Raw genomic sequence first — 72,089 nt, 5'->3', positions numbered from 1 at the left:
CCATTTTGTTTTAATGTATGAAGTCGAATGTGTTTTAAGATTTGACAAACCCTTACACGCTTGAAATGATTTTACTGCCGTTGCCTGAATTATATGCTTTTCTAAGTCGCTCTATCAGACATGAACTTGCATTGGTTACATTTTTAACCATCCTATTAACATACTGTCACATCTGTAAATACCAGTAAAAGTCTTGTTTTTCTAATAAGTGTTTCTCTTTGAGCATTTCAAAACTGAACAGTGTTCCTCCTTTCATTATATTGAAAATAGCTGTTACTCCTTTAGCTGTCCAGTCCTTAAGTCTAGTATCCAGTTTATTCGGCGTAAAATCCAAGTCATATGCACACCATTTAAGAATTGCAATGTCTCTCTCTAGTTTATATTCTTTTATAATAGTTTTCCATATTTAAGAGTCCATTTCACCCACAGGTTGTCAATATTATTTATGTAACTCTGTAGGTTGTTATCAGTCAAAATTGTCTGTATGGGGATGGAAAGTATCCTCTCCTCAATGTTTTTCCATTGAGCGCCATATGATGGGTTGCACCAGCATATCACAGCTCTCAACTGTGCTGCAAAATAATAATCTCTAAGAGAAGGTAGGCCCCATCCCCTCTTTTCCTTGGCTAATTGCAAAGTTTTGGGACGAACCCTAGGCCTTTTACTTTGTCATATATATCTTGATAGCATCTTGTTCCATTCATTGAATTGATTTTGGTTAATCTCTATTGATTAACTGAAAGAGATATAGTAGTCTGGGCAGTATATTCATTTTAATAGATTCAATCCTTGAACTGAGACCAAGAAAAGGAATTAGGTAAACGCAAAATAATCTGCAGATGCTGGGATCAAAGCAACACTCACAGCACGTTGGAGGAACTCAGCAGCTCAGGCAGCATCAGTGGAAACGATGAGTCGACGTTTCGGGCCAGAACCCTTCCTCAGGACTGAAGAAATAAGGAGGGGGAAGCATTTGAAGAATGCTTGTAGTTTCAGTTGAAAAACCAGTAATTTGAAAGATAAAGGGGTGGGGGAGGGGAAGCAGGGACGTCATAGGCAGGAAAACAATGGGTAGTAGAAGGAGGAGGGGGGACCATGAGGGAGGTGATAGGCAGCTGGGAGAGGGGCAGAGTGAAATTGGGATAGAAGAAGGGAGGGGGATAGAATTACCGGAAGTTGGAGAATTCTATGTTCATACCAAGGGGCTGGAGACTACCTAGACGGTTTATGAGGTGTTGCTCCTCCAACCTGAGTTTAGCCTCATCATGGCAGTAGAGGAGGCCATGTATGGACACATCTGAATGGGAATGGGAAGCAGAATTGAAGTGGGTGGCTACCAGGAGATCCTGTCTGTTGTGGTGGATGGAGTGGAGGTGCTGGATGAAGCAGTCCCCCAATCTGCATCGGGTTTCAGATGCAATAGATGACCCCAACAGACTCACAAGTGAAGTGTTGCCTCACCTGAAAGGACTGCTTGGGGCCCTGAATGGTGGCAAGAGAGGAGGTCTAGGGACAGGTGTAGCATTTATGCTTACAGGGATAAGTGCCAGGTGGGAGATCAGTGGGGACGGACGTGCGGATAAGGGAGTCGCGGAGGGACCGATCGTGGTTTCCCTTCTACTGTCATCAATGATGCCCTCACCTGTATCTCCATTTCCCGCACTTCAGTCCTCACCCCATCCTCCCGCCACCACAACAGGGACAGAGTTCCCCTTGTCCTCACCTACCACCCCACCAGCCTCCGGACCGGCACATTATCCTCCGCAACTTCCGCCACCTTCAACAGGACCCCCACCACTAAGCACATCTTTCCCTCTCCTCCCCTCTCCGCTTTCCTGGGGGGATTCGGCAAACTAGAATCTCGAACAGCAGGTACAGCTGGAATGGACATTGTTGGTGCTGTATGCTGCGTCAAGGCCTGATGGCGGAAGGCAAACCTGTAGTCAGCTCCAATACTGTGCGCCAATTAAAGCGTTGAGCAAGATCATAGTTGTTGAGGACGAGAGCAGAAAATAAACAGGTGTTCAGCACTGTCTGCCTACATTTGACCAGTCTCCCTCTCTTCACCCTACTACCGTTGGGTGGGATCAATTGATGTCCTGCAGCCACTGGGCTCCTGGATGGGCTTCACTTACCACAGCGTTGAATAGGCTCTGCAGCTGTGGCCACACTTTTGGAGACTCTGTGATTCATGTTCTGTGAGTTATTTGTTCACTTTTTCCCCCTCGCATATTGGGCGTGTGATGGTCTTTGCTTTCTGTTTTTTTTAAATGGGTTCTATTGTATCTCTTTGTTTTGTGCCTACCTGCAAGAAGACAAATCTCAAGGTTGTTTACAGTATATATACTTTGATAACAAATGTTCTTTGAACAATCCAGTGCAATCTTAAGCAGACAAACTAATTTTACCTCCCATGGCAAGGGCTGGTTTCTTCCTGGCTCCAAAATGATAATGCACAGCGTAAGAGCAAAATATACTGTACACAAAGTTGTGGACATACCTCAGCACATCACGGAAACCAACTTCCCCTTCATGAACTCTGTTTACTCATTTCACTGCCTCGGTAAAGCAGCTAGTATAATCTCAAAGCCCTCCTACCCAGGACATCCTCCCTCCTCCCCTCTCCCATTGGGCGAAAGATTAAAAAACTGGAATTATGCGTCATCAGGCACAAGTACAGCTTCTAGCCCTCTTTTACAATGCTATTGAAGTGTCCCTTATCATGATAAGATGCACTCTTGATGCCACAGTTACCTTATTATGAGCTTGCACTTTATTCTCCTCCTGTGCTGCACTTTCTGTAGTTCTAACACTTCATTCTGCATCGTTACTGCTTTCCTTTATACTAACTCAATGCACTGTGATTAAATGATCTGTATGGAATGAACAAAGTTTTCTACTGTATTTTAGTACCTGTAACAATAGTACTTCAATTTACTAGTAATTCTAATCATTACATTTAATCTCATTTGCATGTTAACAAGACCACAGAAAAGTGCAAGATTTCATGTAAACCTGCACACACTCTTACAACAGATAAATATCTTGCCAAGTGCTGCCCTGCCTTCTCAATAAAATTCATAAAACTGACAGCTAATTTAACAAATCCCTTCTGGTGATTAAGGGGACACATTACATTTTTGGCATGAGACTGGGAGAATAAAAAAACACAACCAAAGAGTATAAGCATGGGGGTGGGGGGGGGGGGAGCATCAGTGATACATTAATTTTTAATGAGATCTAGTGAAGAGGTTAACAAAAATGCAGTATTTCATTAAATTAAAATTGTAAATGAACCAAATTAAGTAGCATATACCAAAGTAGGTATATTGCGTTCATAAAAAAGTACAGTTAATAGATGTAATTACAACTGAATAGACTAGATTAATATAGAGGTGACATACTTACATTTAGATTAAGATCATAATTATTTACAAATCCATTTAATTTTCTAATGGATTAACATAATAAGTAGAATGAATAAATCAAATTGTCCTTGAGCCTGATTCACATTTCAAGATTCAGGCTGATCTGATCTTGGTCTCAGTTCCACTTTTCTGCTTGGTCCTTATAACCAGAAGTCTGCCAAACTTAGCCTGGAACATATTCAACGATTCGCTTTCCATAGCTCTCTGAGTTAAAGAATTCCAAGGACTTAACAACTTAAAAGAAGTAATTCCTCATCTTGCCTTAAGTGAGCAATACCTGATACTGAAACTATGTCCTTCAGTTCCAGAGTTCTTAAAGAAAATGTCCTCTCAGTTTGAACCCTGCAAAGATCTCTGAAAGTATATATTACAGCTCTAATAGGATAGGCCCCAACCTGCTGAGCTCTTCATAGAGTAGGCAGACAGCATCTTTTTCCCAGGATTAAGTTGGCTAATACCAGAGGGCATGCATTTAAGGTTAGAGAGAGTAATTTCAAAGGAGATGTGAGGGACAAGTTTTTTTTTAAAAAACAGAGTGGCAGGTGCCTGCAATGCACTGTCAGTGGGGTGGTAGAGGCAGATATATTAGAGACTTTTAAGAGATGTTTAGATAAGCACATGAACGTGAGGAAAATGGAAGGATATAAAATTGAGAGAGTACAGAGGAGGTTTACTAAAATGTTGCCTGGGTTTCATCTCCTAAGTTACAGAGAAAGGTTGAACAAGTTAGGTCTTTATTCTTTGGAGCGTAAAAGGTTGAGGGGGGACTTGATAGAGGTATTTAAAATTATGAGGGGGATTGATAGAGTTGATGTGGATAGGCTTTTTCCATTGAGAGTGGGGGAGATTCAAACAAGAGGATGGGAGTTGAGAGTTAAAGGGCAAAAGTTTAGGGGTAACATGAGGGGGAACTTCTTTACTCAGAGAGTGGTAACTGTGTGGAACGAGCTTCCAGCAGAAGTGGTTGAGGCAGGTTTGATGTTGACATTTGAAGTTAAATTGGATAGATATATGGACAGGAAAGGAATGGAGGGTTATGGACCGAGTGCAGGTCAGTGGGACGGGTTGAGAGTAGGAGTTCAGCACGGACTGGGGGGCCAAGATGGCCTGTTTCCGTGCTGTAATTGTTATATGGTTATATGATATGGACATTGGGCAAGCAGAGAGCATTAGTTTGGTTGCCCATTGATGTAACTAATTTAATTGATCAGTACATTGTGAGCGTATTCTATGTTCTATCTTGGGTATCAACCAGCTGAAGCTATTCAGAACTACCTCTGAAGCAACCATGACCCTTTTTAAATAAGGTGACTGAAACTGCAAACATTACTGAGATGAGGTCTCTTGAATGCTCTGTACGGTTGCAGCAATGAAGTCCAATGTTGCACGTGCCTTGCTAAGTTACATGCTGCTCCTACATACTAACCTTGTGCTTCATGTATTCAGGACCCCACTGCACTAGGACATTCTATAGTGTTTATTTAAACAGGATTCTGCTCACTTTTTTTCCCCCAAAGTGCAGTTTCGTATTTCCCCACAGAATCAAAAGTTGTGGCCATGATACTGATGCTTGTGTCATCCTATTTGTTAGTTTGTCAACCAAGAAATGAATATACTGTGACTTGTCTATCATGGTTAATACTTACCTGCAATGCCTGAGCTCATACTGTTAACTTATACAAAGTTTGTAACAACATAAACCTTCCAGAATTCACTTTATTTCCACAAAGTTTCCCATTTATTCATCATCAGGTGCCATGCCCAGTTTGAGCTTTGACTGCCATGGCCCACACACTCCTGTTTCAGGTCAAGTGGATCAATTCAATGGGTGTATGGGGTGTCAGGGAGGGGTAGCACCTCTGGTGGGGGAACATGTCGCGTCCTTTTCAGGGCGGTTAGTCCACCTTTGGTCCCCACCTGGCACTCAGCTCTCACCTGTGGCTCCCCGTAGCTGTTTGCATGCGACAGCAGCCACACCCCGGGCAACGGCTTCGACAAGCCAGCTAAACCAGGTGAGGGTAGCGGACGGGTCTCAAACCCTCAGTGAGATAGGGAGTTGTCAATCCCAGCATGTGAAGACAGACTCCGGCGGATTGAGCGGATGAGACCAATGGAAGGTCCAACGGTCAAGAAGGTGATCTCTGCAAGCGTCGTGGAACGTGTAGAGCAGGACAAGACACAGAAGACATCCCGGTCATCCACTGCACCTAGTCCCATCTCCAGCCGTCTAGACTCTGTCTTGCCACTGGATCCAGATGGGAATTGGGAGGAGAGAGTGAGGCTGACGCTGTGCAACTCTCCCTCACTTAAATCCAAATCACGCGCTAATCTCAACACCATCATAATGGTGTCGAGGTCCTCATCAACGTCAATGATGGATGAACAAGCAATTCATTTCCAGTTCTCTGGCTGCTGTCTCCATCATCATTTGTCTTTGCCTTCCTTTTGCTTTCTTCCCTTCAATCTTTCCCATAATTACCATGCATTCTAACTCCTCTTTCCTAATTACATGTCCAATGAAGTTACGTTGCCTTTTCATGATCTCATACATTATTTCTCTTTTTGTGGTTGCTCTGTTCATGACATCCTCGTCAGATATTCATTTTGTCCATGATATTCTTTGCATCCTCCTCAGAAACCACATCTCTGCTGCTTCAATTCGTTTCCTCATGTTACTAGATATTGTCCAACATTCTGAACCTTATAACGTAACTGGATAAACGTAACATTTCAGTACTCTGAGGCAGGTTGTCATGTCTAGTTCAGTGTGGTCAGTATTTATTCACCCTGTCCAATACATCCTTAATAAACTCTGCTGTTTGTGGAATATGATTCCCCTTACATAAGTACTAGTTGGCACTGCTCAGTTGTATTATGATTTTCCAGAGGCCTTATTTATACTTCATTAAGAGTGAATTCCAGTACTTTTATTCTATTGTTTCTATCTTAACATGAACTGGTAGGTTATATTTGTGGTTGGTTGAAACCTTTCCAGGATAAAGGTTTGGAGGATCATACATCCTTTAAATGTTCACGATGTCTACTCCAACATCTTTTGAAATCCTAGGGTACAGACCTAGGAACTTGGCTCTGCACCATAGGGTTTTAAAAAAGATTTTACTACTTTTTTTTTCTTTCGTAATTGTTTTGAGTTAGTCCTTCAATCATACTTATGCAATCAAGTTTTCTCTCTTTCATTGACATACTTTTAACCTAACATCAATTGAGAATAGACATACTGCATTCAAAGTCTCTGCCCTTTCCTTATTTCCCCATTAGTAACTGCCCAGTTTCTAAGAGAGCAATTTAGAATAACTACTCACTTTTTATTTATATAATTGTAACAACCTTTACAGCTTGTCATTTTGTATCTTCTTGACTTTTATAATCTATTTCATCCTTTTACTTTAATCATGTTTTTTTGGATTTCTGAACTTTTCCCTATTCTTTAGCTTATTAAATTTCAACCTGTACAATTCCTTTCAATTCAAAACCATCCTTTTGTTGGCTTTGGATGCATTGTCTTTTGCTTATTTACCAATATATTATTTTTATGAGAATCCAACCTGATGGCATGAACATTGACTTCTCTAACTTCCGCTAGGCCCCACCTCCCCGTCGTACCCCATCTGTTACTCATTTTTATGCACACATTCTTTCTCTCACTCTCCTTTTTCTCCCTCTGTCCCTCTGAATATACCTCTTGCCCATCCTCTGATCCTCTGGGTCACCCCCCCCCCGTCTTTCTTCCCGGACCTCTTGTCCCATGATCCTCTCGTATCCCCTTTTGCCTATCACCTGTCCAGCTCTCGGCTCTATCCCTCCCTCTCCTGTCTTCTCCTATCGTTTTGGATCTCCCCCCTCCCCCTCCAACTTTCAAATCCCTTACTCACTCTTCCTTCAGTTAGTCCTGACGAAGGGTCTCGGCCTGAAACGTCGACTGCGTCTCTTCCTATAGATGCTGCTTGGCCTGCTGCGTTCACCAGCAACTTTGATGTGTGTTGCTTGAATTTCCAGCATCTGCAGAATTCCTGTTGTTTGTCTCTTAATCTATTTTTCTTGTTCATTTTATGATTGGCTTTAAGATTAAGTCACTGATGTCGGAGTTATTTCTGATTCTCAAACTGAAAATGAAATCCCGTGATGTTACACTCTTACTGAAAAGAATCCTTTATTAAAGGTTATCAATTATTATCAGACAATGGCCAGATTTATGCATTTAGACAGATACATGGATCAGAAAAGTTTAGAGAAATGGTCCAAACATATGGTCCAAGCATAAGCAAAGGGAGTTAACCTTACATAGGAATCTTGGTTGGCATTGACCAGTTGGGCTGAAGGGCTAATGTTTTAAATTGTAACTTGTAGCTGCTGTCACTAAATTTGTCATTTACCAAATTCAAAATTTACCTAAATACTATAAAGAGATAACTTCCTAAATTGCAAAAGCTCACCAGAATTACAAGTTTCATATACTGAAGGAGCAGTACTCTGTGGCAACAACTCTACACTGTTTATGGGCGACTTCTCCAATTTTTTTTGTCTGTTTGGTACAGACCAGATGGACCAAAGGGGCTGTTTCTGTGCTGTAGTATCTATGAAGAATATTTCCAGGCAGTGTAATATAATTCCATTAAAAATGCAAATATGTTTCTATCACCCAACATTCTGCTGTTGTAATGTCAATTACGTAAACTGCACAGAACCCTTCTATGCGAATATGTGATAAAGCCAAGATGAGAAGAGGTATGCAATGGAGGGAAAGTATTATGAAACTAGATAAAAGCAACAATCATTGACATAATTGTAATTGTAAAACTACCTTACTTTTCTTTGTCAGCTCAAGTATTTAATTATGGTAATCATTTGCAAATGAAAATCGCAACTGGAAGATTTCATTTAGCTGTGTTGCATCTTTGAAGATAAAGATACTGCACATTATTAAACGGCATCCATAACAGAGTAAAACTGAGAAACAACATTTGAAAATTGGACTGCAAGAAATGAGCTATTAAACTGTTCCATCTTGTACACCAGATCAACTGTCCTGACGCTGGACCTAAAGTTTAGTGTCATAGTACTACAGCACAGAAACAGGTTGTTCAGCCATCAAATCCATGCCAATAATCAGTCCTGCCTTCCATTTTAAGATGTGCTTTAGATTAGATGTACAGCGGTGCTACAAAGTTTGTGGACCCTGTAGAATTTTCACTATTACTGCGGTAATATGACCTAAAATGTGATCAGATCTTCAAGTGTAGTGTATCTAAGTTTGCTGATGACACTAAATTAAGTGGAAAAGCAAATTGTGCAGAGGATACAGAGAGTCTGCAGAGAGACATAGATAGTTTAAGTGAGTGGGCAATAGTCTGGTCGGAGTACAATGTTGCTAAATGCAAGGTCATCTACTTTGGAAGTAAAAATGGAAGATCAGATTATTATTTAAATTGTAAGAGATTGCAGCATGCTGCTGTGCAGAAGGCCTTGGGAGTGCTTGTGCGTGAATCACAAAAGTTTAGTTTGCAGGTGCAGCAGGCTATCAAGTAGGCAAATGTTGGCCTTCGTTGCTAGAGGGATTGAATTTAAGAGTAGGGAGATTATGCTGCAACTGTACAGGATACTGGTGAGGCCACAGCTGGAGTACTGCAGTTCTAGTATCCTTACTTGAGGAAGGAAATACTGACTTTGGGGGTGGTGCTGAGGAGGTTCACCAGGTTGATTCCAGAGATGAGAGGGTTGGACTATGAGGAGAGATTGAGTCACCTGGAACTGTACTTGCTGGAGTTCAGAAGAACAAAAGGAGATCTTATAGAAATATATAAAATTATGAAAGGGATAGAAAAGATAGAGGCAGGAAAGTTCTTTCCACTGGTAGGTGAACTGGAACTAGGGTACATAACCTCAAGATTCAGGGGAGTAAATTTAGGATGGAGATGAGGAACAACTGCTTTTCCTCAAAGAGTGGCGAATCTGTGGAATTCTCTGCCCAAAGCAGCAATGGAGGCTCTCAGTAAATATAAGAGGAGTGATTGATAAGTTAGTGGCCTAAGGTAGAAGGAGTCAATTTTAGAAAGCCTAGCACATTTATTTTTCGGCATCATCCCCTCCTACATTTACACACTTAGTCCAGCAGCCATGGAGCACACAGATCTTGGACCTCCAGAAAGTGTCCGCAGCAGGGGTGATTGATAAGTTCATGGCCTAAGGTAGAATGAGTTATACAGCTCTTGTTACATGCACATGCAGGTCAACACTGAGTGATTATGCAGAAAGTTTGAGGTTAATAACTCACCTCCTTCTACCCTAGACCACGAACTTATCAATCACCCCATAGTTATTAACTTCAAACTTTCTGCATAACCACTCAAAGAGTTGATCTGCATGTGTATGTAACGAGAGCTGTATAACTCACCGCCTTCTACCTTAGGCCACAAAATTATCAATCACCCCTCGTATTTAAGACAAAATTGGATAGATTTTTGCATAGTATAGAATTAAGGGTTATGAAGAAATGACAGGTAGGTGGAGATGATCTTTTTGAATGGCAGAGCAGGCTCAACGGGCCAGATGGCCTACGCCTGCTCCTATTTCTCATGTCCTAAAACTAGATAAAGAAAACCCAATTAAACAATTAACACAAAAACAGTATACTTGTTCATTTATTTATTGAAAAATTGTCCAATATTAAGTTTTTTTTGGAAAAAGTATTTGAACCTTTGGGATAATAACTTCTACAAAGTTATTTGGAGTCTGGTATTCCAGTCAATGAGATGAGATTGCAGATGTGGGTTGTTAAAATGCCCTGCCCTTTAAAAAAGTCAGTTTACTGTCTTTTTATGTGCACCATGCCTCGATCAAAACAACATTCAGAGTACCTTAGAAGAACGTTGTAAAGATACTTGAAGCTGGAAAAAGCTACAGAAGCATTTCTAAAGACCCGAGTGTTCATCAGTCCACAGTAAGATAAATTGTCCATAAATGGAGGGGACTTGGAACTGTTGCTAATCCCTCTAGGAGTGGGCATCCTGTAAAGATCACACCAAGAGCACAACATGCAATGCTGAAGGAGGTAATTCTGTTGGAAAAAATATGTGAACCTTTGCTTTCAGTAACTGGTGTGACCCCCTTGCACAGCAATAACTTCAGACAAACGTTTCTGGTAACTGTTGATCAGTCCTGCATATAGGCTTAAGAGGAATTTTAGGCCATTCCTCTTCTAAAACTGCTTCAGCTCTGGGATGTTGATGGGCTTCCTTGCATGAACTGCTTGCTTCAGGTCCTTCCACATTTCTATAGGATTAAGGTCAACTTTTTCCAGCTTCATGCATCTCTACAATTCTTCTAAGGTCCTCTGAAAGTTGTTTTGATCGAAGCACAGTGCACATGAACAAATCTTTGAGAAGAGGAGGCTTTGTCAGTAATCCGAATTTGTGTGTCCACATATATATATATATATATATATATATATATAGAGAGAGAGAGAGAGAGAGAGAGAGAGAGAGAGAGAGAGAGAGAGAGAGAGAGAGAGAGAACCTCTACAACCACACTTCCAATCTCATCACATTGATTCAAACACCTGACTCCAAATAGCTTTTGAGAAGGCATTACCCCAGAGATTCACGTACTTTTTCCAACAATTATATGTAATATTGAATAATTTTTCTCAATAAATAAGTATAATGTTTTTTTGTGTCATTTATTTAATTGTGTTCTCTAGTTTTAGGACTTATGTGAAGATCTGATCACATTTTAGGTCATATTTATGCAGAAATAGAGAAAATTCTACAGGGTTCACAAACTTTCTAGCACCAATGTAGGTGATCATCCTATGAAATTGAAAATTTCTCCTGGACTTTTATACATAGAAAAAGTTATCAGCAGCTTACTGAATAAACCACCAGCCTTAACTGTCTTCCAGATTTGATTAGTTTCTATTTTAATCCTTTATTAAAGGATTAACCTACCTTCATTTGCCTTGTCCTCATAGCTTAACAAACAGGACCTTCTATTTCAAACCCTTAAACGTACCTTATATTTTTACTCACAAATGCCAATATATTGAGACATCACTTCCCTGAACTGGTCCTCTATATATTTGGCAATGATCCCAACAATGGCTTGGATTAATTATAATCTTGCATTGCCAGCAATCAACCAGCAGTATTTATACACAGAACAGGTGCAGGAGTACATTAAGGACAACCAGAAGGAACATTTCTTTTAAAGCGGTTTGGCTTCTTGCTCAGATTCAGCACTTAGCAAAAGGAGCAAACAATACAACAAAATCAGAAAGGCAACCTTAGATAAATGGGTTTATAATTCCTCCACATTGCAGAATATAATCAATTGGCATGGAGTTGCCACTTCCCAAAGCTGATTATGCAAGTTTTTCTTAAAAATACAGATTTTATAACCATCCCATAATTATACTTATTAGCTACAGAACATTTTTCCATATTCTGCTGTAATTAAAATCGATTAAGTATCATGACCCCTCAGAATCTTATGTTTTAATGAAAATACTTTTCGTCTGCATTTGAAAACAGGCAAATCTAATGTACAAGCAAACAATTGACTGAATGTCTATTTAGAAAGGAAAGAACATGTGTGAAAAGCAGAAGCAGTTACCTGGTTTAAATTCACCAGAAAATGGAACGAGTGTTGGAGCTTCATACAATTACATAAAATCAATCTTGGGCAGTTTTGGCAGTACATTTACCAAGCTTGAATGGCAAGTTAACCCAGTCAGCATTATTTTATGATTATCACACTATTACTGTATGTAACTATTTTGGAAACTTACAAAATACTCATACCCTCACCTTCAAGGAGTGTAACACTGAAATTTCTCCTTACAGCCTTTAACTTTTCATCTCTTGACGGTATGAAAGAAGATCACTTCATATTTGTAACTGCTACTGCCTCAATCATCTTCATAACTTCAAACTTCCATCCTGTATAGGTTTGCCATTTGAAAACTTAAAATCTCATTATTCAAGTCATCTAGAAAACGAATTCTATTTTCATTGAAATAAAATAGAAATATCATCCACTTTACTGGTAACATTTAGATTGTAACTTATCAATTTTGATTAATAGTTTCTATCTACACATAGAAGAGAGGCAGAATCTAAATGCCAGTTATCTAGATTAAACAGAATTCAGTATAGAATAGTAATTGCAAATTTCTACCAACTAAACTGCACAGAGCCAGAGGAAGTAGCACTCAGCTGTGCTGCCCCATTTGCCTTCTCGATCATTAAGATCGTGGACAATCTTTTAACTCAGTCATGAAGTTGTTCAGCATGTAAGCATGCACATCAGCTCATCACAAAAAATAAAGATATTAGCTTTGTCTCATACACTTTAGAAACATTGAAACAGTAAAATGCATCAGAGGTGTCAACAACCAATACATCTGAGATTGTGCTGGGGCAGCCAGCAAGTGTCACTCTACTTCCGGCACCAACATAGCATGCCCACAGTTTAACTCTGAAATCATACCTTGAACACAATAGTCAGCAACATAAGAAAGGGCCTCTCACAATTACATTTGGAATCTGACCACCTTGGAACCAGTTTCATATCTTTTGGCCAGGCTTTTTTTTCTTCCATTAGCCCAGCTTGGATAGTTTTAACTTTCCACTGAACGAGTAAGTGGCCACATTATACTATTTCTGTGTTTTTGTATTACTTCACAGCACACTTGTTCAGTAGACACATATCAATATTTGCTTTGTTTGGGTAAAAGTAATATACTCAGTCAAGAACATGGAATCCTATAACTTTATATGTTCCATATGGTTATCTTTTCTCATGTCAGTACTTATAAAGAGTCTTCCAGGGATTCTTATTCTGTGCTTATGTAATTCAGCATTTAGATTTCTTTGTCAGATGTTTAACCTTCTCCCACATGGAACCAATTATTCTCTACTCTTTGGTCAAACATTTCATGTCTTGGCAATCTACAGCTTGAAGAATGCTAACCTTTGCCTTAATTTTTCCGATCTTGTATTGAGGTGCTTTGCTCACCAAATATGGAATACATACACATCATTTGATTAAACCCCTCAAATCTGAAATCCGTAATATTTCCCCTCCTCCATTTGGATTATTAATAGTAATTTCATACTCAAGCCAAAAGTCAAGCTTGCAATAAGTTGCCATCAGCTTAAACTGCTTGCAATGTAAACCAGTAAGTTAAAGCTCACATCCATTTTTGAAAAAATTTATTCAGGAGTTTCAGTGTGGAAGAAGCCCTTCCAGCCCAGCACCAGCTATTTAACCCTAGCCGAATCACAGGACAATTTACATGGACTAATTAACCTACCAGCCAGTACGCCTTTGGCAAGTGGGAAGAAACTGGAGCACCCAGAGGAAACCCATGCATTCATGGGAAGGAACATACAGTACAAACCTTTTACATAGGACTCCACAATTGAACTCTGATGCCCCAAGCTCTAATCGTGCTGTGCTAACTGTTTTACTACTATGGTGTCCTATTTGTTAACTTTTGTTCTAGTTCAAGTTCAAATTAGAAAACAAAGAGAAAACTGTAAAAAAAATAAAATCTGCCTCAATACATTTTTCAATAAAAATTAGTGTCAAAGCAAGCAAGCTCACTGGATTAATTCTTGCTTGAAATATAAACTAAAACTAATTCTTCCAATTAACATAAAATTATCTTATACATTCTAATAACAAATAAAGCTGGAGCTCACGATCAAAAATTTACTTTAAACAAACTGAGTAAATATTGAACTGAATCTGTGCATGCATAGAATATGCTTCTACACAAGGAATGCAAGAACAATACTCGCCCTACAAACTGCCCTACTTCCAGTCAATTAATAAATTACTGCTTTTAATCACAGAACTATATATGCAGCTAAAAGCAAAATACTCATCATGACTTGGGTTACATTAAGTTACAGTTGTCATTCCAATGTGCCAAACAAAAATAGGAATGTTTTGAACCATTATGTTTTATAAACAAGCCTGTGAAGGATAAAGTTCAAAACAGAAGCATGGATCTACATCGTATGATAATTTATATTGAAGTACTATATAACTAATTTGTAACATTTGAAGATTTTACTCAATGAGCATTTGAAATGTCCATTCCAAAATAGCATCCTCTGTGAACAAACTCCACAAAGCCATACGTATTGAATAAAGCAATCTACATTTATTTGTACAACTTTGCCAAGATTGGAATGAGAGATAAATAGAAGGCACAACCATACGCTTTACAATACAAACTAAACCAGAAAGATTTTCTGCAATTTACAGTTTAAAAAAATTCACAATTCCAGAGGAAACGTGTCTTGATGTCAAGTATGCCAGAGTTAAATGTTTTAAAAGTCCCACTGTGAAAGAGATCCTCCAATGATGAAAACTAAAAGATTGAAAAGAAAAACGATGACTCACATCTGTTGTTTTTATCCAATCTGATCTTAATAGCACAGCAGTTCTGAAAGGGAACTGGTAGCTTTCTCCAGTTTACAGCATTGCAGCTTATTACCAAGCACATAGTAATCACATTGGTTCCGGTCCAAATACAGATAGCACCATGTCCTCCAGAATCAAACAGGAGAACACTGTGCCATATAGACAGAAGGATTTAAAAATTGTTGAGTGCTACATAACAAGTTTTTCTGAAGATGAACGTCTGTGTGGAAATAAAAATGCAACCAGGTTTTCAATTTAAAAATTCTGCACCAAATTTCAGTCAGTAAGGGCCAACACGTTCCCGGAGCAGCTGGGAGGCAGCAGATACGAAAATCCAGTTCATAGCTGTTAGTCACCCCAATCCACTGCAGTAAGAATCTGTCTTCAAACAGGAGATTCTGATTTTAAAATCCATTTTGTTTTAAAACAAATAAAAAAAATTCAGATAGGATGTTTCGTGGGACGATGACTACTACACAAGTCGAGAACGGAAAAAAAGGCCATTTTCTGTACTGGAAAAAAAATCTGTACAGGTCGAAATCACATTCCAAAAACAAAGCTGAATCACAAGAGCATGAGAGAGAACATTAGTACCATCAGCTCAGACCAATAGCCAGTGAAGGTACTTTCAGTGACGTGGCCCTGAGAAACGAGACTCTCCTTGTCCACCTCCTCTTCCTGCTCCTGGTTTCTGTGCTAGACCTCCTCTGGACAGGCCAGCCCGGCCCTCCCGATCACGCATCATTCCTCCGCCAAGTCCACCACGGGGTCCACCAGGTCCTCTTGGTCTATTTTCTCGTCGGTCATCGCCTCTGCGTTCACCTTCACGAATAGGTCGTGTTTTTTTCTCCTCTACATTTAGTCTAAGCTCTCCTCTGAACTTAATGGGCTGTAAAGATACAAAGCAGTCAATTATTAGAACGTTTTTCTGGTTGGTTCATACGAACAATGCTATTTACTTTACTTCAATGCTATTTACCTTACTTTAATTAGCAAAAATTAGAGCAACAAATTTTGAACAAGTATGAAACACTGAAAAATTGTTCAATCCCAACCAATGCATAATATAAACCTGTGTCAGTCCGCTTGCACTTTTCCGTTAAAGTTGCAAATTGTAATCTGTTGTTTTATTGTATTTTCATTCTATCAGAAATTGTGCACAAATAGTTCACGTTTCCCACAAACAGGAAATCCTAAGTTTTATTTTGAAGATAGGTGGGACCAGAGAAGCAACAATAACAGAATGAAACAAAAATTCTTGGAATGCGTGAAGAGTGCTATTATTATATATACCTTGCTGCTCAGGATCTTCTGAACAGGCTCAGGGTCATCAAATACAACAAAACCAAAGTTGGGCAATTTTCCACCACTACTCTTCGTGTTAATACGGAGTTCCACCACGTTGCCATAACCTGCAAGGAAAAGGAATTACTAGATTGTAACTTTCAAGATACAGTAGTTCTAATTTTATTATGCATGTTACAAGCTCAAAATACACGTTCTACTCAGGCAAATTAATTCTCTATACTCTTGATTAACTGTTTCAATGTCAAGTTGCGTATTTCTACATCCAATTCTCCAAATAGCTATTACAACCTCAAGAACACAATTTATGCCTTCAAATTGGACCAAGTGTGGAGTTTCGTACATTCCAACATGATGCATGCTATTGATCCAGTTCAACAAGAGGGACAAACATTTCACAGATGCACAACTGTATTCAATCAGATAAGTTTGCAGTGCACTTAAGCACCAATTTACATTAAATATCAACTGCTGTGTCATTCTTCAATTACTTAAAGCCATGGTGAGCCCATATCGGGAATATCATGCACAGTTCTAGCCTTCCTATTCAAGAAGGGATATACTTGCAACAGAGGGAATGCAGAAAATGTTCACCAGATCAGTCCTTTGGATGGTAGGTAGATATGAAGCTGATACTTCCCTTGCTCGGTTCAGCCTTCCAGGTCAGAAAAAATAAAAATGCCTCTATCCACAACATTGAGTTTTGGAATTCAGTACCCATGCAGGCTGTGACAATTAGTCAATAATACTATTAGAGATAGATTTATAGATTTTGATTTATTAGGGATCATGGAGTTAGTGCAGGGCAGTGGTGTTAAGTTAAAAGTCAGACAATCTCACCAAATGGCAGAGGCACAAGGAGTCAAATAGCCTACTTCTGCAAATTTCTTATGACACCTTATAATTTAATACACAAGAACACTTATCAAACTAAAGCATCAATGTACACTAAATTCTTCTGTCGACTACCTTAGAAAACAGGAAGCATTCTATTAAATCCATATCAACAGCAACAAGCACACAGACACACAGTATTCATACCAAACGATCATCTCCAACAAAAGCTGAAAGCACCAGGCTTGGGTTGCTAAAAATACTAATGGTAGTAAAGTGGAGGAGAAAGTTATGAGAGAATAAAGGCCAAAAGAGAGAAGTCCCCAATAAAGTTAGCAAAGTATTCCAAGAGGGTTGAACGCAACATTGTGTATAAGGGAGGGAGATGGAACGCGCATCAGGAATACAGAATTAAGCAAGGCATAAAGACAAATCATTCTCCTTAATGTAGTTCTGAAGAAATTTGCAGTTCATCTCAAATGCACTCTAGTACCAGTACTTTATCAGAGTAAGAAATTAAAGGTCGTAGTTCAAGACCGCACATTGTGTACATTTTGCTTCAAATGTTATTGGACAGCAGAAGAGAAAGATTCCAAAATGAAGCATTTTAGATAAACCCTTTATGCAAACATTCTATTAGCTAAAATTTAAACTTCCTCAAACCTGTGAAGAATTCTTTCAGCTCTGTCTCATCAATGTCATGGGGCAGGTTCCCGACAAATAACTGGTGACTGTCCGGGTATCGGACTGTGCGGCGTGTTTCAGTATCTCCTGTCTCATTTTCACTGCGACCTGAAACAAGAACACTTTTATAGTTGTTTGTTGAAAACTTGCTATGTAGTAAAATTACAAACAATGCTGTTTAGGGAATCCCTACAGCTTGAATACAATGTTTGAACAACTAGCTATATTTGTCTTCCATCATGCAATCAACATAACGCCTCCAAAGGTTACCTAACCCAATGGGGTTTTGTCCAGGCAAATAAACTGATTACACTCAGTTCAATTTTCAAATAAAGTGAACACTGCGCATATATAGAATGCAGAGCATGGGAAAGGACAGCATAGAAACAGGCCTTTTTGGCTGTGATATTAAACTAATCCTACCTGCCTGCACAAAATACATGTTCCTCCATTCGCTGCATGTTTAGATAACACATTCTAGCTACCCACCACGGTGTTAACTTACCTCCCCACATTCTTTTAAACTTTACCCCCACTAGTTTTTGAAATTTATAACCCAAGGAAAAGGTTCTGTCTATCCACCTATAGATCTCTCTCAGGTCACTTCTCATGCTCCCAACACATCAGAAAATCATATACAAAGTAGCATAACCAACCTAGGGGAAAACATATACACAGAAATGCTGGAAATATTCAGTTGATCACGCTTTATCAATATGGTGAAAAAAGATTAACATTTCAGGTTAATGACTGCTTAGGTTTTCTATTCAATATTAACTCTTTCCTCTCTCCACAGATGCTGTTTGAACTATGATTATTTCTAGCATTTTGTTTCAAACTTCAGATTTCCTGTATATCTTTAAGTTTTGAAACATAGCAAATAATTATTTTGTGGAAAATAATCAAAACTAATGGAACAGAATGCAAATAGTAAGTACTACACAAAACCTACCCAAAGCCCTGGTGAGGGCAGAACACTTTGGACAGTTCAGTTCTGCTCACTATGTCTTAGATGTGCAATGTAGGTTTAACAAAATATCAATTTCAAGGGTTAAATAGAGGTGGAAAGAAGGAAATTATAGTAAGAATGGAACACAGTACTTTAATGTGAATTGGATACTGCTAATGCCAAACATATTCAGGTCATCCCTGCCCTAAGAAATTGACATCACCTTTAAAAGTGTTAAATCTAACCTACATACTTCAAAACAGGCATCACTGCTATTTACAAACTGATCAAGAGAACACAGGACAAGGCTTTTAGTATTTCTTCATGACAGTCAAAGGAGGGGGAAGGGGGAAGGGGATTAAATCTGAAACAAGTATAAATGAAGCATGAGTCTCTTGGGAGTATTCCCACCACTATCAAGCTGATCCTGAGTGGCCCAAGTTCCCACTGTCAGCTATCCTTGGATGCACAAACAGGTCTGTGAACTATATTTATCAATTCACAGAACCCTTGGTCTCCAGTGATTTTTTTAAAAAATAAAAATGTAGGTTGCAGATCAACACAGTCTCATTCCTTGGCAGACTTGAGGGACAAATGACCTATTCTTTACCCTATTTTGTGCCTGCATTCAAAGAAAGAATTCAGCCAAATGCTTCTGAATTAACTATGGGTTCAATCAAGGCAATCTCACCAGCAGTCAATGAGATAACATTGGCCAAGAAAATTGTTCACACTACCATCAGTTTACCTTGCATCCGACTACCTCCATTTCGCAACATACCTCCATTTATCTGCATAGTTTGCTAATTACCTTCACATAGATTACACTCCTACTGTCAATTTCTATTCTGATCCTCTATAGTCCCAACTGGAAACATTGGCGTTTCAGGGTTAGCAGGGCACAAAAGAAAGTATAATGCCAAAATGATGAATACTTCAGTAAGTAAACACCAATGAATCTGCAACAATCTGTTTGGTACTTGGAAGGGCTCCACTTTAATGGCAGAAAAATATAAACAAATACAGTCTATGTTATGGAGTGCAAGTAACATTAATAAAATGATACTATTATTTGTGTCAGTTCTATAACTATTACAACTCAGCTACAAAGTTACAATGGATGCACTGCACAGTTCTGTTCAGTCTTCAGCTGTGGACCAGTTCTTATCTACCACTGCCTATGTAAATTAGCCAGTGTAATCAAAAACCAAACTTAGTCCTGATACTCTTCTTGTATCCCCTCGAAACAGGCAGAAGATATATTAAAAAAACCATTATCACCTGGCTCAAGGACAACTTCTACCCTGCAGTTATCAAAGACTATTAAAAGGATCCCTAGTAGGATAAGATGGACTCAACCTCAACCTACCTTGGCCCTTATTGTCTATCTGCATTGCACTTTCACGCTATTACATTATTCTGCACTGTTACCGTTTTACCTCAATACACTGTGCACTGAATCAATCTACATGAAGTGCAGTCAAGACAAGTTTTCATTGTACAATGGTACAAGTCACAATAATACACCAAACCAAATTTCAATTCCCCAAACTTAGCAGTGATAGTACCACAGGACACAAAGCATATTGGTAGCGTGAAAATGCCTCCAACACAGAACAAGCAGTTCTTGTATATGTATTGAAAAGACAGTTCTCAGAGGTACAGTATATTGTTGAGAACAAGGTATTCCCTCACGTATTACAAAAGCAAATATCATGTATAACAGAACATTACCTGGCCGGGGGCCTCGTGGTGGCATACCTTGCCGTTCCCTAATCCGTTGATCACGAGGCCTTGGGGCTGGAATTTGTATTTCTGGTTTTGTCTCTGGCCGGGGCTGTAAATAAATAATGTATTAACCACCTGCTGTTTGGATATTGTTGAGTACTGAAACAATGATTCAAAAACTACATAAAGTGCTATTCCGCAATGCTTATTTACTCAGAAGCAAATCAATGTAAGGCTTATTTATAGGCAAGTAATTCTGCACAAAATTGACCCCAAACATTAACTCTTTCTACTGATGCTGCCTAGCCCAGTGAATATTTCCAACAGCATAACTTCAAATGAATAGAATGTGTAATATTTTGCTGTTTTCAGAACCAAAATAAAACAATGTAAGCCACATGCAAGGAAGAATGTTAACTATACAAATATTATTAAATCTCAAGTCTCGAGTTCCTTCAAAATTACAGCTAATATCCTCTAGGCTGGATCCTCCATCAATACTCAGTGCTTGAACTACAGCAGGTATAAATAATCAGACTACGTAGCCAATTAAATGAGGGAAAATATGCAGTGTACTTGACTAATTATTGACCAGAAAGCCACAATGCAATTACACAGTGAACTATTCAAGTCAAAATTGGCCTGACGGTCAAATTTGGACTGACGGAAGATGCACAATGAACTGTAAATTGAACACCCTTTTTTTCCAAAATTAACTTTATTTAGGATTAATAATTAATCATTACCTGTGGTGTAGGGGCTTTGACAACATGAGGTGGAATTCCAGTTGTTGGAACAATGCCACTAGGGGGCAGATTTTTACTCGTTACAGAAGCCCAGGAAAAAGTCTATTAAGAGACAAAAATTAAGATTCAATGAGAAGCTATTCAAATTCAGATTACAATTCAAGCACATAATTCAGCTAAAATATTATTTGATTTTATTTAGAGATACATGTTAAAAGTCCCTTCTGGTCCAACAAGCCTTTGCTGCCCAATTACCCAGATGTGACCAATTAAACTACGAACCCATATGTCTAGAATGTGGAAGGGATCTGGAGCAGCCAGAGGAAACCCACAGAGACATGGGGAGAACGTACAAACTCCTTACAGACAATAGTAGGAATTAAACCTGGATTGCTGGCACTATAATAGTATTACGTCAATCACTGAGCTATTGTGGATAATAACTCTAACAGCCTAAGTATATCAAATTCTATAAAGCTCAGTGCTTGGGTAGAAAGTGTTCGATTTGCCAATTGGCAATAAAAAGAAATCTACATATCAATAAAATTAAATTCTGAAGAATAGTGGATTTAGCAATAAATCTTCTTGACCAGTTAAAACGGACATCAAATTTAATCTGCTTTTTTTTTTGAAACAGATGCTCAGAAACATAATAAGATTAAGAAGTGAAAGAATGAAAACAATTCAGTGGTTCATGCGAATGGATAGACTTTTTCCATAGCAAATAAAATTACATGGGAAATGTTCCTACCCTGGAATCCTCCGTTACAATAGGTGCTGGGTCAGCAGGCGGAGGGGATGGAGATTTTACCACAGGCTCCTCAGCAACTTCCTCCTCCAATACAGGCTCAGGTTTTACTTCCTCCACAGTTGGTTCTGGTTCTGGTTCTGATGCAACAATGTGTTCTTCCAAGGGCTCCTCTAAGCCATTACTGTAATAGGGCAATACAAGGAATCAGCATAACTTAGTATATCTGGATACTATTAAATTTTAGTTAGCTGCCCAGCAATGCCAGAATGACAGTTTAAAAACCTACGATAGTTTCCTTCCATAATAAGGATTTTTCTCCCATTCCAACATTGCACTACTTTTGAGAACTGAAATTTTAGTTTTCTTTTAACTGAATATGAATAATTAAGTACCACAACTATCACTCAACCTCACCACACAACCAATGCAACCTCAATGGTCAAAACATGCAAAATGCACAAGAACACAATAGACAACATGTACCTCAAGCCTGTTCCATTTTTGAAGTTGTCCATGGCTGATTTAGAGTTACAAACAGCATAAAAACAGGCCCTTCAGCCACAACTCTACTATCATGCCCATCGATCCAAATTCCACTTGACTACAATAATACCATATCCTTCTGTGCCCTGGTCATTCAAGTATTTGTCAGACGCCCCTTATGTGTTTTTGATCCTGCTCCAGATACTACTTGCACGGTGTCCAAAAAAAATCTAATTTGATTTCCTTTACACCTCCCATGTTTTGCCTTAGAACTGCTCTTTAGTATCCTAAAGGAAGCATACACTATCAATTCTCTTTTAATCTTATTTGTTTCTATCACGTCACCTCTCATCCTTCCTGGTTCTAGGGAAAACAACCTATCCAATCTCTTCTGATAACAAACCCACCAAGTCAGATAACATCTTAATCTTTCCTGCATCCTCCCTCACTTAACTATAACCTGCCTATGGTGTGGCGAACAGAACTGCACACAACACTCCAAGTGCAGTTTGGATGTAACCTGACCGACACCCTGTACAGCTATAACAAAATCTCCCCATTCTTAAACAATCCTTTCCCAATTAAGGATTATTAAAACTTGTGTAGCCCCCCCAACCCCCCGGCCAGCCTCAGGGTCACTCGGCTCGCTGTCATCTAGGGAAACAGCCCTTGGCCCTGCCAAACTGGGTAATTAGTTTGTGTGGATTATTCAATTATAACACAACAAGAAGCCATTAATTAGACTATGCAGTGACATAAAAAAGAAACCCCTTACACTTGCAAATAAAGCAGAGGCTTCATTCTCTTACATATACCAAAATATTTTCTGCATTATTCACACAAAAAAAAATGTATTGGCAGTATAGAAGAAACATGAATATTCATGAGATAAAATACGAAGTCCCAAGAGATGATACTTGAGAACCTCAATTATAAGAGTAAACAAAAAATAAGTTGTTAATCTGCTCTCTTATTTATTCCTTTAAGCTTATGCAAGGTAGTCCATAAACAGCACAACAGAACTTGACAATAGGAAGCACGAATTATTGATAAATGAGAAACCCAAACTGCAGAAATAAAGCCAAATAAACAAACCCAGAGCATGAAATTAAAAGTATAATGTCAAACACCAGAAATTCCTTTACCTGACAGCTGGGTCATAGTAAACTCCGCTATCATCCTGGACAGCCTCTGGTGATGGCTGCTGTTCTTCTGGTTCCTCTACTTCTTCCTCAGACTCTGTAATAAATAAAACAATCAGCAACTTCTAGTAGCACAATACAAAGCCCTAAAGGATTATGCATATGCCCCAAAATGACTATGTTTTTAATTATACTTAAGTTCAGTTAGGACCTCTTCCTAAACCACACCTTTTGATTAGATAAAATGTTAGAACTTAATCTAAATCAAAAATCAAGGTGTTACTGGTGTTTAATTCTAATGGGAAACTCAGTTTATTATGCATGAAATATGGCAAAGCACTGTCAAATCAATCTTTGGAATAGCTTCAGCATTATTTCACTTTCCTATTAGATAGCTTTTGAGCTGTTTTGGACTATTTCCTGTGAGAAAATACCTACATACAGAAAAATCATTTATTCCTAATATGTTTGTAAAAGCAAGTATTCACAAATCAGTTCAACTGCTCTTCACTTCTGTAGCACCTATTCCAGTAACATGAGAAAAAAAATGATTGAAAGTAGCCAGTGAGAAAAAATTTTAGAATCAACGTTTAATAAAGATAAACAACAGGAATTCTGCAGCTATCCTTCTTTAATATTAGAGAAATTGACGCTCTATAGAAGGATTCAGGAAGTTTACCAAGTTTTAATGAAGCCTCCAGAACCCTAAAAAAACAAGGGATTACTGAAGGTGCAAAAAATTTATAAAATTCTGCGGTAAACCCATCAGGGCCAGGAGCTTTCCCCAGATTCATAGAAAAGATAACATTCTTAATCTCATCAGTGGTAATGGGAGTATCTAGCACAGAGGATATATCCTGTGAAATCTTAAGGAAATCTAGGTTATCTAAAAAGTCATTCATATATTTAGAGTCTCGTAAAGACTCTGATTGATACAAGGAGGAATAAAAAATCAAAAAAGGCTTGATTAATCTCAGCATGATCAAGTATCAGTTGATCATTTAGATTATAAATCTGATTAATTTGAAATTTAGAATAATTAGTCTTCAACTGATTAGCCAACAGTTTACCAACTGTCACTATGTACATAAAATTCACTTGTTTTCTTTAACTGATTTACAATCGAGGACGAAAGTAATAAACTGTGTTCCATTTGAAGTTCAGTTCTTTGTTTATACAACTCCTCAGAGGGAGCTGTAACATACTTCCTATCAATTTCCTTAATCTTGTCCACAATTACCAGCTCCTCCTGCTTCAGATTCTTCCTCAAAGTAGAATACGAGATAATCTGACCACAAATATAAGCTTTAAAAGTATCCCAAAGGATGTTCATAGAAATATCTTCTGTATAGTTGATTGTAAAAAAAAAGATCGATCTGTTCATTCATAAAGTTAACAAAATCCGAGTCCTGAAGCAACAGCGAATTAAAACGCCATTGTCTATTATTTTGTGTATTGGCCTGAATTTTAATAGAAAGTTTAAGTGGAGCATGATCCGAAATGGTTATAGAGTCATAATCACATTTAACCACTGAAGAAATAAGACGAGAGTCAATTAAAAAATAATCAATTCTTGAATAGGAATGGTGAACATGTGAAAAAAAAGCAAAATCTTTTTCCTGAGGATGCAAAAAACGCCAAATGTCCGTCGACCCAAAATCAGAGAGGAATGAGTTAATCAAAGTTGCAGATTTATTGGGTAAGGTCCGTAAAGGAGCCGAATGGTCCAAAACTGGAGATAAACAAGTATTAAGATCTCCGCCCCAGATCAGTGAAAACTCATTCAAATTTGGGAACAGATTAAATAGCGATTTATAAAATTCTGGACAGTCCACATTGGGAGCATAAATGTTAACCAAAACTACCTTTTTATTAAAGAGTAGACCACTAACCAATAAAAATCTACCATTCGGATCAGAAATAATATCATGTTGTACAAAAGTAATTGAGGGGTCTATAAAAATAGAGACACCTCGAATCTTAGCGTTCGAGTTCGAATGGAACTGTTGGCCCTTCCAAAATTAAAAAAAAATGTAGTCTGTCCCCCCTCCGCACATGGGTCTCTTGTAAAAATAGAACATGTGCTTTAAGTCTCTGGAATACTTTAAAAACTTTTTTCCTTTTAATTGGATGATTAAGACCGTTAGCATTCCAAGAGACAAAATTAATAGTAGACTCCATAAACCTTAGAGTCAACCCGCAAAAAAAAGGATTGACAATAGGTTCGACCCATGAACCCGGAAAGGGAACAGAACAAACAAGAGATAACGGGAAGGAGAACACAACCAATGCTTCGGTAATATAAGTAGCCCAAGAAGAAAAAAAACTAAAAAGTGAAGCCCTTCCCACCACCCTCCACCCCATGACCCCAAAGCTAAACCTAAAGCAGACCAGCCAGAAAGAAGCAAGCACTAAGACTAGAAAAAGCACTAAGCACTAAGATTAGAAAAAGCACTTCCTTATATTATCTCGGAAGACCAAACGGGTTTTATTAAAGGTCGTTACTCTTTCTATAACATTCGCACACTCTTAAATATTGTTTATACTCCTTCACAAAATGTTCCTGAGTGCGTTATTTCTTTAGATGCTGAAAAAGCCTTTGACAGAGTAGAATGGCCTTACTTATTTAAGGTGCTTGAAATGTTTAATTTTAGCTCGAAATTTATATCCTGGATTAAATTATTATATCATTCTCCTATGGCCTCAGTTCGTACTAACTCTTTTAAGTTCACCCTTTTTCCCTCTTTCTCGAGGTACTAGACAAGGTTGTCCTCTTAGTCCTCTATTATTTGACATTGCATTAGAACCTCTTGCAATTGCTATTCGAGAATCTCCAAATATTACTGGCATAACTCGGGGCTTAAAGTCTCATAAAGTATCACTTTATGCTGATGACTTACTTTTATATATTTCTAATCCTCAAAAATCTATCCCTGCTGCTTTAGATTTATTAGCACAATTTAGTCTCTTTTCCGGTTACAAGTTAAATCTCAGTAAGAGTGAACTTTTCCCGATTAATAAGCAACTTCCCTCGTATCATAACCTTCCGTTTAAATTGATTAATAATTATTTTTCATATCTTGGGATTAAAATTACTTGTAAACACAAAGATCTATTTAAGACTAATTTTTTACCCTTAATTGTTACTCAACTTTCATTTAAATGGTCTCCATTATATTTAACTTTGATCAGTCGTATTAATGCAGTTAAGATGTTTATTCTGCCAAAATTTTTATATATATTTCAGGCATTACAGATTTTTGTTCCAAGATCTTTTTTTGATAAAGTTGATTCTAAAATCTCTTCATTTATTTGGCAAAATAAAAACCCGAGACTGGGTAAAATACATTTATAGAAAGCTAAGAGAGACGGAGGTTTAGCATTACCTAACTTTAGATTCTATTATTGGGCAATTAATATTCGACACATAAAATTTTGGTTACTTGACCAGGATACACTATCCATTCCTAAATGGGTAGCATTGAAATTACAATCTGCTCAAGGCTATGCACTTGGTTCTATTTTAGGTTCTTCTCTTCCTTTTGATTTGAAACGCCACAAACAGGTCTGTAACCCGATAGTTAAATATACCTTACGTATTTGGTTTCAATTCAGAAAATTTTTTTGATCTTAACCAATTTGGGCTAGCGATCCCTATTTTAGGTAACATATTTTTTCCTCCCTCTTTCATGGATCGTGCTTTTCAAATTTGTTAGACTAAAGGTATTTCACGGTTTTTGGATTTATTTTTAGATGGTTCCCTTAAGTCTTTTGAACAATTATCTAACAAATATAGTTTACCAAGAATACGTTTTTTTAGATATCTCCAAGTTAGAAATTTCCTAAGTACTATACTTTCTTCCTTTCCAATGCTTCCTCCTACATATATTTTAGATACTATAATTAACCTTAATCCATGTCAGAAAGGTGCAATGGCTATTATTTATAATATTATTATGAAACTTAGGAAAGCTCCATTTGATAAGATTAGGTCAGATTGGGAACAGGAATTGGATTTTATTATTTCGGCGGATGACTGGGTGCAGATTTTACAACTAGTCAATACTTCCTCTATCTGTGCTAAACATTCCCTAATTCAATTTAAAGTTGTCCACAGAGCACATATGTCCAAAGATAAATTAGCTCATTTCTATTCTCATATTAATCCTTTTTGTGATAGATGTCAGGGGCAGATAGCTTCTTTAACTCATATGTTTTGGTCCTGTCTTACTCTGGAAACTTTTTGGAGAGACATTTTTAATATTATCTCAAAGGTATTGAATATAGGTATCTCTCTTCATCCTATTACTGCTATCTTTGGATTACCTAAAATTTCCAGTAATCTTTCTCCTTCAGCCCGTAGAATGATTGCATTTCTTACTTTAATGGCAAAAAGATGTATTTTACAACATTGGAAAGAGACTAATGCTCCAACTACGTTTTTTCAGTTTTCCCAGACGACATTATGTTTAAATTTGGAGAAAATTAGAAGTAATCTTTATGATTCTTCAGTTAAATTCGATCAGACCTGGAGATCTTTTATTCAACATTTTCATTTAATGTAATTTTTTTTCTCTTGGTCCATATTTATATTCCCTTGTTTTTTTTTAAAACTGTTTTTAATGGAGATCGGGTTTGAGGACGTGATTTTAAGTACTTTAATTCTACTTGTTTCCTAGTTAGCCCACTGCTTTGCTTTGCTTTTTAGTTTAGTTGCACGGTGGGTTTTTTTTTGGGTTTTCTTTTTCTATTGATATATATAAAAATTAGTATACTATTATATTACCTTGTTATTTTATGTTTAAATTGCACTGTTTGTATTAATTTTTTTCTGTATTAATATTTCCTGTAATATATTATATTCTAACAGTGTATTAGTGCCTATATGGTTTACCTTCTGTGTACTTACTCAATAAAAAGATTTAAAAAGAAAGAAAGAAAGTAGCCAGTGAGATTACTGGAAATTTTAGGTAATCCAAAGATAGCGGTAATAGGATGGGGAGAAATATCTATATTCAATACCTTTGAAATAATATTAAAAATTTCTTTCCAAAAAGTTTCCAAAGTAGGACAGGACCAAAACATATGAGTTAAGGAGGCTACCTCCCCATGATATCTGTCACAAAGAGGGTTACTATGAGAATAAAAACCAGCTACTTTATCTTTAGACATATGTGCTCTATGAACAACTTTAAATTGAATTAGGGAATGTTTGGAACAGATAGAGGAAATATTGACTAGTTGTAAAATATGCGCCCAGTCATCCGCCGAAATAAAGCCCAATTCCTTTTCCCAATCTGACCTAATCTTATCAAATGGAGCTTTCTTAAGTTTCATGATAGTATTATAAATAATAGCCGTTACACCTTTCTGACATGGGTTAAGGTTAATTATAGTATTTAAAATATATGTAGGAGGTAACATCGGAAAGGAAGAGAGTATAGTACTTAGGAAATTTCTAAATTGGAGATATCTAAAAAAATGTATTCTTGCTAAGTTATATTTGTTAGATAATTGTTCAAAAGACATAAGGGAGCCATCTAAAAATAAATCCAAAAACCGTGATATACCATTAGTCTTCCAAATTTGAAAGGCACGGTCCGTGGAAGAGGGGGGAAAGAATATGTTACCTAAAATAGGAATCGCAAGCCCAAATTGATTAAGATCGAAAAATTTTCTGAATTGAAACCAAATACGTAAGGTATATTTAACTATCGGGTTAACTATTGGGTAATCTTTCCCCTTCAGCCCGTAGAATGATTGCATTTCTTACTTTAATGGCAAAAAGATGTATTTTACAACATTGGAAGGAGATTAATGCCCCAACTACGTGCTTTTGGTTTTCTCAGACGATACTATGTTTAAATTTGGAGAAAATTAGAAGTAATCTTTATGATACTTCAGTTAAATTTGAACAGACCTGGAGACCTTTTATTCAACATTTTCATTTAATGTAATTTTTTTCCTCTTTGCCCATAATTACATTCCCTTCTTGCTTTTTTAACTGTTTTTGATGGAGGTCGGGTTTGAGGACGTGATTGTTTACTTGTTACCTAGTTAGCCCATTGCTTTGCTTTGCTTTTTAGATTAGTTGCACGGTGGGGTTTTTTTTTGGGTTTTTTCTTCTCTTTACTGATATGTATGGAAAATTAGTATACTATTATATTACCTTGTTATTTTATATCTAAACTGCACTGTTTGTACTAACATTTTTTGTGTATTAATCTCTCTTGCAAATTTATATTGCAACGGTGTATTAGTGTCTACATGGTTTACTTTTAGTGCACTAATTTAATAAAAAGATTTAAAAAGAAAGTAGCCAGTGAGAGAACCCTTTCCCTCAAAGTAAGGATCACTTCAGTGTTGAAGGGGTCTTCATCATCAAATTGGCAGCAGCAACTTGGATCTTAATGGAACTGTATTTAACTGAATTGAATATGTGCATATTACTTAAGTCTATTTAAACCATTTTAAAACCTCCTCATAATATTGGAAATAATCAGTGAAATGTGCCTTTTATAGCAGCATGGTTTACATGATAGGGCAAAGGCAAGGCCAGATTAAAGACAACTTTGACCTTACATCTTTGATAAACCACATTCCAAAAACTTGTTGAATACAAAGGGAAATTAAAGAGGGGAATAAAGGGTTACAGACAAAGGGGAATGCGAAGAGGAACAAGATCAGAGAACAAAAACAAGATATAAATGTAAAATTTGAGCTGGGGATCAGCTGCCAAAGTAGGTCAGCAAGGATAGTTTTGCAGTGACCCTATCACTGAGTATTAAACAAAACAGTCCAGACATAAGGCAAATAATAATCTTCATACATGGAGGTGCAAAGAAAACCAATAGCCAACCTTACAGGGTAAATACTGGTTAAAATGTTTTTAAAATACTAAAAAAAAATCAAAATCTATCATTTAAAAACTAACCAAAGGAGTTAAATGTAAAACCTCTCAACTACATAAAATCTTTAGCTGGTTATGACAATCACTGTAAACATACAACAGTCAAAACTTCTGGTAAGCACACAACTCTCTACAGTTAAAGATAGTGAACTACATTTCAGGAAATCAAACTACAAATCAAATCTAATGTATATGTACAGTGAAGGTAAAACTTATATAATTACTGAGAGACAGTGTGACTGGATTTAGTCATTGCTAAACAAAGAAATTAGTAAAATATGTTTGCTCACCTTCGGGAGGCTCAGTATCTGAATCACCAAACACTTCATCTTGATAACGAAAAATATCATTGTGGACATAAAACTTGTTTGCAACTGAACCCTGACAAGAAAATGGGAAAATAATAGAAAAATCAGTGTATCTTTCTTAAAATGTGTTAGACTATGGATTTTGCATCTATGGGCGGTTTTTGCTTCACTAGATATTGAAGTGAGTCTCGTCCAAAAAGAAAAAAAATCAGACCAATAGAGATAATTTTCCAATCAAATTTTAAAAGGTAGAGACAGCATGTTGAAATAGGATTCCATTGCTATCATTTATTACATCAACCAAGTCCACTTTTTAATGAAATCATAGTGATTATTAGTATCTTCTCACACATAATGCTGACAGGGATACTTTCGGTAGTCAACCAAATGAAAACAAGAATTCTGGTGTTTTAAATGAGTCACCAGCAGGACAACAACCTGTTATCCAGACAGTATAAAACATGCCACTATGGGAAAATAATTAAATCAGCCAGATAAAAGTCAATGAATTCCCCCCAAGTTTAACATCTTTATTTTCTAGTATATTTTACTTACTTAATGTACTATGTGAAGTTATAAATATAATTAAAAGTGTGGGAAAAATGTAGCAAGAATACCCAATGCAAATTAAAACACTTCGTTATAGCATTCTACCTCTCAATATTGGAAGTCTCACAAATCATAAGAAACCAAGATAATTACAACCATTCTGCTTACCTCAGGTGCTAGGACAAAAGTCTGCATGAAACGCCTCATGGGCTGTCTGTTGTTTGACAGCTCACCCATAACCTGTACTACCACCCCATCATTCAGTGTAGCATGAGCATCCACATGTTTGATTTTTGTGTGGCAATCTCGGAACTGAAGCGACATAACTTTTTTGTGGATTTCCTACAATACAGAAATAAACAAGATAAAATTATAAAATGATGATAGCCTATAATCAAAATTCTACAATTCTTAGAGAGCAAGTGATCTACTACTTCACCGAGAAAGACTGTGTCCCAAGATAGTGGGCACTGGAGAGGTAAAGGGACAGATATTGTATCTCCTGCAGTTACCTAGCCAAACTGTGGTGGTTAAGGACAGAAGAACAGTCTAAGGAGCAGCAAAGAGAAGAATCCCTTTGAAAGGCTGAAATGAAAAGGAAGGCAAAACTTGTCTGGTCATGGGATTACACTGGAGCTGGCAGAAATCATGAAGAATGATCTGTTGAAAAGTGAGCCTACTATGGTGAACGACCATATCTGGGAGGCAATGAGAGCAGAGGGGAAAGAATGAATAAGATGTGGAGAAAATGGCCACACCTTTCTCCCTTATTAGAGAGAGAGCCTGTGGTATGTCGAATACCAGGTGAACGAGTAGTCTTTGGAGTACTGCAAGTCTATGTCTTTATTGATGCTTTGCTGCATGCTTGAATGCTCGGTGGAGGGTGCAGATGCTTTTTCGCTGGTGGGTGGGTGGGTGGGTCATTGCCTTGCTGCTGCTTGTGCATGAGGGGGGAGCTGGGGGATCTAACATTTAACTGTCATTCATTCTTTGGAGCACTCCTCCATTTTCGTGTATGTTTGCGAATAAAAATAATTCTGGATGAATACTGTATACATTCCCGACATTAAATGTATCTAAAAAGGCCATGATTCTTCATTACTGCTTTAAACTTGAAAACTAGTCAAGATGAAAGCAATCTTTGATGTTGGAATGTCGTACCATTTAGGAAAAAAGGGGACTTTCACATTTGAATAGCGTACAAGGTTCAAGATATAGAAGGAAGCAGTAGTCATCTGGGAAGTGTACTAGCAACCATGCAACATAAATAATGAACACTAAAATAGTTATTATTCATGGGAGATATGGTGGAAGTAATAAATACCAAATTACATTATCATGACTTACACACATACTTTCTACCAGTTTGTGACCCACAAAGGGCAGTTACTAAATCCTGTCTACAGTACAAGTGATAACAGTTTCTACATCTATACCTGAAGTGATTTCAGTTTACATTTTAATAAAAATCAGGACCCAATGAAAAATCATTGAAATCAACATATTAATTATATTAATTAGCATGGCCTCTTGCTTTTTTTGTCAGTCATAAGAAGCACAATGACATTTAGCAATTCCATAATCTAGCCCACTTGCTAAATAAACAATACAAAATTTAAAGCAAACATACCAACTATCACTCTTGCAAACACATTTAACGTTACTGTAACAATGAAGATTTTAGTTGCTAACTGGACAAACAATGACAACAGCAAGTTCAAACATGTTCATTTTAGCAGATGGGTTATTAAGTAACAGAACAAACCGTAACCGTGGACACAAACACATTCAAGTCATCCAGTAACAGAGTAGAGGGATTGCAGAATGCTAAGAAGCACTGAATCCTAAATTTTACAACAACAAATCTTTTTTCATACGCCTGAGCTTAATTTGCAGTCTCCCTCTGAACTAAAACCACTGCTGAAAGCATCAGAACCACAGCAAGCAGCTGCAAATCTCACATATGCCTGGAATAAACAGATGCTTCTGTGTGCAATCTTATACATTTATATGTCCATCAGCCAAGATTAATTACCGCTTGTCCATACACTGCTTCTGCAGGGTCTCCATTTGAAGTCAAACCACCATGAACATATGAAGAATTCTTTCCATAAAACCTACAACACAAGACATTTTAATACAACAGGTCAACAAATATAGGTGATAAAGAGAAAATACATGCCACTGTGAACAAAGCTTCTTTTTCGCAATCATAGAGTATTTCAAGTATAGCACAATAGTGAAAAATTGTAAATTATAAACATGTGCACAGCTTATGAATTGACACCTTACTCTTATGCTTTAAAATATAGAAGGATATTCCGTACAACAGCAATAACACGAGAATACTTCCGCTCAAGGAAAGAACAACTAATGCAACTGACAGGTTTGGATCAGCTTCTCTGCAGTGGAAGATACTTTAATATCTTAACCTGGATAAGAGCCTTGTAGAAATACCAAAAAGATAGATATTACCCATGCATAAGTAACATCAGATTAATTAATTAAAAAGCATTTAATGCAAATTATTTATTAACTTAATTGCAATGATTTTTGTTAACTATCTAATTTGTGTTACATTCTAATTTAGTGAAAGAGGCCAACACAGAGCAACAAGTTGGTTCTAAACAAAGCTATAAGACATTAAAAGATAAATTAGTTCTTGCCAGTGTTTCAGAATACTGCTGCCATGGCAAACATAAATACATTTTTTGGCATTAACCATCAGCCAGGTAATTGATATACTCCGATGTAGCAAGAATCAATCCAACAACCTCTAGTCTGGCAATAACAGACTAAATAATCCTCCCTCATTCAGAGAGAAAAAAAATAAAGTCTTTATTTAACTCAACGGAAAAGAAACTTTTGCTTTCATTCACATTAAAAACACAAGCTTGCACCAAAGAAATCCACCTTACCTGTGTAAATAGTCAGGGGCCTGGTTCAGCAGCGTGTAATACTGTCTCACAAATTCCCGCCCGACAAGCAGGGGACTTGGCTTCTCCATCACCATCTCTTTGGTCAACTGAGAGTTGCTGTAAGCATTTGGAAAATATGGTATTAGTATCATAAACCCAACCTGCTCAACCAAAGTTGTAAGGAAGATGTGACATGTGTGATGGTGGAAATCCAAATTAGTAGTACCTGACTCCCCAAATATTCCATACTCTGGCTGTGGTATCCCTCATCTCAAGTGTTGAGGTGACCATGACTCACTGTTTCATCTTGAACTGACCTTTACTGATCGAGGGTATTAAAACTTCTAGCTAATAATACAGGGAAATTTCAAGCCAAAAAACTAGTCAATGCAAATCAATAACTTGAAACTTATTAGACCAGCAGTCAACCCTGAATGAACTAAAATGAAAGAAAAGTTGAATTAATTCCACAGTAAACAGACATCTCATATTTGAAATCCTCAGTGAAGGGACAACTGAATTTTGAAATCTATGGTTACCCTGAACCTAACTGTACATTTATTCCACTGAGGGCAAGAATAAACAGTTTCATTTAAAAACTGGAGCAAAAGATACCGAGAATAGTCTGCAAAATATCATTCACCCATCAGACTTCTGCAGCACCCACTGCTTTTTCAAAATGACTCATTTTGTTAGCATTTGACAGAGTGGCCCCAAAACAAAAGGAGACAAGTAGCCAATAAATCCAACTGGGACTCAACTGTTTTTTTAAACCAGAGGATCAAAATGAACAGTTCAATTAGCAAAATTGCCCTAAAGGGAAAACCCAGAAAGTAGACAAATGATACTATGGGCACATAAAAAGGGCTCAAGTAGACCCAAGCACAGATACTATTTGAATCAGTGGGTCAGATGGCTCATTGCAGTGCTGCAACTTCTATATTGAATTTCAAGTACTCGTCCTTGCAATTCCAGAAAACATCCATAAAATCATTTGGGTGTTCAGTACACAGATGCAGCATTATTACTAACACTATAGATTTTTAAGCAAACTGAATTACAAGACAATAGGCTCAGCAGCATCATAAACTTAAGAGCTTGTTTTTGGTTATCACAATCTCCCAGTGCAGCCAGCTACCACCGTGAGCAACCCATTGGTGAAATGATTCACCTAACTCAATTGGACTTGCTGCCAAATCAGCGGAAGGTGGGATTGCTAATATTTGGTTTTAAAGCAGAGCCACAGGAGAAAGGAAATGCTGACAAGTTAATGTGGATATTTAAATTTTGAAGACATCAATACCCTTTCCATTCCTATTTTCTTAGTGGTATTATCTATGTTGTAGATTGATCTCAACAAATATACAAAATTAGCTGTCATTAAGATTAGCTTTTGGTTTTCACTGATATTTTCATAAGCGTACTTTCTCTATTTGTTACAAAGTTGTATCAGAATAGCTCAGTACAAATCCATATTTATGCTTTACACTTTTTAAAAATAGCTACCCATATCACTTATAAACAGTATGCTTGGAGATTTCTGAATGGTCCATGAACTCTCGAACACTACCTCAACACGAGGAAATCTGATGCTGGAAATACAAGCAACACACACACACAAAATGCTGGTGGAATGCAGCAGGCTAGGCAGCATCCATAGGAAGAAGCACAGTTGACTTTCAGGCCGAGACCCTCCATCAGGATTTCATCATTAGCTCACTATTCCTTTCTTATCTTTGTAATTTACAGATTTTTATGCCTGTGCACTGTATTTGTGCCACCAAATAACAAATTTCACGTCAGTGATACCAAATCTGATTCATTGCTCAAAAAATGAAAAAGCAAAATTATGAAAAAAAGTTTAACTTTTCTTTTGGCTGCTTTCAATAGCCAGATTATGTACCTATAGCTACATGGTTAGACGTGAGGCACACCAACTAAATCCAACAGTCCTACAATCAATTGCACTGCACGCTGGTTCCCTTTTGTTTCCCCACTCCCCAAATGACGATGACAGATAGGAAATGTCTTTCGAATCTTTGGTTGCATGCTGAATAATTCGGCGACCAATACAGGGATTCGGATAGCCCGTTTCCAAATTTTGTTTAGGTTGTCATAAAACAGCACAAAATTTTTCAACCAAATAATTCATTTAAAAAAAAGATTTTGAATCTTCCTCAAAGAAATGCGAGACTAAAAGTGCTGTTTGACTATCTTATCAAAGCGGTGCCGTCAAACAATAGGGTTTTCAATTTCACTTAATTGCAAAATGACAGAGAAAATCAGGCATTGTTCTTATTTGCAAATTTAACTGATACAGTGCGCTGTATCCATTCTCAATACGTTTAAAATCGCAAGGTTAAATCGAAACCACCTTCCTAAGAGCAGAAATGCTTACCACTCACCAGCAGTCAGCTCACAGAAAGAGGCTGGAAAGGGTGCAGAGATTGGCGGACAATATATGGCCCTTGGATGCCTTTCTCCTTCCCCTTTCCCCCCATTTTTAATACGACCCCCCCCCCCCAATCAACCGTCCGCCCCATCAGACGTGCAAGAAGTTCACGGCACGGGCTGCAGCCACGGGATCCGCTGTGGGAATAAGTAAGGGCAGGACAAGAGCAGTATCCATGGCCGAGGCGAACACGTGGAGTGAAAGCAAGGCCGCAACATGGAGAAGTGGGAGGGAAGCGCGGGAGCTCCGCAACACTCCGACGCACATCATGGTATTTGTGCCCCAAATCGCAGTCACCGATGCAACAGTAGGTTGGGGCTTAGCACAGTGGGACCACTCTAAACCCCCGAGGCCCACCGCGTACCTGGGAGAGCGGCTGTCCATGTGGTACCGGGTGGGGAGGGAGACGGGGAATAAAAGGCACAGGTCCCTTTCCCTTCCTTCTCTCCCAAGCTGTTCCAACCCGAAAGCCGAGGCTCGGCAGGAACAAAAGGCCCGGCACCTCAGCCTCCACCCATAACCGGCGGCGCAGTCACGAAGGAGGCCGCCGACTCTCCCCACCCTCATTAGAACCTACCTACGTCCCCGGGGTGGGGGAGGAACCACGCGGCGGGTTGTGAAGCGAGGCCCCGGTCTGTGGTAAAACGGCAGCCATCCCGGCCCTCGGCCTCCTCCCCGCGCCCGGACCTCCCCTCACTTCCCCGACACTCACTCACCGCAGGAATCGGGGGGTGGGGGTGGTGCTTGGGGACTCCGATGAATCGAAAGAGCACTGACCCGGGGGGAGGGGGGCTACGTGACCCTGAGGACCTCAGACGGCGCCGGGAAAGAGTTTTATTTCAAGATTCAAAGAAATTACCCCGCACCGTGGAGGAGAGAGCCGGCAGCGTTAACACGCTAACCTGATAGCGAAAGGCAGCCTGATTGACAACGCTGGCAGTTAATCCGTGGACGCGGCGGCCCGAGGTCTCGCAGAGGTAAGCCAATGGGAACGGAGAAGGAAGGCGGGTGCTGCCGCTAGCATGTTAGGTGGACCGGCAAGGCTCCAGGAGCTGTTAGCGAGGCGGGAGACCCCGTAGAGGTGGGGGGGGAGGGAGGTTGCTGGGAAAGCCGACAATCATGCAAGAGCCAATTAGATTTGCAGGACAGATTTGATTGACAAACGAAAGGCGGGCTCTACTTGTGCCTTCTCCAAATTAGGATTATATGTGGTTGGAATGGCATAGTTTGAAAAAATATGTGTTAAAACTTCTGAAGCATCACGCAACTTATGATAACAAATATATCTAAGATAGAAAATAAACTGTGAAGCAACAGGAAAAATTTGCCATGTTTTTACTCATTTCAATATGATCGGTCAAAGGGAGATTAGTTATGTCACAAATGCTGCCCAGCGTCATTGCTAAATTATTTTAAACATCCCCTCAATGTTCAGCAATGTAAGACATCAATTCTCGTGCGGTGGCTGGGTCGAAGCAATAGCTTATTCTATCTGAAGTCAGGTAACGGGTTATTAAAATCTGTATTGTTTTTGATATATTGGTATTGGTTTAATCGTGTTCCATGTACCATGATACAGTGAAAACCTTTTGTATCGCGTGCCATTCAGACAGATCATATTATACACAATTACATTGAGGCAGTAAAAAGAAAAGCATAATGCTGAATAGTGTTATAGTTACAGAAAAAAAGAATAGCGCAGGTAGACCATTAAAATGCAAAGGTCACAATGGGGTAGGTTGGGAGATAAAGAGTTCATCTTTTAGACTGCGAGAGGTTCATTCAAGATTCTAACGACAAGCCATCCTTGAGTCTGGTGGAACTTTCTCAGGCAGTATTTCTTGAAAGATCTGTATAATCAGATTTAGATTATTTATCTATCACACGTACATCAAAACACATGGTGAAATATATCCTTTGCGTCAAAGACTAACTCAACCTAATGATGTGCTGGGGGTAGTCTGCAAGTATTACCACACATTCTGGCACCAATGTAGCATGCACACAATGCTCGACAGAACAACCAAACAGAGCACAACAAGCAACAAAATACCATCAGCAAAACAAACCCCTTTCCTCCCTTCCTTCATTCACACACAGAGGCAGTCCTCTTACTCTAGGACAGTCCATCTACAGGCCTCCAGCCTCCGGTAGCCTTGTAGACTCATAGACCACAGACTTTTGACTTCCCCAAAAGAGATCCAGAGATTCGGCCGTTGCCCTTCAACTTCTTGCCTTCCGATTGATCGTTGGGCTTCTGTCTTTTTCCGGGACTAGCAAATGATGGGACCACAAATGCCAGACCTCGAATTCCAGACTCGCTGATGATGGGACCAAAAGCTCCAGGCCTCCAACTCCAGATTCACCGACTCATGTACCTGGGAGGTCTCCGGCCATCGTGCCCCCTACTCACGTGGACGTCTAATCCCAGGATCAGAAGGTGCCTAATGGAAAAGCAGAGTGCTTTTCTTTTAGTCAGCTAACTTAAGTAGGCATAGGGAAATGTATAGTACCCAAAGATCACTTTTGAGGACTGGACAGTAATCCGCTCATTTGCATTTGATCTTACCAATCAGAAAAGTATTATGAGTAGTGAATAAATTATAGTTAATTGAAGGGAGAAGAAGGAAATGCTTGTTTAACATTGAAAAGCATTTTATCAACACAAGATTCTGCAGCTGCTGGAAATATAGAGCAATGCATACAAAATGCTGGAGGAACTTAGCAGGTTGGGCAGGATCTATGGAAAGGAATAAACTGTCGAAATTTTGGGACAAGACACCAAACATTTTTATGTCCTTGCAAGAATGGAGATAAAAAGGCAGGTCTCACGCCTCCTGCCCTTGTTTCTAAGTACAGAGAGGAGAGTGCTTGTTGAGGAGGCTTGCAGAATATTCAAAAATAATCCAAAGAAAATAATCCTACCGGTTTGTCGCAAGGTAGGATGGTGGGTTGGGAAGATTTTTTGATGGTGACAAATGTTGGAAGATAATCCATTAAACATTAAGTCTGAGAGATTAGTAGCTGAGGACAAGAGGTCATGATTATGTTGGAGAGGTGGGAGGTGCGTGAATTGAAAAACAGGATTCAGGGTCCCATTAACTACAAAGGAAAATGCAAAATCCAAAATATTGATTTGAGTGATATTATCATCAATGCAGACCGAGAAAATGAGGGAATGGAATAGAATTCCTGCAAAGATCAAGGTCGTAGAAAATTTGATCAAAGTACCTCCCCTTCAACCATCAGGCTCTTGAACCAAAGGGGATAACTTCACTCAACTTCATTTGCCCTATCATCGAAATGTTTCCACAACCTATGGACTCACTCTCAAGGACTCTGTCTCATTTTCTTAATATTTATGGCTTATTCGTTTATTATTGTTATTTGTTTCTTTGTGTATTTGCAAAGTTTAAGTATCTTTTACATACTGGTTGAATGCCCAAATTGGTATGGTCTTTTATTGATTCTGCAATGGTTAATAATCTATTCTAGATTTATAGAGTATACCAGCAAAAAAATTAATCTCAGGGTTGTATATGGTGATGTATATATATTCTTTGATAATATGTTTAACTTGAACTTTGAATTTTGTAGTAGTTGGTTAGTTTATGTAGCCCCCCCGGCCACCCTCAGGGTCGCTCGGCTCGCTGTCGTCTAGGGAAACAGCCCTCGGCCCCGCCAAACTGGGTAATTCGTTTGTGTGGATGCTGTGTGAGGTGCCCCACCCCGCCCAAATAACAGACAATACACCAGATGCAATTAAATAATATACAGTTTATAGATATTACTGGAACTATATATTTAAAAGAGAATAAAATATAAAAGGAAAATAAAAGGCCCCACACTTATCAAAGTTCAATCTTTTCGTGCACAAAAACGTTGGAGCTCAAGGACCTTCTTCTTCACCCTGCGACCCCCTCGGACCACTTCGACCGGCCGCCTGGGACCAACAACGGTGGTCGACCAGACGCTCCACACGAGTCCGTCTCCGTTTCCTCGCCGAATGTCCCACTCGGGGTCTGACCCCGTTAGCGGACTCACAGCACCTCGTCCATCCTCTGTCTCGTTCTCCCGCCTTCTCCCCCAAAACCCCACGCATACAGTATCTTCAAATACACCAAAACCATAACAACTATCCCAATTGGTTAATAGCACTCTCTCATCACACACTAAAGCAAAAACAAACTGTTAGCGCAAACTTTCTCAGCGTTTAACACAACAAAGCCGCATTCCCCAGATTAACATAACAAAGACACCATTTTAATTAGCCTCCGCAGTAACAAAAGTCGAAACCCCTTTACATTTATATCTAACCCCCAGATTAAACAGGAGGTGAAATTGAAGAAAAGCATTGAAACTGCACCATATGCGGACCAGCTGTTGCTAGTATCAGCCACCACTTACTCTTGCCGACAATGTACCAGAATATCTAGATCCTGGATCGGCCTCTACAGCTGCATGAAGACCCAGCAATAGACAACCCCTTAGGGAAACATTTTACTCGACTTTTGTGATCACACTACACTATTGCTATCCATGACGCATGTTGGTTTCCATGACACCTTTCATTCAGAGACACTGAATGCCTTAAAAGGAGATCTTTACTGTCAGGTCATTTAATTGGGTGGAGGAGAGGCCATTTGAGCCTCTTAAAGGAGAAATAGGGAATCTTCAGGTTGTCTTGGTTGAGGAGAAATATATAACGAGGCTTAACATTCTTGGTGAAGTAGAATCAGTGAGGGCTTGGAAATGAAAAATGGTTAACAGGATGTCGCTGGAAGGAAAGGATGCAGCTTACAACCGAGACAAAACGAGATCAAGCATGTTCAAGCATGACTAGGTTAGAATTTGTATTTGAGAATGTGATGTACAAACAGGCCAGGAGTTTGAATATCATATTAATACAATCTTTCCTACATCAAACATTCCCAGTTTCACTGCTTTTACTTATTTAGTCTCTCCTGAAAAAAATATTTCATACCATTGGAAGCCAAGTTTCCTTTCAAGGAAGGAAGTCTTTAACTTCCTGTGATATAATTGTTTCTAATTCCTGAGTCTGATTTTCCAGGATGAGGATTGCAGTACATGAGCTTATATGATCAACAAAGCTGCAACTTTTTCATTGTTTCGTTCAGAGGAACAGCTTGTACCTTCACTTTGAAACAGGTAAAAGTGATTTTATTCCTCTCACACAATGCTGCATGCAGTCTTTTGTGCTAATTCATATTATTTACATATTGACCTCATACATTTTCTACCTTCTCTGATTGATTTCATATTTCACTTCCCTTCCACCTGAATTAAAATAACTGCACTGCTCTGTTCATCAATTTCACCAGTAGATTGGTCTTGGTCCTTTTCAGATATAACCCAACAGAGCAGAAAAGCTCTTTTTTCCCCTGACAAATGGTGCCAATGGCTTGTAAGACAAATGTTCTTCTCGACATCACACTTTTCCACCATGTTCTCAGCTGTCTGAACTTGCTGTTTTACTTTTTAACATGTGACCGAGAGAGTAATGTGAAAATTGCCCTTCTTGTCTTGATGAAGGGTCTCAGCTTGAAACATCGATTCTTAATTCCTTTCTGTAGATGCTGCCCTGCCTGCTGAGTTCCTCCAGCATTTCGTGTGTGTTATTCTGGATTTCCAGTTCCACCGTGGATGGTCCCAAGTTGGCTACGAAAGGAGGAGGTTGGGCAATCCCATCCCATAAAAGTCTAGAGATAAAGAAACACCAATAGAATCTCCAAAGACCTTATCCCAGGGAGAGGAAGAATCTTCACCAAGAAGACATATGAAGTTGTGTGGTGAAAGTAGAAACCACAGGGCTGATCAACCTTTGGCCCTGGACAGAGAACTTTGGAGAGCTGTTGTCAGTGGCCTATGGCCAGTAGGGATGATAGGCTTAAGAAGAAGAAGGTTCCGGATTTCCAGCATCTGCAGAATCTCTTGTGTTCATCGTTCTTGAATCTGTTTATTAGTGTCCTGAAGTCTTCATGGAAGATTTAAATTTTCATTTCATTGCACGTTGTGTAGACCATCTATCTCCACCTCCTCTGCCATAGTCTTTGTCAGTCTTCCCTAGAAGTCCCTCACTTTAGAAACTTTCAGATCCAAAGTACTTCACAGGTCATCAGATGTTTTTGAAATGTAGTTAGTATCATAATGAAAGATATATGCCTGCCAATTTTGTACTGCTGTTTTGACCAGTGATATAGCACGAGGGGTGATTGATAAGTTTGTGGCCTAAGGTAGAAGGAGTCAATTTTAGAAAACCTAGCACATTTATTTTTCAACATAGTCCCCTCCTACATGTACACACTTAGTCCAGTGGTCATGGAGCACATGGATCCCTTCTTTGTAGAAGTGGTCCACAGCAGGGGTGACTGATAAGTTTGTGGCCTAAGGTAGAAGGAGATGAGTTACTAACTTCAAACTTTCTGCATTATCACTCAAAGAGTTGAACTGCATGTGCATGTAACGAGAGCATCTTGGACCTCCAGGTGGTCCACAGCAGGAGTGATTGATAAGTTCGTGGCCTGAGGTAGAAAGAAATGAGTCATACAACTCTCATTACATGCATGTGCAGTTCAACTCTTTGAGTAAAAATGCAGAAAGTTTTGAAGTTTCTCCTCATCTCCTTCTACTTTAGGCCATGAACTTATCAATTACCCCGGCTGTGGACCACTTCTGGAGATCCAAGACGCCGACTTCTACAAAGAAGGGATCCGTATACTCCACAACTGCTGGACTAAGTGTGTAAATGTAGGAAAAAGAACTGCTAGGTTTTCTAAAATTGACTCCTCCTACCTTAGTATTGACTCCTCCATACTTGGCAAAGTATGTTAGGAATGGTGAGGGTGGAGCACCACGAGAGGGGTGTGGGACAGGAGGCAGAGAAGGAATGCCATGGGCAGGGATTGCCGGGGCAGGGGCAGACACACCCAGCCCTGAGTCACCAGGCAAGATTATTTGATTCCAAGCAGTCGGCTTATTGATCATTACAGAATGTGCTTCCTGCTCCCTCTCCTCTCCCTGACTCCCTTCACCTTGTCCCAACCGTAATTCTCCTCTCCCTGCCCTCTTCCCACTCTCAGTCCATAAAAGAGACTGCCTTTTAAAGCTGTCCTCAATCGTGGGGAAGCTCGTGCCTATGATGGAGCTGGCTGAGTCTACAACCGTCTGCGGCTGTGGTTGACTCTGTGTATTGGAGCCTCCATACCAGGCACTGGCGCAATCACTCAGAATGCTCTCCAACTCTATCTGTAGAGGTTTGCTGGTGACATACCAAACCTCCTCAAACTCCTAATGAAGTATAGTATGGTATGGAAGGAAGCCATTCAGCCATCGTCTGTACCACCATAGAGCAACCAATCCAGCTAGTTCCACTTCCTTGCCCCACGTTCTCCTGCACGTTCCTTTCAGATACTAAACTAGCTCTGTTTTGGACACTGCAGTTGAATCTGTCTCTACTACAACCCGTGATCTGGCTTTTTAGGCTCCAATCACCTACTGTCTGAAATAAGTTTTTTCTTCTGTTACTGTACTTCCAGTTCTGTAAGTCTGTATGGGAATGGGACGGGGAGTTGAAATGACATCCAAATGGGAGCTCCTGTCAGCTGTTGAGAATGGAGCACAGATACTTTCCATGAGTCACCTCGTCTATTCTTGGTCTCACTGAGGTAGAGGAGGCCACATCGTGAGCAGTAAAAGAGGTTAGCAAATGTGTAAACGAATCTCAGCATTACCTAGAAGAACTATTTTAGGTGATAGTGTTGTACTTTGCATGATTTCAGGAAAAAGTGTCAGAGGGTGTGGAGGTTTGGGTGGGGAAGGATGAATGGACCAGGGAGTTAAGGTGAGCAGTCTGACCTGCTAACTCGTTTCAACATTTTCTGTTATTATCACAGATTTCCATCATTTACATTTTTAAAATATTTTCACATACCATTTCTGATTCTATCATATATATATTTCTGGTTTTATTCTTGGAAGTAACACAAAGTGCAGAACCTTATGGAAAAATAAATTGAGTGTTACCAACTGGATAATTCGTTCAAGGAGTTGGCGTATGCATAAAGGTCAGAACAGCTTGATTTGGTGTAGCACTTTTATATGAGCATTGCAGGTATTCTGCAACAATAATCCTTACTGCCTGGAAATTAATAAACAGACATTGGAGAACTGTTTAAACTGATAAGTTGCCTAGAAACAACATAAATCAGAAAATAAACAAGGGTAACAGCTTGTATCACAATACCTCTAGTGGTAATTAGTCCATGACTAACAAATATGAAGTTTAAGTTTCAGTTTATCTCTGCTCATGATCAGATCTACTCGACGCATTGTCTGAACATGGCAGCATTCCACATGGAGGCTTTAAGGAAACAACGCGTTCTTGACAGGAAGTTCGCTAAACAGGAACCTTTAGAAGAAAAAGTAAGGCCAGATTTCATCTAATTCCTAGAATATTAGAGACAAGACACACATGGATAACTGTGAGAACTATAAACTGTGACTTTAATTTAAGAAAAGGGATGTATAATTCCAAATTGGATATATTGTTAACTTCACACAGGTAAAGGAGCTGTGATATCAGTCCACTGAACTTCATGATTGTTGCCGATATTGATGGCATGTTTTATAGATGAATTACATAACAGTGAAAGCCAAAGCATACCATAACACAAGAAATTCTGCAGGTGCTAGAAGTTCAGAGTCTCACACACAAAATGCTAGAGGAACTTCGTAGGTCAGGCTGTATCTATGGAGAGGAAGAAACAGTCGACATTTCACCAGGATTCTTCCTCTTTCCTTTCCAGTCCTGTTGGTGTCTCAGCTCAAAACGTGGATCGTTAATTCTTCTCCACACATGTCATGTGACATGTTTTGTTCCAAGTGATTGTATTTAGAAAATAAAAGCAGGTTATATATTTACTTATCTAACTATCCAGTCATTTATCTATTTATTTAGTGATACAGCATGGAGTGGGCCCTCTGGGCCCTTAGAGCCATGCTGCACCAAGAGCCCCTGACAACCCTGATTCACCCTAACCTAAACACGGGTTAATACACAATGACCAATTAACCTACCCTACGTCTTTGGACTGTGGGGGGAAACCAGGGCACCTGAGGAAAGCCCACACATTCTCTGGGGAGGATGTACAGAAACTTTTTACAGGCGGTGCCGGAATCGAACTCCGATGCCCCCAAGCTGTAAGAGTGTTGCCCTAGCCACGATGCCACCTTGGTGAATAATTATTATAATTAGATGAACATAATTACTTTATATGTGTGAAAATGCTAAAAAATGCAATTTTATTTGAAAAAGACTGGAAAGATTCACATTATGTAACATTCAAGCATAATGCAGGGGACAGTTACAGAAATATGACAATGAGCAACTAGAGTTGTAATCAAGTGTACAGAGCAAACCTGATTACAATCCAATTGATCATTGTCATCTAACTTTGCCTTGATAATCAGTTAATATGGCTGCTGGCTCAACCAGGGATTACAGATCTACACTATTAATGCTTTGGTTCAGTTGTAGCTCGCTCAGCTTTGAAGCTGAAATTTTGCGATTATGTTACACAACACACACTTGGCTATAGTGGAGTCTAGGAAGAGACCCCAGTTCTTGAGGTTCTGTTTTTTAAAAAGAAATGACATTAAATTAAAGCCACGTTGTCTTCAGTGGACATGCACTCAGTGGCCACTTTATTAGGTATCTGAGTGGCCACTGAGTGCACATTCATAGTCTTCTGCTGCTGTAGCCCATCCCCATCAAGGTTTCATGTGTTGTGGATTTGAAGATATTCTTCCGCACACCACTGTGGTTGTCTGAATTACTCTCGCCTTCCTGTCAGCTTGAACCAGTCTGGCCATTCTCCTCTGACCTCTGACCTCTCTCATTAAAAGTTGTTTTTGTCCACAGAGCTACCTCTGCTCACCGGATTTTTTTTTTCCTCACACCATTCTCTGTTATCACTAGAAACCATTGTGTGTGAGAACCCCAGGAGATCAGCAGTTTCTGAGCTACTCAAACCACCCGACCAGCACCAACAATCATTCCACCGTCAAAGACACTTAGATCGTATTTCTTCCCCACTCTGATGTTTGGTCAGAATAACAACTGAACCTCCTAATCATGTCTGCATGCTGCCACAATTGACTGATTAGTTATCTGCATTCTCTGGCTATCCATCCCATAGGATGATGATGGTTCCGTTCAGTCAGTTAGTGGGGTTTGATATGTGCATCATGGAGTGGCTGTACAGGCCGATCCTGGACAGGCACTGCTTGCCACATACTTGGCAGGTGAGGCTTGGAGAGGCAACAGGGGCAGAAGCTCTGTTGTGGAGCTTCCTGTGCCTTTCCTCTATTGCCTCGTTGAGCTTGTTCTCAGCAGCGTCCACACCTTTTCTGATGGCGTCCCTCCGCTGTGAGTGATCTTGAGCCAGATCCTCCCATGTTGATGGAGCAATGTCAGCTTTCTTGAGGCTCCTGTGCAGAACATCCTTGTATCGTAGTTTCTGGCCTCCTCGTTTTCAGGTACCACTGGACAGTTGGCCGTACAAGATGTCCTTGGGCAGTCTTCTGTCGGGCATTCCGACAACATGTCCTGCCCAGCGCAGTTGGGCTGACATCACCAAGATTGAGACTGCTGGCATTCTGGCTCGAGAGAGGAGCTCGGTATTGGAGACCTTGTCTCGCCAGGTGATCTTCATCAGAGAACGTAGCTGACGCTGCTGCGGTTGGTCAAGCTGGCGTAAGTGTCTCTGATATGGGCACCATGTCTCATATCCGTATAACAAGGTTGATATGACAATGGCCCTGTATACCTTGCACTTGATGGCCAACCTGATGTTCTGTGACCGAACTCGATCTTTCAGCTGACCAAAGGCAAAGCAGGCTTTTCTGGTTTTTGACTCAATCTCTACACCCAGAGAAGCTGAGGATTTTATTATGCTGCCCAGGCAGCAAAACTTGTTGACAGCATTGAGACGAGTGTCATCAATGAGGACAGTTGGTTCTTCGTAGCTTAAGCCAGGCCGAGACCCTTCGTTAGGCCTGAAACGTGGACCGTGCTTCTTCCTATGGATGCTGCCCTGCCTGCTGCATTCCACCAGCATTTTGTGAGTGTTAGCAATGCACAGTTTGAATTCTGTGCATATTGAGAGGAGCAATAGACCGTTACCGTTACTGTTGCCAATCCCTTGGCGTCCAATCACACCAGGCCACACAGTGGACTCCTTGCCAACCCGAGCATTAAAGTCTCCCAGCAACAGCAGCTTATCAGAAGTTGCCACACTACTGATGGTGGTTTTCAGCTCACTGTGGAATGCCTCCTTGACTTCACTGGGATTAGTCAGAGTTGGGGCAGAAACGTTGACTATGGTGAGGTGGCGTTTTCCTTCCAAAGGTGTATGCAAGGTCTGGATTCAGTCATTTACAGCAACAGGCCGGGTCGGTAGCTTTGCTGAGAGGCAGTTCTTGATACTCAAGCACACACCAGATTCTCTTCGTTCTTCTTTGGGCCTGCCAGATCAGAAGAATGTGTCCCCTCCTTTGTCTTCTCGAAGCGCGCCCTCTCCAGCGAGTCGGGACTCCTGGAGAGCTGCGGTGCCCACTCTGTAGTCCTTGAGCACACGAGCAACAAGTGCAGTGCGTCTCTCTGGCGATCTGAGTTAGCGTTGTCCAACAGAGTTCCCATGTTCCATGAAGCGACGATCAGATTCTGCTTGTGGTTCTTACCGCTAGAGTTGGACGACCCGCCAGCTGCGGCAGACTGGCCAGGTTGGTGTGAGCTGGCTTTGTTTGAGCCATCTTTTCTAGGCCCTTCCCTAATGATAAGGTGAGCAGTGCCTCTCTAAACAGGGCTGCTCAGACGCAGAGGGTGCTGCCTCACCGGATCTCCGCTCTGTAATCCATGTGCGACCACTCCCCTTCTGCCCCCTGCGTGCAGACTTGTGACTACGGCTCCCAGCTGGTCAGGCCTGCTGCTTCACCACTTGTCTGTCGCTACAGGACTTGGGTGTATAGAGGATACCCCACTCCCCAGAAAGGAACAGTGTGTGCGTGAATGGATTTTAGGTGAGTAGGGGGTTGCACAGGTCCAGACCCACCCTCTCGACATCCCCTCCCGCATCCAGTGGCATGGTGGGGTCCAAGACGGCCGGGGGAAGTTCTGTTGCAGTGAATGGCCAGACCAAGCTTCGATGCAAGGGATGCCCTTTCTGCGCTTCACGACACGTGTTTGCTAGATGGTCGTTGACCCTACGAGAGGGTTCATCCGCCCTTTGACAGGTCTTGTTTTTCATCCTGCAGGGCGTCTAGCCACCCTCCTCAGCAGGCAAGCCTGGTGGGGGAACCGGTTTAGTCGCCGACCACCTGACCATGCAACAGGTAGTACCGGGTTACAGGGTACCAGTAGCACTCAGACCAGTGACCTGACAATAATATCTGGATTAATGTACAGGTGACTGTTGTACCTAATAATGTAGTCACTGAATGTAGCATTATGAGACAACTTTCATGAAAAACAGGCAAATTATCACAAATGGATAATTAGGTCATTATTAATTACAGTTTATGAAATCTTGCTGTGGATACATTGACTGTCACATTTCCTGTATTACAGCACTGAGTGTACAGAGAAGTTCTACCACGGCTGTAAACCATTTAAGGAGATCCTGAAATTTTGCAAGGTCCTTTCGAAATGCAAATCTTATTTTACAAAATTATTAATCCAGATCACATAAGCCCAAATATCACTAGGGCACCTAAGAATTAGAATAAGCTTTTCAAAGATCTTAAAGGAGTTGACATTCACAACACGCTGGAGGAACTCAGCAGGTCGGGCAGCATCTGTGGAAACAATCAGTCGATGTTTCAGGCCGGAACCCTTCGTTAGGACTGTAGGGGGAAGGGGCAGAGGCCCTATAAAGAAGGTGGGGGGAGGGTGGGAAGGAAAAGGCCGGTAGGTTCCAGGTGAAAAAACAGTAAGGGGAAAGATAAAGGGGTGGGGGAGAGGAAGCAGGGAGGCAATAGGCAGGAAAGGTGAAGAAGGAATAGGGGAAAACACAATGGGTAGTAGAAGGAGGCGGAACCATGAGGGAGGTGGTAGGCAGCTGGGGGAGGGGGCAGAGTGACATAGGGATAGGGGAAGGTAGGGGGAGGGAATTACTGGAAGTTGGAGAATTCTATGTTCACACCTCCCTCATGGTTCCGCCTCCTTCTACTACCCATTGTGTTTTCCCCTATTCTTTCTTCACCTTTCCTGCCTATCACCTCCCTGCCTCCCTTCCCCCATCCCTTTATCTTTCCCCTTACCGGTTTTTCACCTGGAACCTACCAGCCTTTTCCTTCCCACCCTCCCCCCACCTTCTTTATAGGGCCTCTGCCCCTTCCCTCTTCAGTCCTGACGAAGGGTTCCAGCCCGGAACGTCGACTGATCATTTCCACGGATGCTGCCCGACCCGCTGAGTTCCTCCAGCATGTTGTGAGTGTTGCTTTGACCCCAGCATCTGCAGAGTATTTTGTGTTTAAAGGAGTTGATTTAAGTTGGTAAAAATACTGCATTCTATTTCTGGCAATTTTGCAGGTCATTGATCCTGTTCAAGTGACAGACACTATTGTCTCAGGAAAATATATCAAAAACATAAATTTGTTATTGCACAGAAGGAGGATTTTCAGCGCATTGAGCATCTGAGTTCTCCCATTCTCCAGTTTTTTCCCTGTAGACTTGCATTTTTCCCTTAAGTAACTATCCAATGAGACCAGAGATTTGTACTGCCTCCACCATCCTTTCAGGCAGTGATCGTTAACAACTCTTTGCTTGCCAAGATTTTCCTCTAATTACATTGGATCTTTAGTCAATTAATTGAAATATGCATCGTCTAGTTTTCAATCTATTCATCAACCTAAGTGGCTTTCTTTTAGTTTTGTCTGGAAACTTGATTATTTTGAACTGATATCAACACTTCATCTGCTGTAAGGAGAGCAATCCCACCTTCTCATACTCAAGAGATCTTTTCTGTAATTTCTTTTGGGTTTTCATCTTGCTTTCTTTGAGGTAATAATCAGAATTGAATGTAACAAGTTCATAGTGGACAAACCAGTGATTGACAGAGATTCAACATAAACTGCTTGTTTTATACTGTTTCTATTTATAAACATAGAGATCTTCTCTGTTCTACCCCTATCATTTACGTATATATGTAACCAGATCTCTCTCTTCTTAGCCCCCTTCGGAACTGTATCCTTTATATAGCTAATTATCATTAGTCTCACCAAAAAGTATTGCTTGATATTCTTCTGTTAAACTTCCTCTCAGTTAAATTTCATTTGCCAGCTGTTCTCCAATTCTACCAACTCATCTTTCACTATCCTGCTACTGTTTGCTACAATCCCAAATGTTGGGAAAATGCCCTATTACACCTAAGTTTATCATAAGGATAGCAATGGTCCTCGTAGAGAATCCATTCACTCACTTATTTATTCACAAGGTCACAAGACAAAGGAGCAGAAGTAGGCCATTCGGCCCATCGAGTCTACTCCACAGCTCTCCCATGAGCTAAACTATTCACCCATCTAGTTCCAATTTCCAGCTTTTTCCCCATATCCCTTGATACCCTGACTAATTAGACACCTGTCAGTCTCCTCCTTAAACACCCTCAATGATTGGGCCTCCACAGCTGTATATGGCAACGAATTCCACAAATCCACGACCCTCTGGCTAAAAAAATTTCTCCTCATCTCTGTTCTAACTGGGTACCCTCTAATTCTAAGACTATGGCCTCTTGTCCTGGATGCACCCACCAAGGGAAACAACCTTTCCACATCTACTCTGTCCAACCCTTTCAACATTCGAAATGTTTCTATGAGATCCCCTCTCATTCTTCTATACTCTAATGAATACAATCCAAGAGCCGACAAACGCTCCTCATATGTTAGCCCCTGCATTCCAGGAATCATCCTCGTAAATCTTCTCTGACCTCTCTCCAACATCAGTACATCTTTTCTAAGATAGGGGGCCCAAAGCTGCACACACTATTCCAAATGAGGTCTCACTAATGCCCCATAGAGCCTCATCAACATCTCCTTACTCTTAAACACTATTCCTCTTGAAATGAATGCCAATATAGCATTCGCTTTCCTTACCGCCGTTCCAATTATTGTTAGTAACTAAGTTCTTGTTGGCTAAGAAAAGAAATTAAATACAAGAACAACACCCGTAAAATGCTGGAGGAGCTCAGCAGGTCAGGTAGTATCTATGGAAATGAGTAAACAGTTGACATTTGGGGCTGAGACCCAGGATCAGTTCCTGTGGATTGGAGGGTGGCTAATGTTGTCCCTCTCCTCAAGAAGGGAGGAAGAGAGAAAACAGGGAATTATAGACCGGTTAGCCTGATGTCAGTGATGGGAAAGATGCTGGAGTCAATTATAAAAGATGAAATTACGACACATCTAGATAGCAGTAACAGGATCGGTCCAAGTCAGCATGGATTTATGAAGGGGAAATTGTGCTTGACTAATCTTCTGGAATTTTTTGAGGATGTAACTATGAAAATGGACAAAGGACAGCCAGTAGATGTAGTGTACCTGGACTCTTAGAAAGCCTTTGATAAAGTCCCACATAGGAGATTAGTGGGCAAAATTAGGGCACATGGTATTGGGGGCAGAGTACTGACATGGATTGAAAATTGGCTGGCTGACAGAAAACAGAGTAGCGATTAACGGGTCCCTTTCGGAATGGCAGGCAGTGGCCAGTGGGGTACCACAGGGTTTAGTGCTGGGACCGCAGCTGTTTACAATATATATTAATGATTTAGATGAGGGAATTAAAAGTAACATTAGCAAGTTTGCCGATGACACAAAGCTGGGTGGCAGTGTGAAATGTGAGGAGGATGTTATGAGAATGCAGGGTGACTTGGACAGGCTGGGTGAGTGGGCAGATGAATGGCTGATGCAGTTTAATGTGAATAAATGTGAGGTTATCCACTTTGGTGGTAAGAACAGGAAGGCAGATTATTATCTAAAAGGAGTCAAGTTAGGAAAAGGGGAAGTACAACAAGATCTAGGTGTTCTTGTACATCAGTCACTGAAAGCAAGCATGCAAGTACAGCAGGCAGTGAAGAAAGCTAATGACATGCTGGCCTTCATAACAAGGGGAATTGAGTATAAGAGCAAAGAGGACCTTCTGCAGTTGTACAGGGCCCTGGTGAGACCACACCTGGAGCACTGTGTGCAGTTTTGGTCTCCAAATGTGAGGAAGGACATTCTTGCTATTGAGGGAGTGCAGCGTAGATTCACAAGGTTAATTCCCGGGATGGCGGGACTGTCATATGTCGAAAGATTGGAGCAACTGGGCTTGTATACTCTGGAATTTAGAAGGATCTTATTGAAACATATAAGATTATTAAGGGATTGGGCACGCTGGAGGCAGGAAGCATGTTCCCGCTGATGGGTGAGTCCAGAACCAGAGGCCACAGTTTAAGAATAAGGGGTAGGCCATTTAGAACGGAATTGAGGAAAAACTTTTTCACCCAGAGAGTGGTGGATATATGGAATGCTCTGCCCCAGAAGGCTGTGGAGGCCAGGTCTCTGGATGCTTTCAAGAAAGAGATGGATAGAGCTCTTAAAGATAGTGGAATCAAAGGTTATGGGGATAAGGCAGGAACTGGATCTTGTTTGTGGATGATCAGCTATGATCACAGTGAATGGCAGTGCTGGCTCGGAGGGCCGAATGGCCTACTCCTGCACCTATTGTCTATTGTCCTCCGTCAGGACTGAAAAGGAAGGGGAAAGGTATCAGAACAAAATGGTGGGAGAAGGGAAGGAAGATAACTAGAAGGTGAGAGGTGAAGCCAGGAGGGTAAGAAAGATAAAGGGCTGGAGAGGAAGGAATCTGATAGGAGAGGCAAGTGGACCGTAGGAGAAAGGGAAGGAAAAGGGGACCCAGGGGAGGTGATAAGCAGATGAGAAGAGGTAAGAAGCCACAGTGAGGAATAGAAAACGAGGGCAGGAGGAGGAAAAGATTCTTTTTAACCAGAAGGAGAAATCGATATTCATGCCAAAAGATCGCAGGCTACCTAGACGGAATATAAGGTGTTGCTCCTGCATCCTGAGGGTGGTCTCCTCTTGGCACATGCTGAAATGGGAATGGGCATTGGAATTAAAATGTTCGAGCACCGTAAGTTCCGCTTTTGGCAGATGGAGCGAAAGTGCTCAACGAAGCAGTCCTCCAACTTACGACGGTCTCACTAATGTAGAGGAGGCCACATCGGGAGCACTGGACACAATAGGCGACCCCAGCAGATTCACAGGTGAAGTGCTACCTCACCTGGAAGTTCTATTTGGGGCCCTGAATGGAGCTGTGGGAGGAAGTGAATGGGCAGGTGTATCACATTGGCTGCTTGCAAGGATAAGTGTCGGAAGAGAGACAATAAATAACAACTCCCTGTGGACACTTTAATAGAAAAATCTGCATGGGATATAATGAATTAATTTGTTGATTAGAAAAGACACCCATGTTGAGAGTTCAATTTACAAAGAGGAATAGCTGCTGAAATATTGTCCTGATTAATTTTTGTAGTAAATTACGTGTTGATAAACCACATGTTATCTAGTCCCAGAGCATTTAGCCAAGCTGTTCCATTGTGGAAAGTTGCCTAGGTTTGTGCTGTTCACAAAAAAAATTACACATTTCCAATCCAACTAATTGCCACCTCATCGGACTATTCTTAATCTTCAAGGAAGCTGGCATAAACGGTCCCGTCAAGCATTACCTTACTCATACGTTATTTGCTCACTGACTCCCCAGCTTTGACTTTGTCAAAACAACTCTTGTGCCAGACATAGAAAGGTATAGCTCCAACAACTCTTAACCAACAACAGCATTCATGACAATGCAGCCCACTTAAATGGTACCTCATTCACCACATAAATGTCTGTTCCCTTCATCATTGACGCACATTGGCTGCATTGTGTTCTGTCTGCAAAATACACTCCAGTTAATCAAACTAAGCTATTCCTACAGCACCTCCCAAACCTTTGGCCTATTCCACCTGCATGTCAGAGGAAGTATAGACATGGGAACTCTAGCTGCAGCTTTTCCTTCAAGTCACATGCCATTTTCTTTGGAAAATGTATTACTGGTTCTTCATCTAGTTCTCAATCCTAGAACTTCCCAGCCAATTTCACTGTAGGGTTACCATTTTCAGAAAGACTGCAGCAGTTAAAAAGGGAGGGTTACCTCTAACTTCTCAAGGGCATTTAGAAATGAATAATAAAAACTGGCCTAGATTCAAATAAATGAATATTTTAGGAAAAAAATGCCAAAAAAAAATGTCCTTGTGATAATTAGCATTGACTTTCTTTTCCCTTTGTAATGCTGTTTCAATTTTGTGTTTTTCTTGTAGAAAAGAGATCCTTTCAAGATAGCTAGATCCGGAGGCAAAACATCTTGGCATAGATTCTGTCAGACAAAGGTAAATTATTCTGTGTGCTGGAACTCAGCATCAAAACAAAATGTAACTTCTTAGAAGTTATGTTATGTTATACGTGCCGGTGTGAAGAAGCAATCTGCAATGTAGCGCACAATGGCATAGTGGTTAGGGGCAGCATAGTAGAGTAGCAGTGAGTGTAACATTATTACAGTGCCAACAGCCTGGGTTCGATTCCCGCCACTGTCTGTAAGGACTTTATACATTCTCCCCGTGACTGTGTGGGTTTCCTCAGGGTGCTCTGCTTTCCTTCCACGTCCTGAAATGTACGGGTTAATAGGTTAATTGGTCACAAGGGTGTAAATTGGGCAACGTGCTCGTTGGACCGGAAGGGCCTTTTACCGTGCTGTATCTCCAAACAGATAAAGTGGTAAACCTTTTTGTTTCTGGGAGGACATTGCAATATCTTCTGTTTATTCAGGAATTCCTTTCCTTTTAGAGAGGATCTGCATCCATTGAAAGTTCAAGCGATTCAGGGTCTAAAAGGAGTTCTGAGTCCAGCGGAATGTCAGAAACAACAACATCTAGTTCGCCCCGGTCTTCAAAAAGCTCACAAAGATCGGTCACCCTCAAAAGAATGCCAGAAACATCAAACATTCGCGATCTCAAATCTAGGTCAGGAATATAAGTTAAGGGAAGGGTATGTGAAGGGAAGGGATTTTAACAAGGTTTGGAGGATGTTTCTATATAAGATTTTCTAAAAAGACAGAAGAGGGAGTATCCCTTTACAACATAACAGGAATAAGTATACAAAATATCTAATCTAGGTTTAGCTGGGTTCCTTATTTTAAATTGTAAATTGCAGAATTAAGGAAACCAAAATAAGAGATTTTAAACCTGGAATCTCTTTGTACCTTTTCCTACCTATAGCACTTGTAATATTCTTTCTGTTTTGGATCCCAGCCATTTCTTCAAGCCAGGAGACAGAAAGAATCCCATTCTTCTCAAGACTCTACTTGTTTTGCTGGTTGAAATGATCTGTGAAAACAGATGAGTACCTAGGTTTTAAATGTTTAACCATCTCTCCTTGCCTCGGGTGAAGAGTGTCCCTTTCAATATGTCATACTCTGCAGGAGAACCTTGTAGAGACTTGTACTCCTCTGACATTTTGCACAGCCAGAATATTGTGCATCCATTTGTGCATGATAAATCTCATCAGTTCACTTAATTAAAACATTTATCTTAAGAATTAAGCAAGGCAACAACCTGACCATGCTGTTTCAAAAAGTTAAAGCTGTGAGTAGATCATAGACAGAAATTTAGCCATAGACGGAAGCAAAACTTTCAGAATGGGGGGAATGGAATGTTGAGAGAAGTATTAGGATATCGACCTCCATGCAGATAGCATTAAAATTATGCAAAATTAGTTCAGGATCATTATTAATTTATATTAAGAGGTTAGTGATGGAAGTTATGCCATTGTCCTTTAGACTATATTTGGCACAGTCCATTACTTTCTGGGCATGGTAATTCAGTAAAGCTAGGAGAAAGTAGACATGGAAGCACTGAACCTCACTAATACCCTGATCTAAATAGTCAGCAAGTTATATTATCTAAAGCTTTACGTTGTCTAAACTAATGTTTCAATGCATATGGAAAATTAAATGGAGATCCATCTGAGGCATTTAAGATGGAGAAATGTGTAAATGGAGAGTCAGTTTCTTTATAGTGTAGTCCAGAACAAAGGACAGAGAGAAAAACAAAACAGAACAATAGTGGCTATTGGGTAGTTCCAAATTTTACATGGAATGGTTTAAGGTCTGGAACATCCTGCACCAAAAACAAAAACGGTTGAGGTTCAGTTGATGTAGAACACCAGCAATAGAGATGACCGGTAGAGACATGGTGTCATGGAAAAGTGCAGCATGGACACAAGCCCTTTGGCCCATCTAGTCCGTGCCAATCCTCTATCCAATCTCCTCTCAATCTTCTATGTTCCAAGGAATAAAGTCCTAACCTATTCAATCTTTCCATATAACTCAGGTCCTCCAGACCCAGCAATACCCTTGAAAAATTTCCTTGTACTCTTTCAACTTTGTTTTCATGTTTCCTGTAGGTAGATGAGCAAATTTGCACATAGTACTCCAAATTGGGCCTCACCAATGTCTTCTACAACTTCAACGTAACATCCCATCTTCTATATTCAGTACTTTGATTTATGATGGTCAATATGCCAAAAGCTTTCTTTACGATCCTATCTACTTGCGATACAACTTTCAATGAATTATGGACCTGTATTCCCAGATACCTTTGTTCTACCACACTCCTCAGTGCCCTACTGTTCACTGTGTAAGACCTGCCCTGGTTGGTCCTACTGAAATGCAGCACCTTGCGTTTTTCTGCATTAAGTTCCATCTGCCATTTTTCAGCCCATTTTTCCAGCTGATGCAGAATCCCCTGCAAGCCATGATAGCCTTCCTCACTGTCCACCACACCCCAAGCTTGGTGTCAGCCACAAATTTGCTGATCCGGTTAATCACATTATCATCCAGATCATTAATATAGATGACAAACGACAATAGACTCAGCACCATACTCTGTGGTACGCCACTAGTGACCGGCCTCCAGTCAGAGAGGCAACCATCTACTACCACTCTCCCACGAAGCCAATGAATAATCCAATTTGCTACCTCATCTTGAATACCAAGCGACTGAACTTTTTTGACTAACCTCCCTTTGAACAATTTTGTGAAGTAGCTTGGATGTAGACAACATCCACTGTCTTGCCTGCATCCACTTAACATAGAACATAGAATAGTACAGTACAGCACAGTACAGGCCCTTCGGCCCACAATGTTGTGCCGACCCTCAAACCCTGCCTCCCATATAAGCCCCCACCTTAAATTCCTCCATATACCTGTCTAGTAGTCTCTTAAACTTCACTAGTGTATCTGCCTCCACCACTGACTCAGGCAGTGCATTCCACGCACCAACCACTCTTTGAGTAAAAAACCTTCCTCTGATATCCCCCTTGAACTTCCCACCCCTTACCTTAAAGCCATGTCCTCTTGTATTGAGCAGTGGTGCCCTGGGGAAGAGGCGCTGGCTATCCACTCTATCTATTCCTCTTATTATCTTGTACACCTCTATCATGTCTCCTCTCATCCTCCTTCTCTCCAAAGAATAAAGCCCTAGCTCCCTTAATCTCTGTTCATAATGCGTACTTTCTAAACCAGGCAGCATCCTAGTAAATCTCCGCTGTACCCTTTCCAATGCTTCCACATCCTTCCTATAGTGAGGCGACCAGAACTGAGATACAGTACTCCAAGTGTGGCCTAACCAGAGTTTTATAGAGCTGCATCATTACATCGCGACTCAAATTCTATCCCTTGTCTTATGAAAGCTAACACCCCATAAGCTTTCTTAACTACCCTATCCACTTGTGAGGCAACTTTCAGGGATCTGTGGACATGTACCCCGAGATCCCTCCGCTCCTCCACACTACCAAGTATCCTGCCATTTACTTTGTTCTCTGCCTTGGAGTTTGTCCTTCCAAAGTGTACCACCTCACACTTCTCTGGGTTGAACTCCATCTGCCACTTCTCAGCCCACTTCTGCATCCTATCAATGTCTCTCTGCAATCTTTGACAATCCTCTACACTATCTACAACACCACCAACCTTTGTGTCGTCTGCAAACTTGCCAACCCACCCTTCTACCTTCACATCCAGGTGGCTAATAAAAATCACGAAAAGTAGAGGTCCCAGAACAGGTCCTTGTTGGACACCACTAGTCACAATCCTCCAATTTGTATGTACTCCCTCCACCACAACCCTCTGCCTTCTGCAGGCAAGCCAATTCTGAATCCACCTGGCCAAACTTCCCTGGATCCCATGCCTTCTAATTTTCTGAATAAGCCTACCGTGTGGAACCTTGTCAAATGCCTTACTAAAATCCATATAGATCACATCCACTGCACTACCCTCATCTATATGCCTGGTCACCTCCTCAAAGAACTCTATCAGGCTTGTTAGACACGATCTGCCCTTCACAAAGGCAAGGTAACTTCCTTGAAAAATTCCAGAAGGTTAGGCAGACATGACCTACCATGCACAAAGTCATGCTGACTATCCTTAATCAATCCATGTCGATCCAAAAACTTAAGTATCTGGCCCCTTAGAATACCTTCCAATAACTTTCCCTCTACTGATGGCTGGTTCACTGGCCTCTAAACTCCTGATTTATTTTTTAATTATTTCTTAAAGAACAGAACAACATTGGCTGTCCTCTAATCCTACGGTTCCTCACCTGTCGCTGAGAATGATTTAAATATCTCTGCTAGGGTCCCAGAAATTTCTGCACTTGCCTCCCACAGGGCCCGAGAGAACACTTTGTCAGCCCCTGGGGATTTATTCACTCTAATTTGCCTCAAGATAGCAAACACCTCCTCCTCTGTAATCTGTAGGGTCTATGAAGTTGATGCTGCTTTGCCTCACTCTGAGTCCATCTCCTGCGTAAACACGGATGCAAAAGATTCTTTTAAGATCTCCCCATCTCTTTTTGCTCCACTCTGATCTTCCAGATGACCAATTTTGTCCCCTACAATCCTTTTGCTCCCAACATAACTGTAGAATCCCTTAGGATTCTCCTTTACCTTGTCTGCTAGAGCAACTTCATGCCTTCTTTTAGCCCTCCTGATTTTTTTTTCTTAAGTGTTCTCTTGCATTTCTTGTGCACTATAAGTACCTCCTTTATTCTACCTGCTTATACCTGCAATGTACCGCCATTTTTTTTTTCTTAACCAGGGCCTCAATATCTCTTGTAAACCAAGATTCCCTACACCAGTTATCTTTACCTTTTATTCTGATAGCCACGTACAAGCTCTATTCTCTCAAAATTTCACTTTTGAAGGCCTCCCACTTACCAAGTACACCTTTGCCAGAAAACAGCCTGTCCCAATCCACACTTGCCAGATCCTTTCTGATGCCATTAAAATTGGCCTTTCTGCACTTTAGAATCTCAACCCACAGACCAGACCTATCTTTTTGCTTATCTACTTTGAAACTAATGGCATTGTGATCACCAGATGCAAAGTGTCCCCCTATGCAAACTTCTGTCACCTGCCCTGTCTCATTCCGTAATAGCAAATCAAGTATCTCATACTCCCTCATTGGAACATCTACATATTGATTAAGAAACCTTTAGCTGTTCTAGCTCTCTGGTTCCCACCCCCGTGCATCTCTAGTTTAAATCCCACGGGGCAGCACTGGAAAACCTTCCTGCTAGGATACTAGTCCCCTTCCAGTTCAGGTGCAAATTGTCTCTTCCGTACTGGTCCCACCTTCCCTGGAAGAGAGCCCAATGATCCAAAAATCTGATGCCATCCCTCCTACAATCAACTTCTTAGCCATGTATTAAATTGTATACTCTTCCTATTTCTGGCCTCACTGTCACGTGACAAAGATAGCTCCTGAGTTCACTATCCTGGAGGTCCTGCCCTTAACTTAACATCTAACTCCCTGAACTCCCTTTGCAGAACCTCGTCACTCTTCCTACCAATGTCATTGGTACCTAGATGGATCATGACCTCTGGTTATTCACCCTCCCACTTAAGAAAGCTGAGGACTCGATCCGAGATGTCCTGGACCCTGTTGTTGTTGTTCGTCCGTCGTCGTCGATGAAGACTTCGACACCATTAGTCACTTTGAGACTGGATGCGGTGTGTGCGAAGATGACTGGTCGGCCAATTCTGGCACGGGATGTCCTGGCACGTGTTGGGCAGACATGTGTAGGCACTGCAGTTGCTGCGCTGGTGGGTCTGGACTTGCGCAGCTGGCGCTTATGTTGTGCTTCAGCAAAGCGTCTTGCTTCGTAAGCTCGACAGCCCTTGTGGATCAGGCCGCGCCAGGTAGGGCGGTTTTGTGCCAGTGTTTCCCAGGAGGTCGTGTCTATGTCAAATGACTTCAGGGAGGCCTTTAGTGTGTCTTTGTAACGTTTCTTCTGCCCTCCGTGCGAGCGTCTTCCAACAGAGAGTTCCCCAAAAAGGAGCTGCTTGGGTATGCGCTCGTCCGGCATGCGGATGACATGACCTGCCCACCGGGTCTGTGCTCTCATCAGCAGTGTGTGGACTGATGGCAGACTTTCTCTAGAGAGAACTTCAGTGTCTGGTACTTTATCTTGCCATCTGATGCCTCATATTCTGCGAAGACAAGTCATGTGGAAATGGTTGAGCTGTCTTGCATGCCTTCGATACACAGTTCACGTTTCACAGGCATACAGGAGGGTAGTGAGTACCACGGCTCTGTAGACCTTCAGTTGTGTTGCTGGACTGATTCCTCAGCGTTCCCATACAGTGGAGCACAGTCTACCGAAAGCAGAACTTGCCTTCGCTATTCTGCAGTTAACTCGGCAGAGGGTGCTGCCGAGGTCAGTAAACTGGTCAACCGCCTGGAGTTTCTGTCGTTTGACTGTGATTTTGGGTTCTGTATACGGTGTACGAGGGGCAGGCTGATGGATGACTTCGGTCTTTTTGTTGTTGACGGTGAGTCCAAAGTTGTCACAAGCCGTGGAGAATTTGTCCATATTGACTTGCATCTCTGGCTCCGAGCCAGCATACAGGGCGCAGTCATCGGCAAAGAGGAAGTCTCTCAGAACAGTCTCCTTCACTTTGCTAATAGCTTGAAGTCTCCTCAGGTTGAAGAGCTTCCCATCCACTCTGTACTTGAGGCTGATTCCAGCATCACTGTCCTGGAAGGCATCATTCAGCATGGCAGTAAACATCATGCTGAACAGTGTGGGTGCGAGCACACAGCCCCGTTTGACACCATTGGTGACTGGGAACGCCTCAGAGGATTTTCCGCTGTCCAGCACTCTGGCCATCATGCCATCATGGAACTGACGTACCATCTGAATGAATTTGGCGGGGCAGCTGAACTTCGAATTGATCCTCCACAGGCCTTGTCGGCAGACAGTGTCGAATGCTTTCGTGAGGTCAACAAAAGTTGTGTAAAGTTCGCGATTCTGCTCCTGACACTTCTCCTGAAGTTGGCGCGCAGCAAAAATCACGTCAATAGTCCCACGACCTTTGCAAAAACCACACTGTGACTCTGGCAGCAGGCCCAGCTCCAGATAAGTGACCAGACGATTTAGCAGGACTCTTGCAAGGGTTTTTCCTGCAATGGAGAGCAGCGAGATTCCTCGGTGGTTGTCGCATACTTGTCGATTGCCCTTCCTCTTGTAGAGGTGTACAATGGATGCATCTTTAAGTTCCTGAGGAATGGATCCTTCCAAAAAGATTGGACCAGCTCGGTTAGCTTCTCTATAAGTACAGGACCACCGGCTTTGTAGATCTCAGCAGGTATGGTGTCTGCTCCTGGGGCTTTGCCACTGGATAGCTGGCTGACAGCTTTCGTGACGTCGGTTACTACCAGTGGGTCATCTGTGGCGCTGTTGATGTCGACATGGGGAATCCTGTCTATCGCCTCATCATTAATAGATGGCAGTCGGTTGAGGATGGCTTCAAAGTGTTCAGCCCATCTCTGCAGGATCTGAGCCTTCTCTGTAATGAGAGCTGTACCATCTATACTCAGGAGGGGGGAACCCCCCAAGAGACTGAGGTCCGTAGAAAGTGTTGAGGGCTTCATAGAATCGTTTCAAGTCGTTTCTGTCAGCGTATCCCTGTATTTCAATCTGCCTTGGCGATCATCCAGACATCTTGCATTTTCCGGCAGAAGGCAATGGCAAACCACTGCTGTAACTTGCCTTGTACGCAGTTCCCCACTACGTCAGAGGCGTGGAGGGAAATCGTCCGCTAACCGGAGAAACCCCGGATGCGACGTAACTTTCCTTTCCTATTCTGGACTATCCTGCGAGCACTGGTAAAGGCGTTTTTCTTGGCAGCTGATGATGGGTTGTTCTGACGGGCACGATGAAGGCAGTGCTGTTCAACAAGTAGAGCCTGTATCTCCTCATCATTCTCATCGAACCAGTCATGCTGCTTGCGGGTAGAGAGCCCCAGCATCTTCAGTGCAGATGAATGGAGAGCATCCCTGAAGCGATCCCAGTCATCCACAGTGCTGCCTGAAAGGTGTAGGTCAGCAAGTTTGGTTTCTAAATCTACAACCAGTGCTGAAGCAATGCTGGGGTTCTTCAACCTGGCCATATTGAATCTTTTCATAGCCTTGTTTCCTTGTGGTCGCCTTTTGGGTCTGATGCGGAGCTTCATTTTGGAAACAATGAGCCTGTGATCTGTCCAGCAGTCAGCATCCCACATGACCTTGGTCACTCTGACATCCTGCCTGTCTTTTCTCCTGACAATGACATAGTCGATAAGATGCCAATGCTTAGAGCGGGGGCACATCCAGGAGGTCTTGTTATGGGTCGGCAGGCAGAAGGTTGTGTTGGTGATGAGGTGTTTGTGTACTGCACAGGTCTTCAGTAAGAGTAGGCTCTTACTGTTGCATTGGACCCCAGCACCCGTGAGACAACATACTATTCAGAATCTTGTTCCCATCCACAGAACTTCCTTTCTATTCCCCTAACTAACAAATCCCCTATCACTCCAGCTTGCCTCCTCCACTTTTCCCCTCTGAATCGCCAAGTCAGACTCAGTGCCAAAGACCTGATTGCTGTGACTTTCCTCAGCTAGGTCACACCACCCCCACTACCCCCCACCCCCCCAGCAGTATCCAAAGAGATATACCCGTTGTTGTGGGGGATGGCCACAGGGGTACTCTGCACTGGCTGTTTAACCCATTTCCCCTTCATGACTCACACAGTTTCCTTTGTCCTGCACCTTGGGTGTAACTACCTCTCTAGATGTCCTATCTACATCCCCCTCAGCCTCCAGAATGATGCAGAGTACATCCAGTTCCAACTCCAACTCCAACTCCGTCTTGTGGTGTTTAGAAACTGCAGCTGGGAGTCCTTCTTGGCGATCTACGATTTGTATTTATTTATCACATGTACATTGAAACGTACGGTGAAATGCGGCGTTCACAATAACGACCAACACACCCTAAGGGTATGATGGGGGCAGCCTGCAATTGTCACCATACATTCTGGTGCCAACATAGCATACCCACAAATCTTTGCAAAACAATAATGGATTTTGGTAATTAAAACAGAAAATACTGAACAGATTGTGGAATATCCGTGGAAAGAGAAACAGGGCCAGCATTTCAACTTTAATCGGAACTAGGAAAAGTCTGAGATTCTTTCTTTTTTTTTTCCCTCTGAAACATAAAACCTGATTGCCCTCTGTTCAAATGTTAACTATCCTGAGTATTTTCTGTTTATTTCATATTTCTAGTAGTTTTATGCCTTTAAGAGATATGGGTAAATGGATTTAAAATTGATCTGACTTGGAAATTGAATGTCTATTTTGTTTGGTATTTACTGTCATATAACAAGTAGACCAGGCGGGTGAAAAGGGTAGGAATTAAATATCATCTGTTGGAATTTAGTAGCCAATCTCAAATTTTGTTTTCACTTTAACTTCCATTAAGTTTATGATTCTGGTTAATTGTAGATTGTACAAGAGAACTACTCCACCCAGAATGTATCAAAATATACCACCAGGAATGTCACCAGCATGGTACCATCACTTAAATAAGCAAGCGAAAATCCTGAGAGATCATGGTCTGGTAATGGGACACTTGTCACAATTTGTTGACTGAGAATTTCCATCACGTTGCCAGATATAATATCTAATAACATTGCAACAGATCAAGACTACTGTGAACAAAGCAACCTTGCTGTTTCCTCAAATGACCTTGAAAATAAAATAGCAATTCAGATACTATAGCTTAGCATGTTTTATTGAGTTTGGAAAATGTCCTGTAAGTCTTAGCTCTATAAACCCAATAAACACAGGAAGGAATGGAGGAGGATATTTTCTACACTGCCTGGTGATAATGTGGAGCTTGCTACTGCGTGGAATGATTGAGTTGGCTAGTGTAAATACATTACCAAGTTAAATTTGTTAAAGAAATAAGCAGCAGCATATATTGATGACTGAGATAATGTGGGAGACCATGTAATATTGATAACTGCATAAACCTATTAAGCTAAATTGCTTTTTTCCCATTTTATTTAATGCCATGTTTTTAGCAATAATGTTAATTTGCAGGTTAGCGGAAGTGACATCTTGTCATTAAAATAACTACTTAATTTCCAGTGTATGAATCTATGCTTACAGTATGTTGCGTCTGTTGTTGCAACATTTTTAAATATTAGTATCTTAGAACAATATTAGATTACTTGTACTTTTTTGTAGATTGACTATATTCTGTCAATGCCTTTAGTAGATTTAATAATACTTCCAATAGTTCATGATTTTTTTCAGGGCTGTCAATAATTTACTCTCAATTTCAATGCAATACTACTTGTAGCGAACTCTTTCAATTATATGACTGGTCTTGCATGTTTCAGCTTGATGTATTTTTTCTTTTTATGAAGTATATCTGAACTCTTAGAAGAACTTGAAACCTTGTATGGCTTTAGCATCAATCAAAAGTGAAGAGAGATGAGAGTATGATGCTACTGAATCAATAGAATTGGTCAGTTTCCAGATCCCCACTTAGTGGCACTAGTAGTCATAAAAATACTGAAATGAAAGAGACGCGAGATGATGGAATATGGAACCAGAAAAGACACTGGGAAATCTCAAACAACAGAGAATCTGCAGATGCTGGGAATCCAAGCAACACATACAAAATGCTGGAGGAACTCAATAGGCCAGGCAGCATCTATGGAAAAAAGCACAGCCGACATTTCAGACCGAGACCTTTCAGAGATTAAAAGATGAAGAGTAGATTTTAAAGGTGGGGGAGGGGAGAGAGAAACACAAGGTGAAACTGTGAGGGGAAGGGATGAAACAAATAGCTGGGAAGTTGACTGGTGAAAGAGATGCAGGGCTAGAGAAGGGGGAGTCTGATAGGTGGGGATAGAAGGCCATGGAAGGAAGAAAAGGGGAGAGGAACACCAGAGGCAGGTCATGGACAGCCAAGGAGATAATCTCAGCAGGTTGAGCAGTGAAGGCGTGAGATAACTGTGGGTTGAGACCCTGCATCAGAAAGAAGAAAGGTTACCAATAAACAGCCATACAAGGCAGGGTGGGACAGAGGCTGGTAGGTGATAGATGCAACTAGATGGGAGGGTATCATGGGCTTTTAGAATCTGGTGGGGGAGAGGAATAGGAAGTGTCATAGTCATAGTCATACCTTATTGATCCCGGGGGAAATTGGATTTTCGTTACAGTTGCTCCATAAATAGTAATAAAACCATAAATAATTAAATAGTGATAAGTGAATTATGCCTGGAAATAAGTCCAGGACCAGCCTATTGGCTCAGGGTGTCTGACCCTCCAAGGGAGGAGTTGTAAATTTTGATGGCCACAGGCAGGAATGACTTCCTATGACGCTCTATGTTGCATCTCGGTGGAATGAGTCTCTGGCTGAATGTACTCCTGTGCCCAACCAGTACATTATGTAGTGGATGGGAGACATTGTCCAAGATGGCATGCAACTTGGACAGCATCCTCTTTTTCAGACACCACCATCAGAGAGTCCAGTTCCATCCCCACAACGTCACTGGCCTTACGAATGAGTTTGTTGATTCTGTTGGTGTCTGCTACCCTCAGCCTGCTGCCCCAGCACACAATAGCAAACATGATAGCACTGGCCACCACAGACTCGTAGAACATCCTCAGCATCGTCCGGCAGATGTTAAATGTGAGCAGAAGGTGAAGAAAACTAGGTGGATGTGTGAGCATGTGTATGGGAGAAAACCTCTTGGTTTTAAGCCACCTAAAATTAGAAAACTCAGCATTCATTCCATTGACAGAAAGTCTGAAAACATTTCAGCCATGCAATCAGAACCTGAGGTCTTGTTCTTTCAGTTTGCATTTTGACCACTGTGCGGCAATGGAGAAGCCTAAGGACAGACAGGTCGGTGTGGGAGTGGGAAGGAGAGTTAAAACAGCATACAACTGGAACCTCAACATGGCTGTCATGGACATAGTGCAGATGCTCCACAAAATGGTCACTTAATGTATGCTTGGCTTCACCAATATTAGCATGCGATAAAATATTATTAGCACAATTATAAATTTCATCTCCAAAGGGAAAATACTGGCTTTATTGACTGAATGTAATTCAGTCAATTCAAAATGTTTTTGAAGTTTCCATTGTCCATGTTTTGCAGCATTATTGCCATCTGAAATGGAGCAGACTTAGCAGTTCAAAACTGGATGTCATGAGCTGATGCGATTTTTAGGTAACAACAAAATTGTATTCCTCTATAATCTGTGACATTGTCATCTGTCATACCCTTCACTCTACCAAGCTCGTGACTAACACTGGGATGTAGAAGTATATTGGAAAATAAGGACATCTTTTTAAAAAAAGCTTCAAAAAGACAGCTTCCATCGTCTAGACCTGACGAAGGGTTTCGGCCCGAAACTTCGACTGTACCTCTTCCTATAGATGCTGCCTGGCCTGCAGCGATCCGCCAGCATTTTGTGTGTGTTGCTTCCATCATCTAGGATCCCCATTACTCAGGGCATGCCCTGACCTCATTTTTACCATTAGGGAGAAGGTAGACACAGACTCAGCCTGCAGACACAGACTCAATGTTGTAGAAACAGCTTCTTCCACTCTACCATTAGATTTATAATAGTCCCTGAACCCTTGAACACTACCTCACTATTTTTGCTCTCTCTTTGCACTAATGATGATCTCCAAAGGGGTTGTCTATTTGTGGGTCTTCAAGTGGCTGAAGAGGCTGATCCAGGATACATATATTTCTGAGGGGCTTCCACAATACTGTCCCGTTCACCACTTGCTGATCATCACAGGACTTAATCAAGGATGTTAGGGTGAATACACTCAAAGGGGAACAATTGTGTGTGACTTTGTTTAACGTGGGGAAGTTGAAACGGGGCAATTATGGTCCTTGACAGATTGGAGTCGGAGTGACAAGGAATGCAAGATGACTGGGGACCCTTTACTGCTGCAGCTTTCCTCTGCCTTCACTGCTGTTGTGATGCGCGACCACCTTCCATCAGTTCCAAGGCTGAGGTCTTAGTTTGACTTCACTTTGTCTGGGACCTCCCCTTCACCTTAAGACCATGTGTCATCCTACCAGGAGCCAAGAGAGCCAGATGTCTCAATCAGGACAAGGGTGACAAAGCTCGGAGAAGATTGTACTGCACTGCAGCCACAAAACAACAAATTTCACGACATACACTGTGACAATAAACCTAATTTGATTCTGATTCTGAGTTGTGCGACTGGTGAGACTACCACACTGCACAGCTGTATATTCATGATAAACAGTGGAAGGCTGATCTAACTAATCCCATGAAGAAAGGCTGAGATTAGCTATCCAGTCATGCCACAATTATACACCCCAATAAGCTAGTGCAGCAGATAAAGCTGATGTGCTACCATTTCATTGCACTCATGTGCCATAATTCATCTTGGTACAAAATGATGAGGCACAGACTGAGAGGACAGCCAGAGACTTTTTCCCAGGGCAGAAATTACTAATATGGAGGGGCCATAATTTTAAAGTGATTGGAGGAAATTATAAGGGGTTTGTCAGAGGTAAGATTTTTACATAAAGAGTGAAGGGTGCAGAGAACACCCTCCTGTGGGGCGGTCGTAGAGGCAGATATTTTAGGGGCAATTAAGAGACTCTTAGATAGGCAAATGAATGATGGAGCAATTGAGGACTACTGTGTGTGGGAGGGAAGGGTTAGATCGATTTTAAAGTAGATTAAAAGGTCCAAAAAGTAGGAAGAGCCTGTACTGTGCTGAAATACTCTATGTTAATATTTCTCAACTTTTTGTCTACATTTAATTTGAAGAACCATGTTTTGTTAATGAAACACACAATTTAACCCTCTAAGACAAGCTAACATAATAGTGCTGTGTCTAAGGTTTATAACATAAATGCTTTTAAATATTTAGGTTATTAACCTTCATAACATAAGTACTATTAATGTTTAATAATATGATATTTAATAATGTTTTTAATAAATATAATTTTAAAAATTTACAATATGAGATGATGTAAGGTGCACACTTTCTTTGTTTCCCTTATTTTCTAGAGTTGGAGGTAGTCCAAAAGATTCATTAAACTAATTACGAGGATGACAGGGTTGTCTTATCAAGAGTGGCAAAATAAATCGGGTCTGTATTGTTTAGAATTGAGGAAGAATATGCAATTTAGAATAAACATTGAAGATTCAAAGAGAACATAACAGAGTACAGGAGATTCTCGAACAAGGAAATAACTAGGCAGTCATCAGTCATTTCAAACTAAGGTGCTTCTGGAATTCTCTACCCCTGAGATCTTTGGAGGTAATTCAGATTCAGATAAATTTATTTATTACGTGTACATTGAAACATATAGTGAAATGCATCATTTGTGTTAACAACCAGCACAACATAAGGATCTGCTGAGGAGAGCCTGTAAGTGCCATCACACATTCAAGTGGCACCATGGCTTGGCAGAACAATACAGAACACAACACAACAGAATACGACAAGCAATAAAACGACAGCAAAACAAGCCCCTTTCCTCAATCCACAGGATAGGCCTCTGGGCCTCCAGTGAATTCATGGACAACAGGCCCTTAACTTCCCCAATGGACTTCGGACTTGTAGACCCAGTGCTTCGGCCATTGGACCTCAACTTCCGGACTTCCAATGAACCTTTGGTCTTTTGTATTACAAGTTCAAGATCAAGTTTAATTATCCTTCAACCATACACATGTATACAGCTAAATGAAACATTGTTCCTCTGGGGCCAAGGTACACAGCATATAGCATACAGTCACACACAGCACAAAGCACTTATACTGTAGTTGTGATAGCACATACAGTCGCTAAAATAATATTAACACAAGTCCCTGAGTGGCCTGCCCTGAAGAGTGATGGTGCATGCGACGTTGTCCTGGAGCCAAGTTTCTGCAAGAACAAGCATGCAGAAGTTTCTCGTCTCGCGCTGAGTCATCTGCTGAGGAAGGTAATCTAGCTCACCTTCCAGGGAGTGAACACTGGAAAACAGCACTGACAGGGGAGCTGGCCTCCAGGGGCCAGCTGCCAAGCCAGCACAGATCCTAGCATGCTCGTTATGCCTCTGTCCGCCCCCAGCACCCACAGCCCTGAGCGGCTGTAACGGTGACTGACCCGCGCATCGACTGAGGCCACGCAGCTCCCCAGCCACCCCCACCCCTCCCACGCCGTCGTCGGTCTCGCCAATGAACCGATGTTATTTTGTATTACCAATGTCTAACAGGGACTTGTGATCATTAAAAAAAAAAGCACTTAAGACACACACTTGTACCATTTGCGGGACCCAGTGAGGCCACTGTGTTGCCATCTTACGGGAAGTTTTAAGTGGAGGGAGGTGATTTTTTGGTAAGAATAACAATTAACCCAGTGTTGTGGCCTGAAACAGATTATCTGTGATTATACTGAGTGGCGGGGCAGACCTGAGGGGCCAGCTGATCTATTACTTCTGTTATTGTCTTTTGTTTAAGTGGATGGAGGTTCATTTGGCGTGGAATCAATTGGTTCAAATTATGTTTTTATTTAGTCTGTGTACAAAGTGTAACAGGCCGGCCAAAGGAGTAGTGGCATCAGCAATGGACATCGAGGCAGATGGTCCTGAGTTCGACTTGGGCCGGGTCCCAACCAGGAGAGCAGGAACATCTGCGCGGAAGAAAGGCCTACGAAAGCCCTATGGACAACTACACTATCCACAGGGTCGCCATGAGTCGATTCCACTCAACAACAACAATACACATGGATGCATCAAAAGTTATCGAAACATATCAAAAGCTTCCTTCTGGAAAGCGTTATAGGGCTATTAAAACAAAAAAAAAGTTCACACTGTCTTATAAGTTTCATCTCCCTGGCAGGTATCTAATCAATCATTCCAGTTAGCTTGCCACAGTACTACACGGTAAACACCTTAAACCACTGTTTACATGTAAATACATGCTGGTATTTATGTACTTATGCACATTTTATTCCATATCCATTCTTTAACCTCTAACTTTATATGATTCTTTATTCTTATCATTGTTGAATGTCTCTTTTTGCTGCACATTGTACCCTGACAAACCTACCGCAGCAAATTCCTGATATATGTAAATAAATATGGCAAATAAAATTTATCCTTGATCTTTGATAAGGTCTTGTGTCATCGTATTTATAGATAATGAAAAACGTGTGTCAAGAGCAAACTGAAAGTAACAAAGTTTATGTTGCTTTTCCAATAAGAAACAAAAAGGATGTGTTAGCAATGCATGTGCTCCTGCATTAGGGGGCAGCAAAACTGCAGTACCGTATTGCCGTGAATGACAATAATCCCGAGGAAAATAGATACCTGAATTAAAACAAGAAACCTGCCAGATTCTGAAGAACAAAGAATATTTCCATGTAATTATTTGATGTTCATTAAATGGTTCTTAAGATACATTTGCTTGTGATGATTTAATCACCAAATTTAATCATCCACTTTCTACGCCTACTCCTCCTGCAGCCTCAGGAAAGTGGACAACATAATCAAGGATTCTCCCCCCCCCCCACCCAGCCCCCCATAATCATTCTCCTTTTCCCTCCATTCATTGGGCAAAAGGTACAAAAGCTTGAAAACAGGTACCAGCAGGATCAAGGAGAACTTCAGATCCCTCTGTTAACAGAGTCTTGAATGGACCTATTATACAGTGCTGATAAAAAGTATTCACCCTCCCCCCCGCCAGAAGATTTCATTTTTTATTGTTTTACAACGTTGAATCGTGGTGGATTTAATTTGGCTTTGTTGTCACTGATCAAAAGAAAAAAAACGCTTTTGTGTCAAAGTGAAAACATATTTATACAAAGTGATCCAAATTAATTTCAAATACAAAACACAAAATAATGAACTGCGTAAGTATTCATCCCTTTACTATGGCACACCAAATCAATGCTGGTCAGCCAATTGG

General features: G+C 40.7%; 2 protein-coding genes across 12 annotated transcripts; one reads left to right on the top strand and one right to left on the bottom strand.

The window, feature by feature from the left end:
* Window positions 1-14,596: 14,596 nt before the first annotated feature.
* g3bp1 (GTPase activating protein (SH3 domain) binding protein 1) lies at window positions 14,597-37,616 on the bottom strand. Of its 5 annotated transcripts, none has more exons than XM_063053146.1 (12): window positions 37,498-37,616; window positions 34,187-34,303; window positions 33,304-33,385; window positions 31,437-31,610; window positions 30,702-30,792; window positions 23,505-23,598; window positions 21,877-22,057; window positions 21,126-21,227; window positions 20,386-20,488; window positions 17,682-17,810; window positions 16,173-16,291; window positions 14,597-15,768 (listed from the first exon to the last, which is right to left on the bottom strand). In XM_063053146.1, the coding sequence occupies exons 2-12, from the start codon at window positions 34,279-34,281 to the stop codon at window positions 15,508-15,510; spliced, it is 1,431 nt and encodes a 476-aa protein (XP_062909216.1). In that variant the 5' UTR covers window positions 34,282-34,303; window positions 37,498-37,616; the 3' UTR covers window positions 14,597-15,507. The 5 variants fall into 5 exon arrangements, with proteins under 5 accessions (XP_062909216.1, XP_062909220.1, XP_062909217.1 ...); XM_063053150.1 differs by having other exon boundaries at window positions 37,541-37,559; XM_063053147.1 differs by having other exon boundaries at window positions 37,505-37,554.
* Window positions 37,500-68,996, top strand: LOC134349192 (vitellogenin-1-like). Of its 7 annotated transcripts, none has more exons than XM_063053154.1 (7): window positions 38,007-38,140; window positions 41,710-41,807; window positions 42,233-42,332; window positions 44,973-45,080; window positions 55,067-55,135; window positions 55,590-55,765; window positions 64,620-68,996. In XM_063053154.1, exons 3-7 carry the CDS (start codon window positions 42,303-42,305, stop codon window positions 64,765-64,767), a joined length of 531 nt encoding a protein of 176 aa, XP_062909224.1. In that variant the 5' UTR covers window positions 38,007-38,140; window positions 41,710-41,807; window positions 42,233-42,302; the 3' UTR covers window positions 64,768-68,996. The 7 variants fall into 7 exon arrangements, 5 of the variants coding, with proteins under 5 accessions (XP_062909223.1, XP_062909226.1, XP_062909224.1 ...); XR_010018606.1 differs by lacking the exon at window positions 55,590-55,765 and adding an exon at window positions 44,195-44,356 and having other exon boundaries at window positions 38,008-38,140; window positions 64,620-65,922; XM_063053153.1 differs by lacking the exons at window positions 38,007-38,140; window positions 42,233-42,332 and adding an exon at window positions 37,500-37,615.
* The last annotated feature ends 3,093 nt before the right edge of the window (window positions 68,997-72,089 follow it).

The sequence above is a fragment of the Mobula hypostoma genome, chromosome 7, assembly GCF_963921235.1.
Source record: "Mobula hypostoma chromosome 7, sMobHyp1.1, whole genome shotgun sequence".
In the NCBI taxonomy this organism is placed as follows: Eukaryota; Metazoa; Chordata; class Chondrichthyes; order Myliobatiformes; family Myliobatidae; genus Mobula; species Mobula hypostoma.
The sequence above is the reverse complement of the archived record's forward strand: the minus strand, read 5'-3'. Positions and strand labels throughout refer to the sequence as shown.

What these genes read in the sequence shown, in the direction of transcription:
- g3bp1 (XM_063053146.1), bottom strand. Translation starts at nt 34,281, where the DNA reads ATGGTGATGGAGAAGCCAAGTCCCCTGCTTGTCGGGCGGGAATTTGTG. An exon ending in TCAAAGCCCCTACACCACAG is followed by an intron (nt 20,489 to 21,125) that starts GTAATGATTAAT and finishes ATTTATTTACAG; the next exon opens with CCCCGGCCAGAGACAAAACC. An exon ending in GCTGAAAGAATTCTTCACAG is followed by an intron (nt 16,292 to 17,681) that starts GTTTGAGGAAGT and finishes TTTTCCTTGCAG; the next exon opens with GTTATGGCAACGTGGTGGAA.
- LOC134349192 (XM_063053153.1), top strand. Translation starts at nt 41,727, where the DNA reads ATGAGCTTATATGATCAACAAAGCTGCAACTTTTTCATTGTTTCGTTC. An exon ending in GTACCTTCACTTTGAAACAG is followed by an intron (nt 41,808 to 44,972) that starts GTAAAAGTGATT and finishes GCTCATGATCAG; the next exon opens with ATCTACTCGACGCATTGTCT. An exon ending in AGGAACCTTTAGAAGAAAAA is followed by an intron (nt 45,081 to 55,066) that starts GTAAGGCCAGAT and finishes TTTTTCTTGTAG; the next exon opens with AAAAGAGATCCTTTCAAGAT.